The sequence below is a fragment of the Phaethon aethereus genome, assembly GCF_964289735.1.
Source record: "Phaethon aethereus genome assembly, chromosome: 16".
Lineage (NCBI taxonomy): Eukaryota > Metazoa > Chordata > Aves > Phaethontiformes > Phaethontidae > Phaethon > Phaethon aethereus.
This window is the reverse complement of record NC_138592.1, coordinates 6,910,935-6,983,023: the sequence shown is the minus strand read 5'-3', so window position 1 is coordinate 6,983,023 and position 72,089 is coordinate 6,910,935. Positions and strand designations below refer to the sequence as shown.

Below are 72,089 nucleotides of genomic sequence, written 5' to 3'. Positions count from 1 at the left end.
TAAATTTAGAGCACATCCCAAATCCTTTGAAGTTAGAATTTTGTTTGGCTCTTATAAAATGTACATTCAGAGCCGCAGCATATTTCTCCGTCTTATTCCCTGATCTTTCAAGAGGCCAGGCAATAATTATTTTCAAACAAGTTTCCTTACTACGTGATCATAGCAGGCTCTGAGTTTCTGTGCCAGCATCAGGAAGGATGAAATCTACAGGCTCTTTTTTTCTTAGCTTTGTATGAGTCAGATTCTTTCATTAATACCTACAAGTGGATCCACTTGTTGGTATCTAAGCTGCAGCCTGCTGGGCTCTGTGCGGCAGTCCTGCCGTGTGGCCTGCCCCATGCAAGGATGAGAAGAGGGAACCCAGGTTTGTACATCCCTTCCAGCCCTTGGGACAGAATCAAAGTGCAGGGAGGGAGCTTCAATGTCCACCAGTACTTGGACAACTTGGTAGAGCGGGAGCATGGTGCACCTGGCAGGTAGTGTAGGCATCTTCTCGGGACCAGAGCTGGGTCCTCAGCAGTAACCATAGGAGCTATATGAAACAAAGGTGAAGCAACACTTGACTGTTCATAAAGCTGATAAAAAGAATGGCTATTAGGAGCTTTTTTTCAAGTTTGTTAGGAGAAAAATTAATTGCAAATTGTTTTTTGCTATGTCTTTTCCCTAACAAAACAGAGTAAAAAGTCAATTCCTAAAACGTCAGGTAGAGGAAGGGAAAGCTTTTTTTATTTCCTTTTTATCCCTTCTGCTTTCATAGGTCTGACTTCACCTGCTATTCTGATATCTTTTCCTGGTTTCTTTCATTGTCTTCATCCCAGGGCGCCAATCCATGATTATTGGCAGATTGCAAGATAAAAACTCAATAATCTCTCTTGATAGTTTCCCCCTCCTCTACCATCTGCTTCAGTATTAGTGCTTTCTATCAAGAAAATACCAAATCCTCATCCTGTGCCTGTGAGGAGTTTCACTTACGAGAGAGGCAATTGGAACTGTCTGTATGGCAGCAGGTAAAGGGATTTAGAAGGTGGTAGGCATTGATCGATGCTACGGAGAGCTTCATCTAACCCTGCTGAAGCAGTGCTCACATTGGCCTCCTCACACTGACTGAACAGCTTTACTGTCTTCCTTCGTAGGAGTCTTCGGGCAAGCTCTGGTAAGGTAGTAAATATGTACAAAAGAATATCTGAGCCACTATATATGAGACTGGTGGATTACCACATTAGCAGTCCCGTCAAGGGCCCACTTCTGTCCAAGTAACTGGGGGGAATCTCTGTCTGGAGACCGAGGGGAGGGCAAATAACCTGACACTAACACTAGCATACTGGGAGAAAACTCTGCAGCTTTCTCGGATTATCCATGTATGTCCATGGAAACAGCAGTAAGAAAGGAAGTTAATACTAACCATCATCGATTAAGTGAATGCAATTAGAATTACCCTTGTTTTCTGCTAAATCTGTGTCAGTGTTTGACTAAACAGATATTTATATATTAATCTATATATCTTTTTATTCTGGAGTCCAAGGCACAAAAGATATAAAAGCAGACCCTATTCCCTGTTATCTGTGGAAGTTGGATTACAGGCTTCTCAGGAGTGAGGAAGTAGCAATATTTTAATTATTTTTTTATAAAAACTGCACAATAACAAAAGCTATTGTAGGCTGACGAATACCTTCAAACTAATTATCAATCTGAATATAATATGAAGAAAGGCTTTTCAGAGCTTAATCAGAATAAAAATGAATAAGACTGAAAATTAAAGGAAAAATATAAGAAAAGAGACAAAAACAATCTTTGGAAAAAGCCAGAAGAAAGAACTTAGGGAGGATTAAGGAGTCCTGAATTGCATTATAAGATTCTGGGTTATATCCAAGCATTCCTTTAATTGAAAGGGTATTCTGAAATCAAATACCACTCTTTACATACTGGAAAAAAAATGCCATAGTTTTGCTATCCAGTCCAGGCCTATATTACACTTCTGAATCTCTAAACTAGAAACCAGTACAGGTTGCATACACTTTCCTGTGAATAAAAAAGGCGAGTGGTAAAACCCAAATAGTATTTTTGGGCAGAGAACGTCAAGGACAGACACAATGTGCGTGGTGGCTGCACGCTGGTGCATGTTGCCTGTCTGTCCACCGACAGTTCTGCTCGTGATTTGTTGCCTGTTTATGGACCTTCGCACCTGAGCTGGATGGGCTGCTTTCCCCAGCACACTCCAAAGAGCCTCTGCCTTCTGTGAGATATAACCCATTAAACTTAATCCCGTAAACTTTTAGTGCAGGACTTCAGCTCCTGGTCCCATTTCTGGTTCTCATTCCCAGCCTAATCACATCGTTTTAATCATCTCTAAGAAATACTATCCTATTCCAACACCAGTAACCTACCAGCCCAATTGGTAGGATGAACCAAGCATCCACTTTAGCATATGTGATCCATAGCTGGGAAATGTAGCAGTAGCTGATGTGTGTGCACGTTGCATGCAAAAGCATTGCTGAATTTGGTGCTCGTTGAATTTGGAGTGACATTGGCAGTGAGATTGCGGGAAATCCTCTAATTTAGCAAAGCTGTGTATCACAGCTCATAGGTGGTGGTAAAGTCCATCTTCATCCAGCAAGCTATGAATACGCACTTAGCACCCACCGAATGCAATGGGAGTTGAGCATATTCTTAAAATCAATCACATTGGAAATTAGTTTTTTAAAATCAGGGAATTTATTCACAGGGAGAAGAGCAGTGCAGCTTTTGTTCCCACTGTTTTGGACCCACAGAGACTGTTTTGTGGGCAAAGCAGGAGGAAGCCTGGTTCTCCTCCCAGTGTGTCAGAGCCCAGCGACCGGAGGGTTCCTCTTGCTGCTCACTGCGTACAGCGTGACCTGTGCTCGTACCCCCAGCGCTGCAAACCAGCCAGGCACCCGCTTCTGGTACCTACTGAATCACAGCCCAGGAAGTTTAGTTGCTAGGCCAGTGTGAAAACTTTCAGACTGACTTTAGAAAAGTGAAAAAAAATTAGGTTTTGCTGACTGAAATACTTTCTGAATTAGCAAAGGCAAAAGCTGAGAGAGCTCTAGATACTGTTCTGGGTGTTATGATCCTGGGCCTCTTCTCAGTTCTGCCTAATAGCCAGCTGAAACCAAGGGGAGAAAATAGTTTCAGGGTGATTTTTGGAGTTTCTTAAAACTTGGTACTGCAAATACCACTCCTGAAGTCAATAGCATTGCTCTTGGAGAAAATACCTGTTCAGCAAGGATAAGGGTATAAGAGTCCATGCCAAGGTACTGGGAAAAGGCTGCTCAATACAGTATTTGTATCTAGTGTGTAATTTGAAAAATATCAGCATTTCAACAGCACCACAAGAGTGCAAATGTTTCAATAGACTTGTTATAATTGCCTGGAGTTGCAAAAGGCAGTTTTCACGCAGTCAAAATTACATTTCCTGTTGATTAGCAACATTTTTTCTCTGTAGCTAAAAAAGTGAAAAAGGAAATCGGGGCTATAGTTGATTTTCTTTAACGTAACTTTTGCCTCTCTCTGTTAAATTGAATGCTATGAGTTAGAAATGCAAAGTGAAGAATCTATTACAGCTCAGTTTGATTCCAGGGGAAAAAAAAAAGTTAGAATATAGCACCTTGATTTCAGATGGACTGAATTAGTCAAATTAATCGCTAAGTAATCATTCAAGTAATTAAAGATCTAGTGTAGTGTAATTGTCAGAGCTGCAGTCAGATTCCTCTCTGGATACTAACCAGGTGATTCTGTGTGGGTACATGGTCTGGTCCCTGGTTCACTTAAACTCCTGCTGATCCAACAGGCTTTGCCTCTCCCGTCTCTCTGGCTTGTGTCCTGGAGAAAGACTGTGCCTGGTGCTCCCGGACCACCACCTCCACCCAGCTGTGCTCCCATCTCTCACCGATGGAGCCCAGTGGGAACTCTGGTTGGGTGTTTATCGCTCTGGGATACCTGGCAATGAGAGCACATATCCGAGACATCCAAAATGGGCTCCCAGCGTACCTACACGTCTAACTCATGAGTAGGCAGTGTAGGAATACACAGGTGCAGGCAAAGTGGTAAGATGCGAATATTAGTTCCTTGCTTCAGCAACTATCTGCGGCTTTATTTAGGCTTAGATCAAGGGCTACAGACTCCTCCTGTCCCTTCCTCCTACCTTAAATGTTCATGAAGCAGTCGGACCCACCAGGGATGAGGGCAATGTTCCTCCCCCTCCTGCACTGCTGGCCGGGAGGAGCCGAATGGTGGTTCTGAGCGATCCCTGAACGCTTGCACAAGTGTGTCAGACTCATTGAACATCGTCCGCTCAGGGACATTGTTGCTGCTACTGAAACAACACCAGGCAGATATGGCAACGTCAAAGTAAAAAAAAAAAAAAAAATTTCAAACATTTTTTAATTAAAAAATTTGAGAACTTTTTTGGAGGTACTTCTACAGTACTAGCACAGGAGGCAGAACTCTCGTAATTATCGTTAGGTTATCAGGGGACAGCTCCGTGATAGTCATATCTAATCTTACGGGGTTTAAAAACAGCTTTTTTGATGAGATTTGTCCAATGAAATATATGCATTTATGTCCTGGTCAGTACCTTTTATGCATATTGAAAGAACTCCCATTTACATCACTGAGAGTAGTATTTTGCCTCAGGCTTGTGAACACAGTGAAAGTAATTTTATTATAATACAAAATTCAAAGTTACTGAGGTTTTGCTTTATTTATATTAACCTCTCTTTGCATGAGGTCCAAAAAAGCTTTAAAGTCTAGTAGTTTAATTTTTTTTAAATCTTTTTTCTCTTCAATCTGTCCCATGGAGTTGACAAAATGCACAGAGACTTAACGAAGGAAGTTTCATATAAGTATCTTCTTTGTGACAAGCTGCTTTGTACTATGTAGATACAATTTGGATCAGCTCTTGACTTCACTGAGGCCAGAATTTCATCCTAAAGATTTAGGGCTCAATCCAGAAAGCTTTTACTCATATGAGTGATCTTCGCTCCTGTGTCCCAATGACTTATGCCAGCTTGTCACTGATTCTAATAGAAGTACTATTTTCTCTGCTTCTGTATATATAATCACAGTTGAGCTGCAAGGAATTCTTAGGCTAGGTGATGGTTCATATCTGAACCAGAAAAGCAGTTACAACCTCACATCATCTGGAATTGCCGTGATCGCTCAAGCCATTAATAATAAAATTAGAAGAATCTCATTAAAATTATATTCTGTATTTGACATCACTGGTTAGTCTTAGTATATAATGGTAGACTTAGTAATGAGAAAGGCACATTGCATTGCTGTCGAATGGAAAAATAAGATGCTGTTAATTTCCGTACCTTGGGAAATATATGAAGCAGCCTAAATTTCTCATAATTACAGTAGGTAATAAAGATGCATTTTAATAGAAGAAACTAATAGTGGGTGACATTTTTACAGATTATAAATAGCTGTGCTCTGCATATTTTTTGGAGAGTAGTAGGGTAAAGCATTTGATTTGAGGCACTAAATAAGTTATGAGAATGCAATAAAATACTGACTGTGGCTTTAAAAATATTTGTCCTTTTAAAATACCTCCTACAAATGATACAGAAATAAATGGATTGTATTAGACAAGAAACGCTGGCGCTCCACTCCAGCAAGCATTTCGTTCTCTTTCTTTCCTTAGTAGCCCAATGGAACAGAACCATATTGGAATTTTGGTTGCTCATAAAACAGTCAATCTGGTGCTCCCAGTTGTGTTATAACTTCTCTGGCAAGCAAATACACAGTGCAGACTAGCAATAAAGCACACTCCAAAGAGTGACTGTGTCACAGGTATGTTCATCTCATATCGCTGGAGACACAGAATCACAACAGCAGCTCTGGCAGGGCTCTGCTCATGAGGATTGCCAAAGGCATCGGAGAAAAAGGAACATAAAAATTATTTACTATCTCTGCATAGAAAATCTTGTAGCTAAGCTTATCTTTTGAGTGGAAAAAAAAAAACCCAAGAGCTCGTTAAGGCTGTATTTTTTCCTCAAAACCCATCAATGATTATTAAAGCCCTATAAGGTGCCCAGCTATACTATGAGTATGGGCTGACCTCGAAGAGAAGCAGCATCTGAGAGCAGAGATGAGACAATTTAACTTGCAGGAGGAAGTGGCAGCATTCAGCACTGGCAGTGACAAGTCCAGGGCTGCATTAGAAAGGCTGAGTTTGAAACTCCATCTATTTCGCCACGTTTGACAAAGTCTCAGTCTGATTCGAACTTCATTCAAAGAGCTGGAGGTTGATAACATGTCACAGAATATAGAAATATTTCAGCTGGAAGGAGCTAGCTCTCAACCTGGCAGGCTGTGCTAAGGCTGAATCAAATGTTTTCTCTGGGAATGTATTTCCTTCAGTGGCAATTGATGCTTCCAGATGACATCAATGTTTCAGAAGACTGAAATTTTTATTCCTTTTCGGCACCATCTTAATCAATTAACATTGACCACATTAATGATTTTAAGTTTGGAGGACTTCAAACAGGGAAAAATATGTCTGAAAGGTCTGTGTAATTTGGACTTTCACAGTTTGGTATGAATAAATTAATCACAGCATCACCTTTTCACCCAGAAGAGTATAATTAATATATCAAAATAGAACAACTTCTTTGGTTTGAAAACATAGACTGGGCACCAAAGTTATTTTGCTGTCACATATTTCAATAAGCCACCCAGAAATAGTTCAAGAGCAAACAAGATGCAGGCTGAGCTGGATGAATAGTTCTGTGGATTGTGCCTTTCTAGCACTTTTCCTAAGGACTCTAGCCAGCCACTGTTGAGAGACCAGGAGTACATGTCCAGTAGGTAAGTAAGGTACTAAAAAAGCCTTTTTAAAAGTAGTTCTAGGGGTTTTTCAAGAACGTCCTTTTCTGCTAGGCTGTGTGAACCAGATTGCAGCATGGACGTAGGCAAGATGCTGAAGTTAACTCTGTCTCCATACTTTGGGCCTTGATGGGAAATAATATTTGATGTATGAATCTGTGCAGAACCTGTGACTGGACCTACCAACTCTGAATTTTTGCTGTCACCTTAGTTATACTGGAAAGTCCAGCTTTTTGAAGTACATTAATATGGGGTTGGATGTTGACAACCTATTTGAACCAGCGCGTACTCTGGTGTCTGGTGCTGGTCGCTGGATCTGAAGCATAGTATCACTCCTGTCGCTTGTTCACATAAGGGTTCTCTATGCTGCAAAAGGATTGGGAAGAAGCATAAATTCATATATTGGGATACGGCTTTGGGGAGAATTCAAGGCTGCTAACAGTTAAAAAGTCCCTGCTCCTCTTACACTGACTTGAGAGGTTTTCTCCTTATACGCAGCTCCCATACTATAACTACTATATCTGTGATGCTTCTTGTTTGTGGTTCATGAGGTTAATTTTGGGTTAAGTAGGCTATTTTCAATGAAGTGGACCTTTGGAAAGCTGTAAATGTTGTTCACAGGAACTTTTGTGTCCAAAGAACACTCAAGATGGCACCTACTTTCAAAGATATAACAGCTTTTTTTGAGCAGTCTTAATTCTATGTGATTATGACATCATAAAACAAATTTTTTTTAAAAATGTCTAAGTTTTTTTACCACAAAAGGCTACTTTCTCATGAAAATGGTGAGAAAATATGTGAATTTTTAACAAATCTTGAAAAAAGTTATACTCTCATATTAACTATATTTAATCTTACCTCTTGTTCTTATATAGAGACAGATTGCCTAAAGCGATGAATTGGCACTACTGCATAGAAGTTAATGCAGTTTTTGTCAGTTCATACCTTCTAAGAATTTAGTCCATAAAAATATAACATAATTTCAGAAATCATTAAAAAGTGAAAGACATTTCTGGCTCTGCATCCCAACCGTTGTAGTCAGAGGAGCTGCCAGCACTTATCTTATTCAAAGAGATTTCTATGTTTAAGTGATGATTAACAGCGCTTGATGTGTTTATTCTGCTATGCATGCACGCACGCTACTTCCATTAACATTAATGTGGCGTATGAATTTCCTATCTCAGAGATATAGACCCCTTTAAAGATTATGCTGTTTGTTTTTTCTATCCATAAAGTCTGACTTGGTAAAATTAGAAATGTATAAAAATCTCCTGCAACTTTGACTGATGGTTCAGAGTCTTGTGCTGATGATGGAAAGGGAGGGAACCTGCCTCCTGCCTGTGTGTATGATGGGTGATGCTAAAGCTCAATAACACCTACAACCCCTTAACAACGCTTTTGGATCAGGATCTCAAATTTGGATCTTTTCCTAGAGGCCAGAAAACACAGTGTAATTTTTATCTGCATCTTGAACTACCTAAGTGATTTCAGAGAAGAGCAGTTCTCCTTACTGCTTTTGAAAAGGCAAAGAATAGCTACATCCACACTGGGCATTGTCACCACAAAGCATGGCAGCATCTGGGCTGTCGGTGGCTGTCCCCTGTGGGGACATGCCTTCCTCTGCGGCCCAGGGAAGCTACCAAACGGCTCAGCGTAAGTCTCACAAGGTGCAGTGCGTTAGTAAGGGGGTTGCCAGTGCTGGCTGAGACGGGAATGACCGGCACTTGCACATCTTGTTACTCGGTCAGCACCTGAGGAATTTGCTTATAAAACTCCTTCCTTCTTTTTTCCTTAAAAGGAAGCGAGGGTCAGGTTTTCTCTGTAATAAACAAGGGGAAGCAGGACCACGGTTCATTTTGGATGGAGCATGCCCACCCAGCTCAGCTCCCCCCTCTGCCTGGGGAGCCGAGAGGGAGCCCCAGGAACATGCCTCTGTTCCCAGGCCAGTGCTCCTCTCCCTCTCCCTAGTCACGTTTCAAAAAGAGATAAAGATGTGATGCTTACGTGGCATGGAATAAAACCTTACCTTAGCGGTTGTGCTTCCACATCATGTTCCAAAGCCACTACCTCTTTCTTGTCTGCGGGCACTTTGGGGCGGGCGTGGTTGAGGCCTTAGGTGATAAAGCAAACAGATTAATAATTAATTCAGGAAAAAAAGCAGAATCTGGAAAAGCCAATAAAAGAGTGCAGTAGAGGAAGAGAAGGTGATAGACATGGAAAGAATGAGAAGGAAGGAAAGCTGTATTCTATTATTTTTCTATTAATTTCCTACGTAAATATTCCATTTTCCTCACAAACTTTATATTTTACTGTTATCAGTGGTGGACAAGAAGTAACTGGACCAGTGTGTGTTCTTTTAGCTTTATTAATTACATGAGATACTTATCTAAAACCCCTCCAGAAACTAACTGGTTCATTATCTCAGTTTACAGTGAAAAACTTACATTATTTGTTCTGAATGAGGAATGGCCGATAGCCACTTTAAATATAACAATGTGAAATGTATTACAAAAGGTAGATAAGAAAAAGACCTAGAGGTTTGATTCTCAGGCTGGTAGGATGCAAAATAATGTTCCTAGTTTCTATGCATGGTAATTGTATATGCCAGTTGGGTGACAGAAAATATGCAAATGGATATTTAGGTCTGCAATTACCTGATTGGGATGCACAGACATGGGAATTGCTTAATCAGTTTAGGAAAGCAATTACGCATGCATTTTATGAACCACATAGTTAAACTTCACAGAAATCAGTCTCTCGAATTATCTAATCTGGGACCAGTGACTGTTCTGTGGTATATGCAATATTAGTTCCTACCTTTAAGATTCCTGCATTTTGTTCTATATATCTTATATCTTTCAACCCTGGAAAGTTTCCTGCTGTGCTTTTAAATATGAAAGAACAAAGCTATGGGAAAATGATCATATCAACCGTATTATTCTGTCTTATAAATCTGTAATGCGTGATTATAAAATGGCTGGAGCTATTCCTAAAGCAAAAGCCCCATAGTGGTCATTTTTTCAGACAATCAGAGTCAAGTCCATGTCTTGCATTGCTCAAGCTGGGTCCAGGAGGACCTGGAGGAGTGGACGTTCTTCATCCAGAGATCAGCTGCTCTCTCTAATTTGGATGCTTTTGCTACCTTCTGATTTCTTCAAGCCCTGCTTTCTCTCCGAGGTCAGAGGGATTTCGTGAACAGCACTGTTTAAATGAACTCAGCTGACGTGGCTTCACAAGACAGCGAGGTAACTATCAGTAAGTTATCAGTCCAGGAGAAGACCATTTCTGTTCACAATGGGAGATACAAAAGGCACGGCTTTTTTTCTCTGGGGCTTTTTAGAGTGGAATGCAGAGTGTCTAAAGATGCAAGAGTTGCAGAAATCTCTGCTTATATTCCATTTTCAATTGTGAACCAAGTATGTAAGAAATTAGGGACCCACTCATATCTACTCATATGTACTTGATGACTCGTATCTACTTGCATCTTACCTGTTCAAATTTAATCCTGGAATATTTTATAATGTTGTTAGAATAACATTTCTATGTTTACTAATATGGCAGTGAAGTTTATTTGGGTGTTACTATGGCTTTCTGAATATAGATTCTATGTAACAATGACATATTTTTTCCTAATGTAAAAGGAATGTATGCCTGTTTACCAGCTGTTAATTCTTTGGCTAGCTAGATTTGTACAGTGGTTTATGTTCAAGTGAAATTATTAATAGAAAATAATTCAGGCTACTGGAAATTTTAATCTCTTTTTATTCAGTATTTTTTCTTCTTTCAGAATACTTAAAAGTATTGTTATCAAATCACTGCAATTATAAATAACTTAGCATTAATAAATGCGTCAGTGTAAATAGATATAAAAACTGAGTGGGACGGTCACTTCAAAGATTTACATATTATTCCCTGAGGTTGATCTACCCTAGCTTAGTATGTTCATGAGTTTATTTAACTTCTGTTAAATGCAAACATATTCAACATAGAGCACTTGCATTCAAAACTTAAAGATTTGTTCTCTGATTTATCCCAGTGGAATTTAGGAGCATTCCAGTTCCGCTCTAGGAAGTCAAAGGATGCGGCTCAGTCTGGGGCCAGGATGACCATGCCTTTCACAGGTTGGATTAAAGGAAGTTATAGAACTGCATCATCAGTATTAACCATCTTGCCAAAGCGTAACTATGGTTGTATAAAAATCTCTCTGAATTCTTTGCTGGTACTTCAGGAGATGAGCACTCTGCCACTCTCCAAAAATACTAAACTAGATCAACCACTGAGGTTTTGTAAGTTCATCTTCTCTGTGGACTCCAACAATTTAATAAATTTTCTAGTGCCAGCCTAAACTGTCCTTCCAGCTACAGCTGATACAGCACTGAGAGCTCTTCTTATTTTTTTAATGGCTAAATCAATTTCTTTTAGTCTTTGCAATACTGTTAGATCACTCTGTGTGACAGTTTAGAGAAGGAAGCCTGAAGAGCATATGCCACTTGGAAACCCAGTCCTTCCCGTCTCCCTGCCGTTCTCTGCTTGCAAATATAATTGATTTGGCAACGCTTGTTGTCACAGGTTACCTGGGTCTTCCCACAGAACTGAAGACACGTCTGGGAGCCTCGCCAAACGCCTCTCCCAGCAGAGCTGAATGTCTGGAAAGGCGTGAGGAACTTCTCCGTAGTCCCGTGTAGCTCAGGTACCTCCCGACGGCCCCGCGCTGGCTGGCACAGCTCGGTGTCTGAACGGGTTGGTCCTACCAGGGCCACTGCCACTTCCAGAACTGTAGAGCACGGTGTGGCACTTTTAGACAAACGTCACCTAATTTCAAAATGTGCCCACAACTATCCCCAAACATTTATACCCTGGTATGTTCAGATTTTCTTTGTGAAAGCATGTCTTCCTCCTTTTTCCCAGAAGATGCACCTCATGCCATTTTCTAAAATTGTCCAAAGCTATTACCATATACACAATAAAAAATCAGAGACTTCTCGGGAAAGCCTGATGAGAAAAATCTGCGTTCCACTTACTGCCCTTTCTCTCAGTGAGCTCGAATGAAAGAGTTTCCTCTATCATATTGTGAAAGAGTCAATATGTAATCATAGGAAAGTCCTTATGCAGTATCATTCTTACAGAGCCCACATGAAATGTAAAGTCCTTTTCCACATATTGATTCCACTACGTTACCTACCAGGACACCATCTGCGCCGCAAGAAGGCAATGTTTCTCACAAAAAGGGATATCCACTGCTGACTTTGGAGCCTCTGTTGTTCAGTCTGGGAGACAGGCTATTTTTGTCCACTGTGAGGGGCAGAAATTTATTTCCTTTCTAGAAGTTAGGTGGCAGGTACTCAAATGACATAAATTGCCCTGCTTCTGCTGAAGTCACTTCAACAGTTTGCACCAGTTGGGAAGCTCATGAAATCGAGATCATTTATTCCAATCTCCCTCTGTCCTTAATCCAGGATTCCCCTCTGTTCAGCCACGATAGAAATTTAACTCAAGAGTAGGGGATCTCAGATGGGGTGAAGCTCTGATTTATTAAATAGATTTTTTTTTTTTAAGATGGCTCATTATGGGGGTGGGCAAGGCCATTACAATATCCAAAACTTTGCTATTTGTCAATTTGTCTGCAAGAGGAGAGAATAAGAAGAGCTTCTCCGTCAATATGTATTATATCAAATATTTAACAACAGTTTCTCGGAAACTGGCATGTAAAACAGGATTGCTGATCTTAGATCAAATGGTTTGTATTATTACAAGTGAAATCTGCAAATGGCAAAAAATACACTTAAACGATAGGAAAATTTATGTAGCACTTGCTGTATAATGAGGAAGCTCAATAGCAGATAATTGCATATAAAGTACTTTAATGCTAGCTGCCTACTTTAAAAAATTGCTGCAAAATAGAGTTCATAACGAAGTTATAATTATAAGCAAACATGAAACGGTGATTATTCTCAGAAATGTGTATGTTTTATTTTCAAAGTTCTGTAGCTTCCTTTTCTGTGTGACATCTTGGTGAGGGTTACTGCGCTCCTTGTTTTGTACCTCAGATTGATTTGTAATCTAGTGTTTGTACAAAATAGTATACATTTCTGCTGAACTATCATTCGTGAATATGGACTTTTTTAGCCACACCTTATTTGCAAGCACAAGAAAGGTTGGAAAAAAATCTATTCCCTTTACATGTGCTAAAAGTCAATGACTTGATTAGGGAAAATCAGGTTCAGGTATGCCATGGATGTAAAATGACATGACTGTTGGAGCTGCGTAGCCTGGCAATTGTAAACCTCTGCCTGTTTGCCTCTAAATGAAATATTAGCTGTTGGTCTCCGTGCAGCAGTTCCAGAAACACAACTGTTTTGTGTGGGGTAGATAGGTGGACAAAGTTGCTCCCCTCAGAGGTGGGAGGATGTTTGATACTGAGGATGATGCTGAGCCTCTGAGGAAGATCCAGGAGAGGGGAAGGACAGCCTGTCTGGTACCTTCTTTTATGCAGAACAAAAATCCAGCTGACCCTGTATCAAGATCGCAAGGAAAAAGCCTCTCCTTCTTCCTTGCCTTTTGATGAAAAGCCCTGGTCAACGTCTGGGTCTGACCTGTGCTGCTCAGCTTTTAAAGAACTAGCTGATCTGTAACAAGCCATTTTTAAAGTTGTGATTCACAAGGTGCTTCTGCTTGTTGGGTTTGGCTTTTTAGCGACAACTGGAAAGACAGAGGTAAATGACCACTTTGTACCGAGCCGTAAGAAACTGCCTGCAAGGCTGTAGTAGCTTTTGTTTGTTTGTCTGAACTGGCAAAACTCCTCCACCCCGCTTTCCCCGCTCCTCTCCAACAGTGCTTGTTTTGGGTCAAAACACTCCTGGAACTTCAAAGAAAATTCCCACTGAAAATGGGAGCCTTCGTTCCTTCTGTTATTTGGTACTGGGGCACCAGCCTGCATTCCTCTTCTTGCCATGTAGAGCACCAACGTCTGCGACATCGTCCGTATGTAGAGCAGATCCACATCCAACAGCCCTGAGTTTTATCCCTAATCCTTTCTGTTTCTCAGCGCTGACAATTTTATAAATGTTATTTAGTGTATTTTTCAAGCATGGACTGTGCAATATTTGCAGTCATGTTATATGCCAGCACACGACAGAAAGCTGCAATGCAGGAGATGAACAATCTGCTGTACGAAGGCTTGCTTCCTTCTATTTTCTCGTAGTGCTGTAGTCTTGTGTTGACACTTGCATACGTACGTGCTCTCACAGTGGGGGAACTGCAGCTACAACTCCCTTGTTTTAAGAAGTCTGCAGTCCTCGCTCGGCTTTGGAGAGCTAATACAGCACGTCACTGCGAGCAGCGCACAGGAGTTGAAGGTTTCTGCTAAACCTAAAAGCTACTCTCAGATTATTCATATTCCTCCAATAAGCTTCACCACTTTTACTCAGCATAAACGAACCTCATCCCTTGAGCTGTGCTCAACATAAATCAAACCTATTACATTAATGTCAGTAGCAGTTATTCACACCCATGAAGAGACAAATAGCCCTTTCGGTTCTTTTCATGCACACAGAAATCTTGAAGTATTATTTTAATGCTGCAATTTAATGACAGATCTGATTTGTGTCATCAGACCTGTTCCTCCTTCCTCTCCTTTCAGATGATACAAAAACAACCCATATTTGCTGTTTTGAAACAGTCACAAAACCAGTAATGTTACTAGATGTGTCGTTTTCCTTTTTCCTTCTCTTTTTTTTCACACAAATACAATGTCACAGCAATTCCACTCACTTTGAAAAGAATGCATTTCTCATAATAATATTACTGGGGAGTAAGCTGTAATTTAGCCGCTTTCTGCTAACAGCTGCAAGGCTGAAGGCAAAAGGTAACACACTTGGTTTTGACAAAACTGGACGAGGTTTTTCAGAGGCAGGGTGGAGCACGTGTCTAAGATAAGGTATGTTGGTTGCAGTGAGAGAACGTGGGTCTGCTCTCCTGGACTCTGCCTCTGACAGTGATTTGCTGCCTAATCTAGAGCTCATCTAACCTCATTGGTAACACTTGCGTCCTATGGATGTTATGCATCCCTTCTGGGTTATTCTGCATCACCAGTCTTTCTAGGGCTCCAGGCAGCACAGATGGGAAATGCAAAGGGAAACCGTCTAGAGGACAAACCCCGTCTTGTCCCAGGAAGAGGGAGATTTGCTGCCTTACACTGTCCTGCCTGAGGACCCTGATGCGGAGGGTAAAGTGTTGGTTCTGCAACTTCAGGGCCCCAAACCTAAATCAAGTTTCTACAGCCAGCAGCAATGTAACAGCTCTCTCCCTGACATGTCCTCAAACATAAAGGGTAGGATGTTATTTAATGCATGTATCTACATGTTCCAGTAGCTAGAATTAATATTGTCTTCCTACTGTTGAACACAACTGGTATATTTAGGTGGAAAATATTTAGAGCACTGTTACTGTGGGAAGTCTAAGTGGTCCCCGTTGCTTTGTGCAAACTCCATTTGTTGGGAGGCAGGATCCTCTATCGAGCCTTGCAAGCTAATCACGTTAGCTGTCACTCTGTGAAGATACAAGTGAAAGCACCGGTTTCAGTCTTACAGTCCCTGACATTGCTAGGGTCCACTTCTGCCGTAAAAACAAAAATGGGTAGCCCTGATATGGATTCCAACAGTCTCAGTTTTATTTATGGTTTTTTTCTTCTGTTTTATTCATTTATTATCCCTGGTTTTATAAACATAAAGCATTTTTGGTTGTGAAAGAGAATGAGCACAATCCCTTGTGGAAGACAATGAACGTAATAAAATGAATCTGTGTGCAAGTAAAGCATCCTTTGCTTGGATGCTCTTTTATTTGCATCTTTGTGATAAGAATCTTTGTCTTTCTGCTCTTATGAAAGACAATTTCATTCCCTCTATCTCTCTTTTTTCCCCTCTTCCTCCCGCACCCTCTCCATTAGCACCATCCAAATCCCTCACATTGCATTAGAGGCTCATTTTATTTATAATTAAGCAGCGATGCAGTCATATGTATTGTTGCATTTGAAAGATGCTCTCAGCTATGTTGGAAAGCTGGAGATTCTGAGCAGGGTGCGTTAAGGTTAATTACCTAATAATTTACAGTATAAAATGCAGCTGCAGACACTTTGATTTTCACTAATTGTGGCACTGAACAAAGTAAATAAGAATTTGCTCATGTTCCGGCACTGTGATTGTGGAAAAAATGCCCACCTTTATCGCATTTATGATGTCCTTTCTTTCTCCTTGGCTTCGGTGGCACATAAGCAGCCTTCAGTAGGGTATCATCTGGAGTACTGGAATCTCACCATATTAGTTTTATAATGATTTTCCTTTCTTAATACAATTCAGATGTCAAATGTAGACCAGATGACATTTATTGCATTATAGGATATCAAACGTATTATGCTATAACGGCAATACTAATAGGGTTTGATGATGTTGGAAAGACAATTTTGAGGGTCCCAAGATGAAGTGGAAAGACATGAAGCCACGAGCATGAATTGAGAGCTAGAGAAACTCCTGAACTACAGGATCTTACTCTCTTTCCTGACACTGTACAACAGCATATGGTCCCAGGTCTCCAGCTTCACTGAATTCATGAAAATGTGCAGAATACTAAATGTGAAAGGAGACATGCTTAATTCTTCTAATATGTACATGCCACTCATTCTATAGGTCTGCTGCCACCACAGCGCGTGTTCTATGATAACTGGGACCAAAAGCGCAGCCCTTGCTCACAGTCATCCTCTTGAAGATATTCTCAAATCAAGGAGTATGGAGAGTTAACATTTCCAACTCCCACTTCATGTCTTCCCGGCAGCTTTTTTTAGTGATTCTCAGATGAATGTAATCAGCTCAGCTCTATAAAGGACAACATGGAGCAAAGGCACTGAGGGAAAGCACATTGAGCAAAGGCAAATATCTGCGAGAGGAAGGATGACAACCTACAGAGCAGTCTCCATACCTGTCCTGTCTTATTTCCAGCAAAAATATGCAGTAATTCATGTTGCCATGATAATTTGTTAATGTCTTACTCTGTCAGAAACAGATGTTTTGGTTCATTTGGGGGGGTTTTATGTTAGAAGTATCATTTGGAGTTTAAATGTTCTATTGCATTTAGCAGTGTAATTTCCTACATATTAGTTCCAGTCTTGCTATAGTTTTCCTCTTAATTCTCCTATCATAAATTTTACCGCTTTGCATAGCACCAGTGCAAGGATTTTGTGTCTTGTGTCTCTGAATCCCCAGTTAACCCACCCCTCTGTACAGGAATGAGCTTCATTCAAGGGGAGGGGGCTTTTTGGTTTCTTACAGTTTCTTTTTTCTGGTGCTGACTACATAGAGTAGCTGAGAAAGAAACTAGGGTATTTTGGGGTGCTGTAAATAAATGCATTTCACCACTGTGGCAAACTTACAGATCTTTTCTATTAGGTGTAAACGGTGTGCAAAAGCATTAATTGCATTTAATAAATATTAATGTTTTTAAGAATGAGCCTCACCAGATTTCTGCACTCAGGTAAAAGCAGCACACAGCAGCAGCGAACAGCAGAACCTGAGAAACGCCTCAGGAGACCTCAGCCTTTCTTTACAGAAGGGATAAAAAGATCAGACTTCAGTATGTTGTGCTGTAGATGTTCAAATGCTTCGCTTTCTTTTCCCTATAATTCTTTTTGGTGTTCAAAATCCATTCAGAAATTTTCCGTTAAATGTTTCTCAGAAGTTTCAATCCAGAATGAAATAGGCATTCTTCCTTCAGCTGGATTCCAGTCTAATAATTTGAATTAAAAACTTGAGTCCTTTCAATATCTTAAATAGGAAAATGGGAGTTATTCGGGGAACAGATTCCCCTCATCACTACCACTACCTAGCATTTGTTAAATTGTTTTAATGAAAGTTGTAACAAAGTGAAACAAGGAGAGTGTAAAGCTTTTTCTTTTTTTTTTTTTTTTGGTCTTTCACTGCAGAAAAAACTTGGTGAAAAGTGATGATGAACTGGGGCTGGCTAAGAATGCATTCTTAGTTATTAATATTTTTAAATACTTTGAATGAAAACACTTAACAGATAATAAGAGGATGGATTTGGATTTTTTTGGAGCTCACTTGCTTTAGACCCTTTCCTCCAACATTTTCTATGGGAAAGACTTAGAAAAGTGAGACAAGGAGGAGATTTTAATTGTTCTTAATTGTTCATACACCCTTAATTGTTCAGAATTCCATCAAGAATAGAAAGAAGGAGAGAGGGGGTATTTTAAAAGAATAGGAGAAGCAATTCCAAACCAGCCCAGGAATTCCAGATCATAGCTTTTATTTAAAAAAACAAACAAATAAACAAGCCAGCGCACCAAAAACCCCACAACCAAGTGCAATAGATATTTCTTTTGAATAGCCAGGAAAAGAGGGGATGAGAACAAAAGCCTCAAAAGCAGAATTTCTTGTCTCGAAGTAGTTGTTTTAAGAATGTTATTTTGTGTTCCACCCGTGGTCACGACCCCCTGCTCCCAGCACCCCCAGTTTGGCAGCCTGGGGCTCAGAGCTGCCCCCCCAGGAGGAGGGTGCCGGTGCCCCGGCAGTTGGTCCAGCCTGGCCCAGCGGTAGCCACACTCCCTCAACCCCGTGTCTGTTATTTATACAGGTAGTAACGAGCCAGATTCCATAACCCTTAATCACTCTGAGAAGCGCTTGCACACCCCGTGAGCCCAGCATGGCAATGAGTGCAACTTGGGGTAAAGAGGTGAAGATTAGGGCTTGCCGATAGGCACACGAAATTAAACCTATACAATGGTATTTTACTTAAATAAAAGTTAATTAGAAAAAACAATCCAGAATGTTATAAAGGGGGCCTTGCAAAGCGATAAAACCTTTGTTTTAATGTATAATAAAGCTTTCACTATTAAGGATCAAAAGCCAGTAACTCTTGAAGATTCATTCTAAACAAAACTGTTAAACAAAGGGTGATACATTGAGAAGAGACCTTAACACACCAGGCAGTCACTCCATCTTTAAAATACTGTTGTTGCAACCAGTGTTGAACTGTGCAATCTTTATATTTAAAGGGAAATCAATATCATTGATTAAACAAAATAAAAGCTGCTCCATAAGAAACTATTACTAAATCTGGCTGTTGGAAAAATACATTGTTTTTAAATCAAAAAAACTATGTTTCTCATAGCTACACATGGTGACTAAAATGCACAATGAGAAGCGGAGAATTACACATTTTGTCAAGAAAACGTATGCCACTAGTTTGAAAAAGCTTCTTATGTCCTTGCTTCTTTCTCATGCAAACAGCTCTCTGTGGCAAGCAATTCGCTGGGGGCTTTTATTTAAGTGTAGCATTTTAATGGATTTTTTTCTCCTCTTCCAGAAGATGCATACAGCAGTCAATCAAATTCATGTCAAAATCCTAGCCACAATAAAATAGCCAGCTTAGTACAATTCTTGAAGGCACAACCCTCAGATTTAGCTCTGTATGTCTTCATAATATGGTCGTGGGCTTCCATTCAGCAATACTTACACCAAATGCCTTTTATACTGGAAGGAAATTTAGCGGTGCCAGTATTGCTGACAGAACTAAAGGGCTATTTTTCAATTTTAGTGGCATCGTTCCACCCTAGCGCCAAATTTCTGTTTTATTAGTTTTATCCGTCTTACAGAAGCTGACATTAGATAATTAAACTGGCATCCAGATCACCAATGTAAATGTACAATGGTATATTTAAACGCATAGAATAAAGAAAATTATGACCTAGGCTGACATAAACCAAAATTTTATATGGAGAGTAGTTTCTCATAAATTTAAGGAGGTTATTCATTAAAGCAACACGGTTCCTTAAAAAAAAATCCTGTCTGTCAAAGATACTTCAATTATCTTTATTTTACATTTTTTTTCTTCTAGAAATAATAGTGAAGACGGTGCTCTGAATGCTTTATCTGAAGCAATAAACCTCCAGGATGTTCAAGTATAATTAATTGCATTGCTTAAAAGTAAGGGCTTCTAGCAGAATATACGGGCCCTGACATTTTTGTTATGCATAAACTCTACTAGGCTTATGCCATAATTAAGCGTCAGGATTATATTTTCATTACATTCTTAAAATTTTCATTAAAACTAGAATAAGTAAAACTTACAACAAAAGCCAACACTTGAATAAAAGTGGTGACACATTCCAAGATTGAGGTATGTAAGAACTGAAATGATAATGTCATAAATACATTTCTTTCACATTTGTCAGAAGAGCTATTAACTTGAAATTTAAAAAAGACAGTAAATGCTCCAAAAAGCAAGCCAGGGTTTTGCCCTTTGCAAGAAATAATAGCAAAGCCTTCTTTTATAACACAGTTAAATCAACACAATTTGCTTCTGACTTACAAAGCAATTAAATGTTATTAGGCAGCGGCGTGGGTGGACTCGGTTACGGCCCAGTTTACAACACTGCGGGGCAAAAAGAGATCTCATCGGGTTTTCACGGGAGAGTTTACGTGTTAACGAACTTCTCTCTGCGTCTTACGGAAGGGTGAGATAGCACCACGTGAAAAGCTGCAGCATAACACATGCCGGTGTCTGTTTTGCCAGATGTTGCTGCTGCTCTGCTTCATGAAAGACAGAGACGTGGTTTACTTCACCCGAACCGAGGCCGGCTGCGGCTTCGAACATCCTTCGCATCCTAAAGACCTTACGCAGCTAAATTCATAGGCGTTGCTGAGGGCAGGGAGAAGACGGGTGAGAACTTAAGCATTTAACTGAACAAATGACTTCCAAAGGACTCAGATTTCCAGATTCTTACTGGCTGGTATTTTTCAGACACTGGGCTGCAGATTTCTAGCAATCTGAATTTCACCAGAGGTTTTTATAGAAACTACCTACAACCTTGAGCTGTTCTTAATAAAGGGTTTTAGCTGCTTACCCTGAAATGTTATTTTTCTACTTTTAGTCTTCTATTTTGACCTGTAATCGGTCTGTTTACATCCAGACTACACACAGGTTATGATGCAACATTATGATTTCCATTAGCAGTAAGATTCTTTTCCTAATACTATATCAGTACCAACTTCTCTCGTCACATGAGATCTCTCTCTGTTCATGGTCCTTATAGCACTTCCAATCCCTTTCAAATAAGAAAATATCTATTCCCATAAGTAAGTGGAGTCATTTATAAGCTGCCTTAGCCTCGGTTACTTACTGTCACGCATGTGGTAGTAGCTATGGCTCTTGACTGAGCTCAAACAGGTACCGACGTGTTTACCTGTGATTTTACTTTGGCCATTGAAGACACTGAGCAATGAGCTGATGGCAATAGGGCAGCAAGGTGGATTCCTAGTTGAAGTGGATTTTCTATAACCCCTTTCCTGTCCTGTACAGCACGCTTCTACATAGCCTTCTCCTATTCTTTAGCCCCACTCTTTTCTTCAGTGTGCAGCTCGGAAGGAGTGTGGACTTAGCAAATAGGCTGAAAATTATCACAGTAATCTGCTATTTATTTAAGACTGTTATTATCTGTGCATACACAACACATTCAGAAAACCTTGGCAGACAACAGTGAGTAGAACTTTATGAAAGCACTCAGAAATATGCAAGGGGGATGCTGAGCTCATCAGTGACTTGATGTATCTTTGTTAACCATCAGTACTAATTTTATTCCTGTGCTTTCTTTGTGTTGGAGAATGAAGAATTATCAACCGAGTTCCTTGAAGTGCGGCATTCCTAAGGTGTGGCCACATACTGAGTGCCTGAAGTATCCAAAAAGGACAAGGCAAACAACTTTGTTTATCACCACGCCATCACACTAAACAGAAGCACCTTAGTAGAAGACAATTCTCTGTGTCCTTGTGTTTAAGTCTGTTAATTTGACTTCTGTTGTGTAGACTCTGCAGTCCTTCTCATTAAGAAAAGATCCTACCTGTGATGCTGAAATGTCATCAAATCTAGACTTGGAGAAAGTAAATACAGTTCAGTTCCAGGTTAGAAATAGGCTGAATCTATATAGGTTTCAGATCCAAATTCAACAGAAAGTATCTCACACTCTTCCTGAGAAATTGCAGACCCAGGAAATGAAAGGCTTTAGCCAATCTCATGAAAGCAGTTAAGACGATTTTAGCCATGTCAAATGGAAAGTGGAAATAAGCAGAGCTGGCCCAGTTCACAGATCAGCAACTTAGACTCTTGTGAATCAGCCTCTGCAGTTACAAATACATCTTGCATTTAAAAGTGTTCAACAGCTATCATGAACAAGCTGGCTGTTGATCTGGAAAGGAGCCAAACACCCGATTCAGTCACAGCATTCACTGGCCACACTAGCTACCGGGTTGTTTGCGCTCTGCCCCCGGCTGCTGCTCCCTAGAGTAGGACTTGCTCAGCCTGCAGCTTTGCACACTTGACCACCCCACACCATTCAGCACAACTGGTTGATGCAAAGTACGCTAAGCTGTCCAGTTGCATTGCTGCTGCTTGCTCATGGCTTTTTTTTTTCCCCCAAAGAAACAGTCTAAGAGACTCAACCGAAGATAGAAAGTATATAAATTAGGAGTGCACTAAAAATGTTTAATGCATTTGCTCAGGTGAAAAGTGCCTTAAGTATGGGACAGCATAAACCTCGCAGACACTCCTCTGAAATTCCTCTACATTCATCTAAGGTTATTTTACTCCTAAACAAAGCGTTCACACTCAGACTTTAAGATGCTGCTTCACAACAAACACAAGGGATACATAAGGCAGTGTAAATGGGCATCCATACTAGTGTCTCAAATAAATACACATAGTTGCTGACAAATCCCACATATTTCAAGGTAAATCATCCAGTCCACTCTGAGAGCTTTGCGATATGCAGAAACTGGAAAAAGAATGAATCAAGCTGAAGTCCCAGTATGAAACATATATGATTTTTTCCTACAATTTCTGTAGAACTCCATTTTGGGTTTGAATATGACTTTTACTAAAATTGAAGGGGTAAATTTGGACTCTGTGTGTTGAATTCAGTTCCCTAATCCATCGAAAACTGAAATTCAAGACTGCAACTTAGAACTCTCTTCACACATCACTCTATACTACGTACCACTTTCTGGAGGGAGTTTCCTATATCAGGTGAGAACATTGTATTAGAAGACCACTGCAATAAAGCGTAGGTTTTCCTATTTTTGTGTGCTTGAGGCCATATTAAAAAAAAAAAAACCCACACCACAACCCCAAAAGACAGTAGCAGAAGTTCTTGTCACCTCATGCATGTACTTTAGTGAAATTGTCTAACACAATTGTCTAACTTCAGTTTGTTTTATTTCCAGTCCCAGATTCAGCAGTCCGTTGTACTCCTTTTATAGCCAAAAATCCCCCAAGGCTTGCGAATTGAGTAACCAAGGTGAGTCTGAGTATATCCCTCTGGTCTCAGCTTGAACTGTCCCTTCTCCAGCTCCCCTCACACCGATGGCTTTTGTAGCCATCACCTGTGAGCTGATTTGGACTGAAGTAGAACCAGGTTTTAAGCAATTGAGCTCTGACCCTCACTTAGTGCATCAATTTATTTATGTGGCTTACAGGCATTTCTGTAGCCTACAGAAACATAGTAATGAGCACAGAGCTAAGAAAAACTTTGCTAAACTGCTCTGTTGAATTCTGTCATAATTCTGTAAAATAGTGGCTGGGAAGAAAGCTGGGAGCAAAGAAATGTCCCTGTGCTGTCTGGTTCTCACTTTCTCTGTGACCAATTCCAAAATTCTCCAACTTCAAAGAGAAAAAAAATATATTGTTAGTGTATGACATTTTGCATTGCCTTTGAACACATTACTCAATGTTTAATGGACAGGCATTGTTTTATTACAACTCCTACAGATATGGAGAATTGAATTTGGAGTCTGGCCATAAATTAATTAAGATGATTTAATCCTGTTTCATTTCAGGTCCTTAGTTCTGGTTTTTACTTATGTAACTAACAAGGATATCCAGCCTCCTATCATCAAAAACTCATGTTGCAGGCAAATTAAATGCAGTCATATGACCAATACTGAAAGCCATTCACGATTGTCTCTAAAGTACCATTTTAACTACATTTTTAACCACAGTGCTGTGCTCAAGGCCAGTGACCTGGCAGGTCATTGCCACATAAATTAATCTTGCTTACAAAACAGTTCCTAGCAGTATAGTCGTATTGTGCAGTATTACAACTTCACCCAGACTAACATTTATAAGTCTAAACTGGGACTCTGTTGCTAAAGAATAAGCATCTAGAAACCATCATGCATAAATACATAAATAAGCCACTTCCTAACCATTTCAAAGACAAATTCCAACCACTCACCTCAATCTGTGTAGACAACATCAGATGGAATGCCAAAGGGAATCTGTGTATTCCCAATGCCTGTATGAATTTTGAGAAAGCATCTTTAATACATTAAAGGATAATATATTTTGTAATCCACTCCATGCTGGTACTTTTGCACTGGCAATAACCTCGGTTATTTGGGGGAATAAAAATGTGTGAAATGCTTAGAGACGATAAACAAGTATAGATTTCCAAAACCTATATAATGACTCAGATGTATCAAATCTAGTGTGTCTCTATATAAAATACAGGACTAGACTATACAGGAGGGATTGAACTGTAGACTCCCACTCTTGCATAGTCCAGTCAATGCCAGTATGTAGATGACAATACTCTGCTTCATCACCTGGATCATGCTCCATCCACAAAATATATTAAAAAGCCATCTTGGTGAATTTGCAGGAGGTCAGATTCAACTGACCAGACAGACTTTGTGCTCCTGTTTCTCCGGATGTTTTCTAGCATACCTCAACGTGATATAAATACCTTTTTTTTTCCCAAGCCATGACCCTACTCAGCTCTTAACTGCATTTTTGCACCAGTAGAACTGTGTGACTCTTGATGTAAGAGTTGAGATTTCCCTTCTTTACACCAAGCAATGTGAAATCACAGTTGAAGATCACTGCTTAAAATGGTTCTAATTACTAGAGACAAAGGGATTGGTTAGAGCTGGGAGGGAAGATTTTGGGAACCTGAGTTGTGTCCCTTTCTGACAATTGTTCCCTGGTGACTGGGGACAAACCAAGCAAATAAATTTTCTATGACTCAGTTTCTCTTTCTCTACATCTGCGACAAGGACGGCTCTGCAGCGTTAGACTATTTTGATATAAAAGAGGTTCCGCAGAAGGAGAAAACTGTATAAAACGTCATATTATTACCATGACTCATTCAAAGAATAGGAAAACTCTTTTGTAAAACTTCTCCATTCTTTTGCAATAATATGAAGGAAGAAATAATAGTAAATTCTGCTTGTAGGAAATTTTTCTGAATCTTTGCTTTCACCCTTCCTTTCTTTCTTTGAAGAAAATAGTTTGGCTTTTATACATTTGTAGGGGCCCGTTTCACAATGCTTTGCCAGAGCAAACTTTCTTGTCACGGACTGCACAGAGAAAAGCAGGGTGGCAGCCGTTAGCCCATCAGCTCTCTGCCTACCCAGGCCAATGGGAGGACCCTGTTGCTGCAGGAACATGCACCGGTACCAAACCCAGTTCTTAGACCACGTAGAAACAGGTCTTTTCAAGAGCACCCAAAGTGATTTTGGAGAATCCCGGGAAAAGTCTCTAAGTGCGGTACATCTAGGAGACCGAGTGATCTGGAAAAAATTCTCATTGTAATCTCCTTGAAAACTGAAAGAGAGTTAAATGGCCTAAAGATAAAGCAAAGAGAAATTGTGTGGGGCCCATCTTCCCACTGGGTGGGCAATGAGGAGTTCTCCTAAATGAGGGAGGGCTCACCAACGCTGACTGGAGGATAGTGGCTTCTGGCGATCAGGTCCTTTGGTGCTCAAGAGGAAGAAATGCTACCCTGTGAGAACAACTTTGGGAGAGCTGACGTTATCTTTAGCCCAGCAAAAGGGCAGGGAACTGCCATGAGTCCCATCCTGGGCATTTCTTCTCTTCCCAGCTGACAGCCCAGGTGGGACTGGGAGGTGGGTGGCTGTAGCGTAGCAGCTAAAGCAACATCTGTTCCCATAACCCCACCTGGGCTAAAGGGGGGGTGGTTTTAATATTTATTATCTTGTCATAGCCCTTCCTTTGTTAGAAGACAGTGGATTTTTTATGAATACTAATGTAAGTCATCTTGACTTTGTCCTTCTCTGAAGGCGGGGTCTGATACCTAAATCCACCCACACTATTACAGCTCGGTCAGAGTCTCTTGAAAGAGGGGAGGAGACTTCATCTTTGTGCAACATCCTTAGTTTAGCGCAGCAAGAGAAATTTGGTTGGTTGATTGCATGTCAAATTACTTTTTTTAAAGCATTACCTACCCTTGTAAAGTCTCTTCTGTTGGTGCAACAAAGAATTCAGCAGACGCATAACTTTAGACATGCAAGCAGGTATAATCAAAATCTGTGAAATCGCTTCAGCTTTTAGCAGTATACGTGTGCTTAACGTTCTGCTGGATCTTGTCCTGCTTATGTGTGTAACAATTATGTAAAGACTATTCGAGAACTGACTTGCAATTATAAATAGCTATGGGGTCTTTCTAGAGTCTTAATTTTTCCAGTACAAGAATGATTATGATACTCAAGAATTTCTCCAGTAGACCAGTTTGCCTTTCACAATTCAGAAGACATAAATAATGCCTGTACTTTTCAAGTTAATTTAAGTTGGATTTGGTATGCCATCAGTTTAAATCTTACTCCAAAATTGAATCAATCTTTATTCAGCGTCAAAATGTGCTAAATTGTTCAGATATTCTAAAACTCTTCTTCCTTAAGGTTTCTGAGTGAAATTCTACATGTATTTAATAAAGCAGCCAGGATTTACTACACCAGTAGTGGTAAGCACTTTTTACTTTCCTCAAGATAGATTAGAGTTGACTGTATACTTTTTTTGCTACAACTGCACAAGTTTACAAGTCACAATTGAATTACCAAACTGAGGAAAAGACAGATTATTCCTGTGGGTGCAATGCAGGTTGCAGACTTGTTTTCTTTTAAAGAAGGGTTTAAAGAATTAGCAATAAATGTTATCAACTGCAGCTAGAAAATGATGCTGACTTATTACTTTGTGGGAACCCTAAGGGGCATCATGAAAACCAAATTCCTTAGCTGAGCTTTTCCAGAAGAAAACAGAAAAAATCTAACAATGCCTTTTGAACACCTTAAACTCAGATTTACTATAGAGAAAATGACTAAGCTTATAGGCATCCTAGCTTGTCCCTGAAGTTGCACGACTCTACAGTGCTTAAACAGTTACTGATTTATTTACAATATGTTCCCATTGTCACTAACAGTGTATGTGATGAGGACGTTTCTGTTGACAATCATCCATAACAGAGGAAGGCAGCCAGCTTTCTTGCCTTCAGCAGAAACCTCCAGCTTAGGCGTATGCTCTAGTAGGCGAGACGAGCACCAGGAAAGGCCGTTAACTTTATTTCATATCACGCTGGGGTGAATGCCCTGCTGATCTCGATGGACGTTACTTCTCTGAATATTTTCCCCTTGTTACCTACCACCACAAAACCTAGTGGCTTTAGGGATACATTTGAGGTCTGGAAGACACAAACTCAGGGAAAAGCAGAAACTTTGTCCTGACTCTTCCATATATCAGTTGGGTGGCCCTAACTTTAGGCAATATCATGATGTTCCGAGAGGCAGAGGTGTTTTTTAAAAGGCTTTTTGAATGTTATTTTTGCAAATTTTGCAGGTGCTGTTGCACATTGGGGCTTCTTTCCTACATGTAAAGGAAAACAACATTGCAAGCCATCAATTTTTTTCCATAAAATGTACTTGCTACATTTTGTCCAGCTCTACTGAGCACTCTTTCATCTTGCAGCCCTTAGACTATGTGCTCAGTAAAACCTCTCATCCCAGGGTGAGTTTCTGACAAATCATCAGAGTTTAGAAATGCTCACAATTGTTATCTTGTCTTGCGTGCCATCGTTGCTGGAAACCCCATTTAAGCCAACTCTATGTCTTAGCCAGAACTGACAATGACAAGCACAAAAAGCCTCGCAGCCTTTTCCACCAGATGTATGTGCATAATATTCAATACAACTTACATAAATTGGGAACTTGGATTGCAGCCTGCAAGTCAGAATTTTAAACTCGACATATTTTCTGTTTCTAACATTGTTATTTGATCAAAGTTATATGCCCTCAGCTGTCTCTTGGAGACCTGAAGAAAAGTATCTTCCATACTCCTTCAGTTAAGTAATTCCTGTACAAAAAGTACATGACAGCTGAATCATGCCCAGTGAATCACTGTTTGCAACAGACTAAACCTAGACTATCTTACTTAACCTGTATTGACTTCAAGACAACTAAGATAGATGGTCTTGGAGTTATCTTCTTCAGAAGCCTTTATTATTTTTGTAGGAATCCATTTAAACAGTCCACAAAAACTAAAACACATGATGCCACTGCAGAATTCATTTCTCTTATACAGCAGTGACTGCCTTGATATTCCTGTGGTTTAGGTATTCATTCTTCAAGTCTTTTCATTATTTGTATCACAGTTTTGCTTTCTAGAAATGAACCAGAGCTTATTCCTCCCCAAAAAATGAGAAATGAGGTGTCCATGAGGTTACATGTACGTCAGGTTATCTTACGCCTTTCTAGCTGTAAATCTGCATCGCATTGGGTAGTTCCACCTGTACACTGATGACTACAGCTGCTCTGTATGACTTTTTGCAGTTGCCAAGCCTTTGCTATTGAATGCCTTCTCAGGCAGTTGGTTACTGTGCCCATAGAGGCTTCCGGTTGTCTTTCTTACCTTACTAAAAAAAGAAAAAAGAAAAAAAAAAATTGCCCAACAGGACCAAATTGTGTAGTGGTTGGTTAACTGAGCTAACACCTGTACCAATGACTGTTGAACTAAGACAACATGTTTATCAATAATTCAATGTTTATATTGACTTCAATATCAATATATTTCTGGTTGGCCACAAGTCCACAGAGAGGAGAGGAATGCGGGGAGTATGGTGCCTGGCATGCAAAGGGTGAAAGGACAAATGTCCCTCTCCCTAAGCTTTGCAGGGACTGATTACGCTTCTTGGCCAGTTCTGAGCATCTGACAAGATGACCTTTTTTTTTTTTATGAAAAAGCTTAAATAAACCAATAAAATAGACTGGCCACCAACATCATATTAGGAAGTGGTAGCTGAGGGTGAAGGTGGAGTCAGGTTGTAGGCACAAAGAAAAGCATCTTTTGTGTGAAAGCTGGACCCCTTCTACCTACCCTAAAGTGTCGATGGTCTTCATGAAAATTTCACTGAACTCGAGTACTAATATAAGCCTCTAGTGAAATCCTGAAGCCAGGTGTGCTTAGCATGATTCAGGTTTTCTCAACGGAGGAAATCTGCAGTGTTTGATCATCCCTGAAGATGAAAACAGTGTTCCCCATGACATTAAAGATACATTCTGCAATAAAAAAAACCCATAGTTTATGAAATCTTCATGCAGGCCTTTCAACAGACAGTTTTGTATGCTTTAGAAAATCAATTAATAGCATGAAAGTAAAGGGAAAACCTCTGCTTTCTGTTAAAAAATAAAGGAGAGAGATTTGGAAATACAGTGATCCAAAAAATATGAATGAACTTCCAAAATTGTATAATTTTTACCCAAATGGAATTCTGGTAACAAAAGTCATTTTAGTGCAGACTGAATGTTTTATTTTCAAATATTTATTTCAAAAGTTCAAATGCTTTATTTCAGTTTTAATTCTTTCCCTTTTCTATTTGAACCAATGTAATCTTTCAAGTAAAGAGTGAGTTTAAAATTAAATACAGAAGCTTTTTGATCCAAAACAATTCTCTCATTTTATTTGGGGAAAAAAAAAAAAATAATTTATGCTAACACGTCTGCTTTTTCCAAACAGTAATTGAATTAAAATGGTGCTTCCTGGCAGGGAATTGTTTCAAGTAAAATTTTGCAACCTGCGGTAGGTCGGAGCATTGCAAAGGCTGGTCAGGTGTGCCAGGGTGCTCGAGAGGCTCTGGAGGAGCCACATCGAGCCCTGTTGTTCCAGGAAAATGCTCCGACGCCAGCGCTAACCTTCCTCTCGTGGAAACACATCTCATTAGCAGAAGCCACATCTCCACCGCCAGGTGAGGCTGCCCAGTGGCTGTTTCTACTACAGCACAGCGGGAACAGCCAGCATAATGAGCTTTCTGCTGTTGTGCTGAGCTTCTGAGCTGTTTTGTGGCTACATGGGATGGACGCCAGAAGCAATTTCGCTCCTTTATGTTTAGTTGTGTAGTAGAGCACAGATGTATCTTTATTTTAATTTCCTTTCCTACTTAATTGCATGCCTTCAACTTAAGAGAAATTTAGGCTTGCTATATACTTAGAAGAACTTTTTCTTAAATTTCTTTTCAGACATCGTTAATTTTAAAGACTACCTTTGTTTGAGAATCCCATATGTTCCCTGTAAATAGACCTTCATTTGCAAAGAAAGAGATAAAATAAAACCCCAAACATTGATTTTTCAATTGAGTAGAACTCCAGGACACCTAACAGCATGCCTGACTCTCATAACACTGCTCTCAGACTTCTACAGCGGCTCTGAACACTTGGGTCAATACAGACCCTCCATCTGCGGGCAGGTCTTGTCCTCTCCACAGAGCTTTGGTCACTCTGCCCAGGTGCCACGGAGATCTGCTTCCTTTCAGCGTTAGGACCATCCAGTGCATTTAAATGTCCTCACAACGAGATGAGAGTACAATCTTCCCCTGTGTCAGCAGTAATTCAGAAATCTCCATACTCTCAGCTTGTTTTCGAGTGTGTCAGTGTTCATACTCACATTTACTCTTTGCACCAAAATGCACCAGGGATGACAGACGTGCTTTGTAAGAGTAAATCCAGGCACACGCGTTAAGGACAGATAAAGCTGTTTTATTTGCCGATCTCCAGTGCTCTGCACTACACTTTCACATCTAGTTTCCTCCAGCAGGATTAAAAGCCATCAGATTACAATACGGTGGCCTTAACAGGATGGGTCAGTATCATGCACTGTAGAAAAGTATTACGCGTATAAGCAGAACATATTTAGGCAATTCACTGAACTGGATGATAGGTCAAGAATGCATTTAGGTTAAGTCAAGTTGCGTGGAAATCAGCTCCGCTCTTTTCCCCCCCCACATCAGACTAGCAAAAAAAAACTAAAAAACCTCTCCCCTCCCTCTTAAGAAATTAGCTTTAGATCATTTCTGATCACATTTTTTTCTGCAGCTAAGCTGAACCACAAGGCAGAAGGAAAAAAGAAAAAAAAAAAAAAAGAAAAAAAAAAAGAAAAAAAGAACCTGTTAAAAATGATGCAACTGGCTTTTTCCCTTCCCCCAAACTGTGAAGATTAAAATAGTGATTGCTTCCATCAAACGCCTTAGATCACAGCTTTCACTAAACAGACTATTCAAGCCACATTTCCATTATTCTCATCATCTCTTATATAACGGTGACTGATTTTATCATTATTCTTTGCATGCATTCCCCCTAGTGCTCTAGGGTAGGGCAGGTTTTACCCCCCGCTCCATTCCTAACCAGCAACAGATAAATAACTTTAGCTCAGTGGCTAAGGCAATGTCTTTTCTCAAAGGAGCCTTTTCTGTCTGGACAGCAATAGTACAAAAAATATGTTGTTGTGGCATGTGCCAGCCAATAAATTCTGTCTCTGAGGATCTTCATTTATTTACATTGAGTCATCTGGTTAACATTGTCTTTAGAAGACAAAGAGTTTGAATATTATAAAGAGCTCTTACAATATGAAAGGCAACCGTAATGAATTGCTAAGGTAAAACGTGTTACCAACTCAGAAACCCTTATAAAAGGAGGAAAACATATATCTGCTGCTCCGCTTCAGCCCATATTTCATGTTAATGGTTCAGCTTCCTTGTTGTGATTATGACATACTGCTTCTTGCATTTATCTTCTCTATCGTAAAACCTCCTTGTAAAAATACTATACCTACTGCAGATGTGTTCCTTTGGGGGCTTGGGGAAAAAAAAAAAAACAAAACCACCAAAACCAGCGTCGATAGCTAGTTGTGAGTTTCTTAGGGCATTTAACACTGTCCTGTTTCACTGCGTTCATCTTTCTAGAAATAGCTATCTAAGTAATATGGAAGAGGAAATATTGCAATATCCCATTCACGCCAAAAACATCCTTTGTTTTTAAAAAATGCCTTGTATCAGAAAAAGGAGCAATTCAGCAAACGGAACAAGACCAAGCAGCCGTCGTGGATGCATTGGCACTCCGGCTATGGCACAGGTCAGTTCCCAAACCCTGCCTCCATTTTCGCAGTAGTAACACTGAGGTTGCAATATTTACTCTGCCATGACCTGGCAAAAGTAATTTAATTAACACTTAGAAAATGTTTGGATACTATTTGAAAATGACATAAAATAAAACAAATACAAAATGTTGCTTGAAAAAAAAGAAAGGTTATGTTTTCCTTCTCTGTGCTTCAAAGTTAGTGTTTCCTTTTTATGTAAAGACAAAACCGTTTGTGAAATTTTCAAAGCTACCTCAGTGCCTTTTCCAAAAACACCTCCGTTGTTACCCAGGCTTTTTTGAACGGTATCTTTTTTGGCTCCGCAGTCATTTGGCACATATAGCCTAAGCTCTTCGTTGCAAATAGGAATTAACAGAACAAAGCAGCTTTCTACACAGGATGAGTCTAGGAGACCAGGGGATTCCTGGCTCTACCGAAAACATTTACCTCATCTGAGGAGGACGATATGGTTCTTTTTTTTTTTCTTAGTTTTATAATAAAATATGAATAAAATATAAATGTGAATAAAATATAAATGTAAATAAAATACAGATTAAACGGTGAAAATACTGATCTCCTTTGCGACGGATAACTGATAATAACAATATATACATTATTCTCAAAAAGGAACTTTTTGTCTTATCTTTACCACACATGGCCAGAAAGCTTTCTTGCACAATCAACCTTTGTAAGCTACAGAGTGGACTGCGAAGTGGGTTTATGTTGAAGGATGTGGGTATAGATCCTCAGCATGTTCTGTAGCAGGGATACACACAGAGTGGGAAATTCTGCCCTCGCCAAAATCAGTAAGACGAGTGTCATCCAATTCAACAGGATCAGAAATTCGGCTCTAACCTTTACAGTGCAGCTCAATGGAGTTTTAAGTTCTTTAAAATAAATCAAACCTCTAATCTTAAATACCCTTTGAAATTTGAAGTGTCTCCTGAGCTGCAGCTTCTGAACAAGAAAACTACTGTAGCAGTAACACAGGAAGACAGAAGGAAGAGGAATGAGGAAAGCGAGAGAAGAAAAATGGGAGTTTCCAGTCCCAGCTCCATCTAGGCTAGCTTACCTACTCGGAACACCTCTTCTGGGAAAAACTCCTACTGACATAACTGAAGCATGGAACAATACAATGAAAATGATCTGGGAAGCAGCTCAAATTGTAGTCTATAAAAACCATAGTTTGTTATTATTAAAATGTTCAAACGTGAGCTAAGAGCGCGGGTGTGCAGTTGCCCATCTCCAGAGGCCACCTCTGCGTGGAGTCGGTGCTCAGCGTTGTGTGGCGATAACACAAACTGCTCTACAGTGACACCTCTGAAACTTCTTTTTCCTTTAACTAGCAAAATAATTAGTTAGTAATTCTGATTTTTAGAGGCTGAGGAGAAAAATTTAGGACATTTCCATTAGAACGTATCTCCTTAATTGAGTAACTTCCTAGACCCTCTAGTTAAAGTTTAAATAACTGTTAATGACTCTGAAGCAATCAGAAATGTTTTGCCAAAGGGAAATCAACAGTATATTAAGATAGTTCAGTATTATTGCTGAATGCTAAAGGCAGCTTTTAAAGATCCTATGTTTACAAACTAAAGAAATTAGATACATTTGATCATTCTGAAAAGTTTACTGACACCTTTAATGCCATTTTTCATCTGTCTGTAGGAACAACATTTCCATTACATTATATAGATATCAATGGGTAAGGTGAGCTTTCAGATTTTACCAATTTTATACAAAATACTTCTGTTCCTCTCCGAAATAAACTCTTATGACAAATAACCTTTTTATAATATCATGCATATTATGTGCTGCAATCCCAGGGTACTTTAGATATACATACATATATATACACACTTTTTTGGGGTACAGTGGTGACACATTTTCATTAGTCATAATGGAAAACTTTTTTATATTTTTCAGCAATATAAACCATTCGCCTTATTGCCGTGTCTCTCCACTTCCTCCCAAACTGCAGTGTTCTGTACAGAAAGAATACTGTGTCTAACAATTTACCTCCTCATCTGACTTATCCCATAGGGGTGCAAATGTACCCACCTATCTTCCTGAAATTCCCCCAAAAATCCTGGGTCCAGAAAAATAAGGAATTTGGGCACAATTCTGTGCCACTGATTCCCGGACATTTTTATCAGGAGCATCAACCAGCCATGCATTAGACTTTAAATCAGTGAAATACCCATGTACAGCAGTTAGTGCGATACGACACATTGCACTTGGCTAACAAGTGAAGAAATTAGAAACAGGTTACCTAAAACAGCAAATCCAAGCCTAAGATGGCTTTTAGAGAAGGTCCCAGACTGGTGGCTATTCTTCCATCCAGAATTTTTCTCAATTTTTTTAATTTAGAATTGTATCCTTCATGATGTCGCAAGGCACAAATATCCATCAAACTCAGTGTATATTTCAGGCATGAGGGATGGAGGTTTCATTAGCAGTTCATGTGAAAATCATTTTTAATTGATATTCAATTTGATTGCACTGGAGTTTAATACTGATGGCAAAACCTAAAGCGCAGGTCTCATTCAAAATCCTTTGGAATCAATGTGATTCTTAACACTAACTTCAGTGAAGCCAAGATTTCTGCCTAAATGTTTTTTAAATAAAATGCATAGGTTATTTCTAGATTATTCTGGTTACCTCTAGGATTCTGCCAGACTAAACTATGACAGTTTGCCTGCCTCCCAGGACAGCCTCTGTGAATCCCAAAAGCTTACATTTTGCATATAATAATATCCAATAAAAAATACCATGAAGTGACTTCCAAAATCCAAAGGTCAAAAATTCAGCTAACATATATTAATCTTTATTATGTAACAATGATATAATAAATAAGTTTATGAATTCATATGACCTGTACAAAAAGCCAAAAAGATATTGCACCAAGTTAGGTACCGGCTATTTGGATTTAGTATTTGTTAAACATATGATCTAAAATTATATACAGTTGTGGAGTTAAGGCAAAACCAGATGATACCTTTAACACAACAGAAGGTTTGAAAAATAGACATAATTACAAACAAGGGGATCTCATCTCCAGCTAATAAAGTGGTTGTGTCTAAGGAAGGAATCCCTTAGGTTTTTAATAAAGCAGTTATTATCAATTGTGTTAATTAAAATTGAAGAACAAGTGTGTGATTTCCTGCAGGGCAAAGCAGTTTTGCAAAGTTGTGCCTGAATGATCACCTTTAACCCTGGTAAGAATATTTTTCTTGATGGTTATGGTCTGCTCTTCCTTTTAGAAAACAGCACGTGGAAAAGAGGAATACCTTACATATCCAACTAAAATACAACCATTAACTCTTAGCTTTATGCAAGCTAGACTTGATTGTGACCAGTGACAGAGCATAAATACATGGGTGAACCACCCAACACACTACAAGTAGAGGAGAATTAAAGTCAACCACTTATCAATAATAATTACCTTTCTCAAGACAATGGAACAGATCATGTCAGTTAAATCCTAATGACAAAAACATGTATGACCAATATATCAATATACAGTTCTTTGGCAGCAACACACTAACTCTTGATTGAAGTCTGAACTCAAACTTTCCTAAATTATAGACCTGGTTGCCAGTCTTTTCATAATTAAAGAAAATCCACTTCTCCCATGAATCCAATAAGTCCAGTAAATGAAATCTGAACAAATCTTGCAGGCAGCTTTAGACTGTAACATTAAGCATAGATATTTATTGTCTGCTTTAGTCTCAATCCAAATATATTGTACTTAAACACAGAAAATTCTGTGAAACTTCTGAGTAGTTCAGATGGGGCCAAAATCCATAAAAAGAATCCATATTCACCCATGAAAAACCAATAAAGAAACACCAATCCCATGATGATAAAATGATCTTCATGTAACAGAGGCAATGATGAGTCCACACCTGGATGAATGTCACAGGAAAACTGACTTTACAGAGGAAATACCAGAAAGCCAGAAAACGTAGAATACTGCCATCCACCGACCAGATTACCTTTCTCCAATTTCAGGTAAACCTTATCCTCCTTGTCTAGATAGAGCAGGACTCCATTAGTGGCAGCTTCACGTGTGACATCTTTGTCCCCAGCAAAAGCAGAAATGACTGGCTTTCCATTTAGCATCAAATTAACCTACAAGAGAAAAAACACTGAAAAGCTCTAATTAACAGAAAAACATCCAGAACTATCACTGAATATTAATTACAGCGTAAGAGGTCTGCTAAGGTCCCAATCTTCACCGCTTTTTGTTTGTTTGTTTTAAACTAGTAATTACATTTATTTGGAGCGTACAAGCACATTCGTGTTTCATGGGCTCGACTTGCAGCCGAGTGAAGTCGGTGGGACGCTGCCCACTGAGCGCCACGGGCCGGGCTCGGTCGGTGTGAAAGGCTGCTTTCATCTGTTCCTTGGGCATATTAATTGTTGTAACTCTCTGGTAATATAGAACTGTGAACTATTACCTCAGCTGGTTTCGTTTTGCCTACCTCACGGGTTATTTAGACACGCAGTAGCAAAGACGACATTTTCAAGAAACTTAGGCACCCAGAGATGCAATATAGGCACCTAATGAGGTGCCAAAGGTACTGCAGCAGGCCAGGAGCTTATACTTCATTGGGGGCAAGGTATATGTCCCTTCCGTTACCGACAGCTGCTTAGTTTTAAAGTCCGGAACGAACCTTTAGCTTTAGGAACCTCTGCACCGTGTTTTGGTACTGAACCCATTTTTCTGTAAAACGCTTCTGAAAGTCAGCACGGCTCTGCTCTGAAAGCAACATCACACAAGACACTCTGTAAATAAAGATGGGCAGGGGCTGGGAGAATGGACAGATCCAGGCATTTTTCATTTCCCCAATGGCAAACTATTAGCTTTCTTCTTCTTTTTCTTTTTAAACAGCTGTAACGCAGTCACAGAGTGCCAAGCTATGAAATGCTTATTCATAGCGAGTATGCTGGCCTTGCATATGCTTCCATTAATTTTAATGGCAGTCGCCATGGAATAAATTAGTGCTCAGCATAAGTCAGGGCAGCAGAATCTGGCCCTGATTTGGGATTCACCTATCTGGGAAATCCACTTAATCAGATGTCCTCAGGGAACCAATTTCAGTTTAATGATATTTAATGGCACTAACAGATGTTCCAGGGGCATACTAATATCACTGATGTAGGAAGCCTTCAGGTGATTTAGTGGTGTTTAAGTCTGCCTGTGGCTGAGACTCAAGCTGGTTTGCTCCACTGCAATGGCTCCCTGCTAGTAATCACACATGGAAAAAAAGGGCATCAAGAGTTTACTCATTGCTTTGTTTTGGTTTATCTCATTCCTTTCATATCATCTCTCTAGGTCAGGTTCCCCTGCAGATCATCTTACAGTTATTTTAATCACAGCAGAAGGCACATCCCAGGTTTGCCTCAGACGGTCTCACATTAAATGGCCAAAATGCAGCCAACCAAATCCTTCCATCATTTCAGAAACTCTTGATCTATGAAAGATTTCAGATCATGTGGCTGGTTGTAACATTCCCTTTTATAAGGCCCAAACTCACAGGTTTGAGTACCTGGTATGTGAGACACCAAGATCTGCACTGGGCTTCTAGAATCCAAGCCTTGACATCTTTCTTGGTAATATGTCTCTTAAATACAATGAAGCTGGCTGACATAAGTTGTTCTAGGTCATTTCCACCTTCAGCTTTTAAGAGAGTGAAAGGAACAAAGTTTGAGCATATTAAATAGCTTATAAGCTCATTATAGAGATTTTCATGAGGTCAGAACTTCATCTAAGATTTTTGTCATTGACCTGAATAGAACCATATTTTGCCATTGTAAAATGAAGGTGAATCTCACCAGGGATGTGAATGTGTCTTGCACCAGCTTTCTCTGACATCTCTACCATTTACACTTTTCTCAGGAGCTTTACCAGCAACCCAAAGCCAGCGCTGCCACAAAGAAATGGCTGATCAGTCCTGCAGAAAACCATTTCATCTCAGCCTTGTACACTGAAAACCATATTCACGAGCAAGGCAGATGAGGGGAAAAGCATCAAATACTTCTGTGAATCTAGTGGTCTCATGGATGGCAACAAGGGAAGCCACAGATGTTATTCCAGATCTAGACAAACAGTATGTATGTCACAGAAGTTGCATGACCTGGCATGAAGATTAAGAAATGTACTTTAAGGATTTTACTGTTGGCTCAGTGAGGGGATGTTCAGGAACTTAGAGGCTTTTCCTCTAAGCTAGTGCACACTTACATTTAATTGGGTAGTTCAGCTGCTATTATGCTACAGAAGAAAGTGCAGAATCACTCCTTTTTTTTTCATATATGATACATCTTTTATGCATTATATGGTGAAAAAAAAAGTTTAAACTGCTATGAAGGTTCCCTAGAAGACATCCCTGTAGAGGTATAATATTTCAGTGTAGTATAGAACGAGTAGATCACCTTAACTAACTTTGGTCCACAGCAGAATGGTGTCATAAACAGATACCTGGCATCATGAGCTGTCAGCCAGGTCACAAAATGTTACAAAAATAATCAAATCTGGTACGTATCCCCAGTACTCCTGTGTTGAAGGCAGTGAGTTTAACCTGTAGCAAAATAGGACTCTTCAACAGTATTTTTCACTAATTAAGTGAAAATTAGAGCTTTGTTTTACTCTTGGATGATTCACTCTATTTAATACTTGATATCACCCCAGACATTCAGTTCTTACGGTATGGAAGTGAAGCTCTGGCAATTTATCTGAGGTGAGGATCCTGCCTTATTTCAGCTGTTCAATTTAAATGTATTCATGCTACTGCTAGGAACTCTACACCACAGGTTGCTTTCAACTAAGCTATTTTCCCTTCAAAGTGTGTTAAATACTCTTGTGTTCAGTCAAGATTCTATTCTAAATAAACAATTTAAGTAAAAGATTTTATAATCGTACTTGATCAACGTACCTGAATTGTTTGACTCTGATAGACTTTAATTACATGAAAACTGAAACTGTAAATTCCTTTTCTTGGTGCTACAAAGACAGACTCCAACGTGAAAAAATTGCCCACATTTACTAGGATCTACAAACAAAAAATATAGCATGGGAATTAGTACAGTCATTCAGCGCTAAATAAAAAATACAGACTGTTAACTTTAGAAAACATTCACCCATTTTTAATCTGCATCTATGCTGTTTTATTCATTGTTCTCTCAACTAATTTGGCATATTACTCATAAAATGGATGTTTAGTTGTATTTCTAGTACAACTTTACCATAAATCGACTAGGGTAGAAAATATTTCTTACTTTGCTACTATATCATACCTTCAAGACCTTTCTTCTATACATGTTTAGAGGAGATTAGGAAAAGGCATTTTTGTTCCTCATTCCCCAAAAATTACATCAAAACACTAATTCCAGGAGTGGAATACTGCTTTTTGGCTGAAAAGCCATGGTCAAGTCAACACCGACTTCCTGAAAGTCTCAAGCTGCGAGGAGGGATGTACGTGAATGATACAATTCATCCACCGGTTTGTAGTCAGACTGAGTTACTGAAATACCTGGCATATCTGAGCCAGGACTGGCTGTGAGCCTTTGCTGCTTTAGTCGTTTTTGTGAGCACTAATCATAATTTGGGTTTGATTAAACAGAGACAGGTAGCAGAGGGGAACATATTAAATTTGAGTGCATCGTCCACATGCTAAATACCTTCTTTAATGACTAATTCTTTTTTTCTTTCCACTTAGCTATGCTTTATTTTTAACGGGTGTTTTCAGGCGCCCTTATGCCAGACACAGCCTTAGGAAGCCACTAGGAACGACCGCGAAGCTGACTTCGTACCCTACTAGCGTTAAGCTACGTGCCATATCTGGCTTCAGTTGTCACGCCAATTTACTGTTCACTACGATACGGTAGAGGAAGCAAAATAACCATCAGTCTCAATTACGTGGGGCTTGCCCCAGGACGGGAGCCGGTGTATGAGACGTGTGCTGGCATCTGTACGGCGGTCGTAGCGGCTGAGAGGAGGGGGGCCGCACTATGGACCTGGGATTGTTACAGAAAAGTTAAACGGCATTTCCTTAGAATTCCTTCTTCTTTCCCCTCTCAAAGGCTGCACAAGCCGTCTAAAACCTACGCAGGCTTCTCGTACGCGAGAACCCCTAAAGCCCAGCCCGCCGGGCCGCGGCCTCGCCCGGCGCTCGGCGAGCGCTGCCTCGGGGTGCTCGCCCGGCCCCGGCTGCCGCCCGCGCCCGCGGGCCCCGCTCACCCGCACGACTTGCCTGGACCCGCGGCCGCCGAGACTGCCGGGGCCGGAGCCTGCGGCCCGGGAGGACTGCGCGGAGCGGCCGGCCCCGCACGGTCCCCGGGGTCCCCCGACGGCGGCTGCCCCGCTCCGCCCTCCCCCGCCGTCCGCCCCATCCCCGGGGGCGAAAGCGGGAAACTACTGCGGGGCGTGACATCCCCTCCGCGGGGGCGGCTGGCCCCGGCCCCCGCCCCGAGCCTCCAGCGCTGGGGTGCGGGGACTCCCCGCAGGCAGCCCCCCCCCCCGCACCCCAACTTTTTGCCGGAACGCAGGAAAGGGGCGCGGGGGCCCGGCGGGGCGAGCGGGCGGCGGCACCTGTTGATCCCCGGCCCCGCGGGGCCCCCCCCCCGGCCCCGCTACCCGCCGCCCACCTGGTCGAAGTAGATGATGCGCGTCTTGTTGCTCATCTCGGAGGGCTCGTGGTTGGTGCTCCTCACGGCCGAGAAGGCGACCTTGGAGTTGGCCGCCCGCACGGAGATGCCCAGCGGGGAGGAGGACGAGCCCTTGGCGTCGGTGGCCGGGTTGGAGTCGCAGACCACCAGGCACTTGCCCTCCAGGACGATCGGCTCCGTGTCGTTCTGCGCCCGCGCCGCGGGGCCGCCCAGCGCCAGGGCCAGCAGGACGGCGGGCAGCAGCCGCCAGCCCATGGTCGGCACCCGCGGCCGCCCGCGCCGCCGCTCCGCGCCCAGCTCCGCGCCCCGCTCCGGCCACCGCGCCGCGCACCAGCGGGAGGCACCGCCGGCAGCCGCGGCAGCCGCTCCCCCGCGCGCACACACACACCCGCACACACACACACCACACACCCGCACACGCACACCCGCACACACACACCTCCCGGCAACGCCGCGCTGGAAGTCTTCTTTCCTCCGGCTTCTTCCCTCCGTCTCTTTTTTCTCTCCTTCGTCTCTTCTCCTCCTCCTCCCCCCCGCCACCACTTTGTGCCTGGGTTTTTTTTCTTTCTTTCTTTCTTTCCCCGGGTCCTGTCGCGAGCGCTTCAAAACGCGCCGCAAAAAGCTGCCGAACAAAATAAACACTTTCCGGTGCCCCCTTTTTCCCCCGCTCTCCACATCAAAAAAGAGAGTGTGGGGCGGGGGAAAGCCCTCAGGTGAATTATTGATGAGAGAGAGGAGAGGAGCGATGTCATGAAGAAATAAACCCATTTGACGGTGCCATGATTGCCGCTGCTGGCTCACTCTGCCCTTCGAGCTGGAGATCCAGGGTGCTCTGAGTGGTGGAGCGGAGAGGGGGTAGCTTTACCCCGAAGCTGCCAGATCCTGTGGCTGATACCGCTGCCGGGGTGCTGCAGACTCCACTTCTCTCTCTCTCTCTCCCCCCCCTCTCTGCCACAACTCCCCCGCCAAAGACTTATGTCATAACAAACCTGCCCAGCTCTCACCTCGCTGGGCAGATACGACGCTTCATTACTAGGGACCCTCCTCTTGGCATTGCCCCCTACGCAGACACACACGCTTGTCTTCCCAGGCAACTTTTTAAGCAGCTCCAAAGCCAAAGTGAAAGCAACACCACATTGCAACGTCCCCTATTTTCAAAAGAGGGAGGGAGAAAGAACTGCAGCCTGGCTGAAAGCATCTAAACCTGGAGGAGTCTCCCAGGGCACAGGCTCCCGTGCATGACTGCGCGGCTCGCCTTCGGGCACGACACCCCGGCCCTGTGCACGCTGCCGTTGATGCCCCGTTACGCAGCCAGCAGGGAAGCAGCCCTCCTCAAAGCCAAGCACCCGGACACTTAGATCACTGACAGGACTTCACAGGTGGCTCTTTGAGGATTAATGTTGCCAGGTACCACCGCATGGTGCTGCCAAATGGCAGCTTCTGGTAATGTTTTGATTAGACACCTCTGTCCAGCATTAGTTTCTTTTTTTGATGTGTGCTCAAAGGATTGGAAGACTGAGCAGGTACCTTAGCTTAGTACTCCCAGGTATTTCAAGATTATTAAAAACGTGACTGGCTTGGTGCTGCTGATGTCTTCTAGAGAAGATCCTTCCTGCATCACTTGCTCCCATTTGAAATAGTCTCATGGTGAAACCTAGACCCTCTTCAGGGACTGGCAGAAATGACACAGTGCTCCCAGAAGCAGAATTGGCTAAACAGATTTCCATCCAAACCAACAACAAAGTGCCAATAGTTCGTAAGAAATTGAGCATATGATTTTTTGATAAATACCTTTCAATGCAACAATTTTTTTTTGGCCTGTAACAGCTTTGCAACAAATATGTCCCATGACAGGCATTAACCACCAGCAGCCTTCATTCACTTCTTGCCCAGAGGCATCTGTGTCTGGGTGCAGCTGTTCTACCGCTCAAACCCAGCCGGGAAAGGTGCTGATCTGTGCTGGCGCTGTGAACGCCAGCACATCCTGCTGCCTCCCATTCTGTAGAGGAAGAAGCTTGGGATACACGCAGCTCACACAGCACCTCAGCTCCGTGCGCTAACAAATGCTGGCCATAAATCTGGACACTAACAGACAAAAGAAATTAAAGAATCAACAGGAAACTAAGAGGAGGAATAAAAAGCACCGAAACTCACTCTCTACCGAACACCAAGGCTTTCCACAGGCAAATGTGAGCTGGGACTGTTTTTCAGTTGATGTGAAGAACTGAGGGTGAAGCATTAAGTCTGCAGAACTCAGCAAAGTCTTTGAGAAGCCATAAAGCAACCAAAAGTCCTCTTAGCTAACAAGAAATATAATAATTTCTACAACTCAGAAAGCCAGACTCAAATTTTAAGGAATCCCATTGGTCAGACAAGAGGTAAAAAGAAATTTTGCTGTTTTCTAGGAATGCATCAATATCCTCTTATTCAGTGACACCAACAATAATGGACAGAAGAGTCAAGCTGAGAAGTACCACTTGCTGTAAACAAGGAACGGAAACAAGAAATAAAGCAAAACTTGCAGCACAACTTTATCCCTTTTGTCGAAACTGGATCTGCAGATTAAAAGATTTATGCCAATGCACAGGAACACCTGTCTGGAGCACTCTTGCAAAACAAAGCTGTATGAAAACAGGAAAAGATTTTGTGCCACGATATTTTGTAAATAAATACAAATGTATAAATAATTTCACACTATTTCAACATCTCATGCTTGCGAACTCTTCTGTACCTCGTGCTGCTGAGTAGCCTTTTAACACTGCACAAATAACAGGAAATATATTTATAACATGTACATAAATTTAGATGGAAATTTGAAACTGCTGACAATTTTGAAAGATCAATCATTTATCAGAGATTAAAAACTTTACAAAAATTTCAGACAAGTTGTTTTAATTTCATTTTGTTGTGCACAATGACATCAACTGCCTCTACAGTGGGGGAAAAATTGGAAAAACAAAATAGCCAAAACTCGGGTGAAGAAACTGAGAAAAAGGAAAGTGATGTCAAAAACCCAATTGATCAGCAAGACAAGGTATAAGCTGAATCAGACTTTTCAAAAGCTGACTTTCCTATCTCCGTGTCCGCAGGTGCAGGCACCTGCGAAGTCCGGCCTGGCAACACCATCTTCCTGTTCCACTCCTCTCACTTGAGTATCGAAGGGGCTGTTCTGCGCAGAGCGGATGCAGAAGTGCCGACAAAGTCAAGATGAGAAACACCTCCCACTCCTGTGCTTTTCTCCCAGAGTTGTGCATCCATTTCTGTGCAAGCAGGTTACTTTAGCTGCATTATCAAATTAATAAGTGAGTATGTAGCTAACTAATTACAGCTATTTGTGAACACAGCTACTTAATTTCAGAGCTCAGTTGCGATAAAGTTAAATGCAAGTTAGGAACAAATTTGCACACACATTTTGCATGCATTTATAAACCTTCTTTTGAGGTCAGAGTCTGCAAAAGCTAAGTGCTCCTCATCTCGTACAATCTATTCTAGAAAAAACAGAAAATATAACAAAAAGTCTCGTAGAAGTACCTGTCATAACGTAAGACATACATTAATGATCAACATCATACTTCTCATCACCTACGAAAGGAGACTGAAGTGGACTCTGTCCTGCAGCGTGGAGTACGTTTTCAGAAATGTCAACAATTTCCAAAAATGTTTTGGCAGGTGGCATTAAGTTTTGACATCAGTGATATCCTGATCTGAAGGAAGTCCAATTAAAATGAGGCTGCTAATAAAGATAGGATGAAGAAGGGAGCAGATTCTGCCCCTGTATTTTGCCCACGTTTATGCACGTAGGAGGTTCTGGTCTGAAACTCCGATTTTATTCGAAAGACCTTTTGAATTGCGGTGTTGGAGAGGGTAGAATCTCAGACACTAGAGCTCCTATTATTGTCTTGGTGCCTTTGACTTAGGACATTTTTTCTTATTTACAAAAGGGTACGGACAAACCATTTTCATCATTTCATCATTTTCTTCTCCACGTCTAAAACATACTCTAGAGTACTACTGACTGATGCGTTTCTGGCTTGATTATGGCTCCGTAGAATTAGCAGGTTCTGGGGGAAGGGGACTGAGCAGAGGCTGTGCAGCAGCACTGGCCCTTGCCTGCCGCAGCTGCACACCCCGGAGGACCGCGCAGCTCCCTCACGGAATCCGGCAGCAGCTCCATCAGAAATTTTACCCCGTGCTTGGAACTGGAAGGCACTATGGTTCAGTAAAGTGTTCTTTTCCCCAAAGGGTAACTGGTATTGAGATTTCAGATGACATTTATTAACAATGTGAATTCAAGAGATGAATAAGACTATTAAAACTTTTCCTTGGCAATAAGCCTTTTGCAGGATGGAGAGTTTGCAGCAGAATAATGGGACGAGCAAAATTTGACACAGCAATCACGATTTAACAGCCAAGTCCTATAAGCACAGAGGAAACCCTACGTCTAATAAATTTCCTGTGTTCTGGGAAAAGAGAAATAGCGACCATCAGGGAAAGTGTATTTTGGAGGGGAAAGAGCTGAGCTGAAGATAAAAATCAAATTCATCCTGGAAATAAAATTAATGTAACCTAAATAAATTTAGCGTTCTCGGAGATTCAAAAGCAAAAGCATCACACTCACCAGACAGTGTGATAAAGTCTTTTTTGTCCGCTCAGACATGGCACCACATCACAATTCAGACAGTAATGGCGGCAGCTGAAACAAATTCTTGGACGCGATGGGTCAAGCCCTCAGCTGGAGACCAGCGCCTGCTACCCGTCCCTGCCTGAGCCTGGCCGCGGAGCCCAGCGTCGACAGCGCGGAGCTGCTGGCACAGCCATGAACTTTGCTGGCGTGACGGTCCCAGAGAGATTGGATCTAAGATACACGTAATCCGGCCTCAAATCCACACCCAAGTAAACAGACTGAAGAAGCCCTGTCACTAAAATACCTGCACCATATCGCGAAATACCTCTTCCTTTTTTCCCCACACACACGGTGGGAAGAGAGCTTAAAGGGTGTTAGCAACGGTGTTCGGGTGGTTGGGCTGGGTTTTAATTGCTGAACAAAATGAGGGAAGTTTGCTGGGGATGCGGTGGGAAAAGCGAGCTAAAAAGTGAAGTTTGCATTTAATTCATAGGCAGCAAGGTTAATGATCGTTCTCATTTTATCTGACAAAGAATTTCTTAGTATTGATCCAGCTCCCTCTAACAGGGATGTATTTTTCCTCTTCCTTTGAAAGAAAATGAGTAAAATAAATAGCAGCAATGCTCAAGAATGGAAATGCAGTTAGATTAGGCTCACGGTTTCTTTCCCTTTCTGGACATATACCGTGGAAGCCTAAAACTGTCTCCATTTGGACGTATTTTGCCCCCTCACAGGGAACTTTCTGCACCGAGGCAGGCGAGCTAGGCATCTTTCTGACAAAGGGAAAAGCTGCAGGGAGAATGAGGAGAAAACACCATGTTTACATTTACATTTTCTTTTACCTCTTGGCTTGTAAACTTGCATTAAATACAATTTCTGTATCAATATTGCATGATACCTTTCAAATCTCTTTGGAAAAAAACATCTTGCGTTGTATAATTAGTCCTTTGCCTTACAAAAGGGAGAAATAATCTGCCTCAGACTTCCTCTCCTGCTTTTGAGCTTCGTGCCTGTGTCTAGAGGCCTTACGAGTTCTCCCAACCCCTCGGTATCAGGAGCGCTCCTTCCTCTCCCTTTCCTTTTTCTTTACCCTAATTATATTTCCCGTCTTTCAAGCTGAGCTTTGTGCTTGCTGAATGTGTAACATGGTTGTGTAGCGGGCTGGCGGAGCACCCGTCCGCCTCCTCCTGGGATTAACCCCCCGGCCCCGGTGCTGCTCTACGCGGCTTTTTGCCGAGCTCGTCCCGGCCAGGACGCGCGAGGGCAGCGGCCGCGGCCGCGGCGGGCGCGCGGGGCGCGGAGGGGCTGCGGTCGAGGGCAGAATGCCGGTGGCGATGCGGACCTGGGTTTGTGGAGCCCGGTGGTCAGACTTTTTACCATCTTTTGACATTCTTTCAGGCCAAGTACTGTATTTCCTGAGTCGGCTGTCGTCTCCAGCTGGCTCTTGGCTCCCGCGCAGGCTGACTCGCCGTTTAGACAGCTGGCCCTGCGGCGCGCAGCGAGGTGAACGGTTTGTTGGCCGAACCCAAAACGAAGTCACCTGGCTAACAAGCTTAATGGTTCTTAAGAAGATTCTGTAAATGTTTTATATAAAGTAAATTTCACTTCATTTATTTAGCCTAAAATGTAAAAAGATCCTATAGGAATATAAAAAAACCTTCAGCCCTGCGTATGCATGCGGCTGGAATGACTAAAATGAACAAGAGGTTTTACTATTTAATTCAGACAGATGCAGAATCAAGCCTAGATTTTCCTAGCTTTATTTTCATCTAAAAGCCAGCATTGGCTGGCTTTTTAAGTAAGATTTTTCTGTATGTTTGCCTATTTTTAATGTACCTCTTTTCATTCCATTCCATCTTCAAGTACTTTTTTAAACTTTCTGCAGGAGCAGAACAGAGAAACCAATGAAAAACAATGGTCTGCTTATATTTGTTGAGCTGCTTTAATTTCCCTGACAATCATCTGCTATAATAAATTTGTATTTTGATGGCCATCTTGGGAAAGAGAATTTTTAAATTCTGTGCGAATTTTAGCGGTGATTAAGAAAATGAAGTCAGCAGGATGTCTGAATGTGTGTATAAGTAAGACTGTTCCGATATGCTGACAGCATTGGCATTTGAGGTCTTTATTCAGCATTTCTTATGCAGCCAAACCTTCTATTTGGCCAACGCTGCAAACCTGAGCACACTTCAGGCCCAAGCACAAAGCGCAAATCAGGCTTTGAAATGCTTATGGCCAGATTCTGCGACTCCTTACTGCAGTTACTCTTTGATGGATGTCTGGAAATATTCCACAGTTATACTGTTACACTGAGTCCAACAGACTTAGTCTGGATTTACATCGGTCTAAAACCGAGAGCAAAATTTGTCCCTGTACGTTCTTTTTACTTCTTCATGGGTCCTAGGTAGGAGTCAACTGTTTGCAACATCAACAGGGCAGTAAATTTCATCATTAATCTCGGCTGGACTATCCACAAATACTTCAATATTTCTTGTGTTTATTTTTATTCAAAATATTTCCAGGAAATCTCTCTCTAGCTGACATGTGTAACCCTCTTGTAAAAACAGGGCTTTGGTGGATTAAGACCGCAAAATCAACTTACATACATTAACTGCCTTTATAGCAGGTACTTGCAGCTATATAACTTGTTATAAAGTAAAATTTAATTCTTATTTTACTTTGCATTTCAGTACATGTCTAGAAAAAAAGTCCTGTTTTCTTCTTTGTGATTTCAACTAATTTACCTGATACATTTGTGCAATTTTATGAAATAAATAATTTTGCGAGGCGCTGCACTGACCTGTGCGATGGTCTTAGATTTTTCAATTACATTTTAATGAGGCAAAAAGTGCTATTTTTGCTCAAATGGAATAAAATCAGATGATACGGTCAGAAAACCAGACAAATAGCCTAGCAGGAAAAGCTTTCCCTTTTAGCAGGAGGGAAAGGGAAGGAACATGGTTTGTTACCTGCTCCAGGCTTCAGAGCCTGTTTCACTGAGCAAGGTGGTTACAGTGAACTCAGGATGGAGTCTGCAAAGGCTTCAGCAACCTGCTGGTAGTCAATTTAGCTTAAACTGTTGAATACATTTTGTGGATATAGTTTGCTAATTTGGTGTCAAGGAAACCACAGAAAAATTAGATCATGAAGTGGTGTAATTTAGTGCACCTTCTTCGACATCAATCAAGGTGCACAGATCACCTCCCCTCAGGAGAATTTGTCCCAGATAAATTTCCCACTGAGTGGTTTTCATAACAAGGGCCAATGAAAAACTAAAAATAGCATTGCTGAGGGAATAATTTGCATTAAAAGAAGTGTCTAAGACAGTGAATTAAGAGCCTGTCCATTGGTTGTATTTCTTGTTTGATATTTAAAGGGAGTGGGTTGACGGGAAGCCTTGTGATGATATTCAGAGAGGAAGCCACAGGGAATGGCTTTGCGTTAGGAGTTTTTAGGGCCATCTATTAAGATGTGCCAACTTTAACAGAAGATTTTGTTAGATAGCGTAGGTTTTGGTTTTTGACTTTTGACAATTTTCATTGCATCCATTTGCTGCTCGGACTAGTTTCCAGCCTCCTTGCAGTGTGGGTCATATCAGCTGGTCTTGCTACATTCACACACTCTTGGTAAACACATGAAAATCACAGGACGGTACCTTCAAGTAGGTACCTGGTTACCCTCTTCTCATTTTAGAGTAAGTACCATAAAAGCAAATCTCCGAAGCTGGGCACAGCCCTCCAAATCTCTAGAAACACCTTGGCAACCGGGACAGAAACGTGCCATGGCATATTTTTTTTTACTTCTCCCCAGTGTGTGGCTTCCAACGACTATTCTCCGCTCCTCCAAGAGGTTGTTTAACCTTTCTGCAGCAGTCCAGCTGCTCGCGGAGGCCGGTGTGGAGGCAAGTCGGGACGGCATAGTAATGCAACAACCACAGGAAAGCTCCACGGGGAGAGGCCTAAATGAGCAAAGCTGAATGAATAAGTTATTTCTTTAAAATGAATTAAACAAAGAAAAGGTTTAAAGGAAAAAAAACTATTTGGGGATCAACCCCCAAAAGCGTACTTTCCACTTCAACGAAAGAAATGGTCTTAGGTCAAACGTGATTCTGTGATTCTGTGAATCCTTTCTTTGAGAAAAGTAGATACGTTTGTTTTGTCTACAAGCTTTATGACTAAATGCTGGCTAATTTCTGAAGAACAAACTTCCAAAGAAAAATCTTGACATTTGTTTTGTTGTGGTAGTTTCAACATTTCCATTTTCCTTCCATTTCCTTTTATTTTTTCCTTTATTTTTCATTTGTTTTACTAGGGATCAGCAGGGCTAGAGGGAGAGGAGAAAATTTGACCCTAGTTCTTCTAGAAATTTCATCTCAAAATTTGACCTTTCCGGAAAGTATTTGTGAGTGCGAATGTACACAAGTACCTCAAAGCGTCTAAATTTTACTTCAGACTTTCAAAGGCAGAACACAGTATCAAATCTTTCTGCTGTTTTCCCCAAAGTGCACATCTTTTAAAACCAGTGTGTAATTTTCTCAACCTAATATTTTAGTTAATAGATCATTTGGATAGCAAATATTATAAACTCAATTGTGGGGCTAACTTAGAGAGTGCACGTAACTTATGTAACTTAAATCTGTGCAATATTTAACTTCAACTGTCTATTCAGTTCTAATATTTGCAGTTCACAATTGGTAGTGGGTTAGAAAAGAAGTAAATGAGTTTTTCAGTCAGAGGAAGGAAATAATACTGTGTAACTTCCCCAACTCTTCAGGCAGCTTGAATAGTGTGTCTTTTACTGTACCTGTGCCTCTTGGTTGCCTGCTTGAGGATTCAGGACCAAATCTAACTTTCTCTTGTATTTATACCATTACCTAAAGTGGTCTGGAAGTAAAGCTTAACAGACAATTTTACAAGAAAGGATGCTTGGTTTTGGTTTTTTAATCTATTTCCGACATCATTAGTCATAATAATTTTCAGCTATAAGTTAGCAACATATTTAGAGATAAAGTATGAGTAACCTAACCTTTGTAGCAGATGGGAATTGATTAATCTGGTTAAATATTGTGATGATTTTTAACAAAAGCAAAGCAATGCGTGCCTTTCTTCCAAGGTTTACTTGCCTCCAGCAAGCTTAACTAGTGCTTTTCCTGCCTCTCTCTCAAATGGAATCCTAACAGAAAAGTATTTTTCTCTTTGGCCAGGTATTTGAAGCATAGTTTAAATAATTTCACATTTGAGCTTTCTGTTTGTGTGTCCCTATAAATGTTTAAAACTGCTCTCGTCACAGAAATTACGTGGCAAGAAAAACAGTGGGGATTACAACACTTTGCTTTGCTATTTTTTGTTTGGTTTGGATTTTTTGCAAGAGACAGCCATACATAAGCAGTCATTCCCCAGATGTTGATACTCGACTCCTGCAAATATGCCTGTAGAAGTTTGAATGAAATATTAAGGTCATGTTAGATACATCCTTATTTTTCAGCACCCTCAACCCTCTATAAAGCTTGACACCATATTTGCAGTGTTCCTCTGTGCTGTGCATGCATATGTCACTACTGCAGTACAGAAGCATTACATTATTTTTTTCATCCTCCATCCTTCCATGTTTTCTTAATCTGAAACTTGTGCCAGCAACATGAAAGGTAAAACACATTCACTATGTCTGTGTCCTGCAAGCCGTGTCCATTAATCCACAAGGTAAATTCTCATAATTGCTTATGAATAGCATTTTTCACTATTATTTGTAAGCCTATGTGATACTTCACTTTCTGCCCATAGAAAGTATCCTGGAAACAACACATTTACCACTGAGGGCCAAGCAAGACAATACCATTGAAGATGGGACACAGAGCACTGCGAGAGCTGAGTTAGAGGTCCTCCTTCAAACCCCCTCCAACCTTTCCAAGGAAAGCAAATTCATCCCAGAGGACCCCAACATTAACTACATGTAATCTGGAACTCCTTATAGATGAATAACCTCTGGCATCGAAAAAGATCAAGTCTTTTAAAAGTATTTTTCCATTAAATTTGAATAATTTCTTGGATGTGTCACTGCATAAGTTTTAACCAGACCTTTCTGATTCTGTCCAAAGCAAGCTGTCAAGAACAATAAATATATATTATTTATCTTTGTTGTAGTGAATGCTTTAAGAAGATGCAGGGAAGAAAACCATACATATATTTCACAGCTAAGGAATCAAGTCCATCGAACTCACCAATTTTTCTCCCTTTGCTCGTAGGTGTCTTTCCCAAGCGATGATCTGTTGTCATCTTTTTAACTCACTTTCTTAAGGAAATGAGGCTCCTGAGCTCACATTCTGTCTTTCTTTTGGTCCTCAGCTAACAGCTTCTAGAAATGTCAAACTCACCAACAAATTGTGAATTCTCCATCTTCTCCATCACCAGAGATATTCAAAACCACACTGGACATGGTCTTGGGCACCCTGCTGTGGACTAAATGACCTCCAGAGGTGCCCTCCAGCCTCCACCATTCTGTGATTCTGCTAAAACGCCCTTTTTTTTTTCCTCTCCAATGAAGCTATCAAAATACGTAAAATAAATACTAGGCAAAACAGAAAAAAATAAGAAAATATCCAAACAGTAAGTACTTCTGAAGAGCTGATAGTATTCAGTAATCACTCTGAGGTCAAAGTACTTGACAAGGGTGTCCTTCTCTGAGACTTCCATTCCAAAAATAATCTCTTAACATGCAGTGTCCTGCATCCCAGCATTATGCTAATCCCAATCTATGGGTTTTTCAGCTTGAGACATTGGCTCGCTTTCAGCGGGTAACAAAATTGCACTGACTGCATTGCGTGGAGCTTTCTCTATGGCTGCTCAAAGTTCTTCCACAGGATGAGTTCATCAAGATGAATGCTAATAAGCAGTTATCTGAGTCTCAAAGGATTCAGATAAAAAAGCTTTAACGCAGAAGCGATTTTTCGCATGTATTCCAGCCCTTTGAGGAGGGTGTCGGAACAGTCTTCCTGCTTGCAGAAAGGGAGAGACAAATTGATAGAAAGGATTTACAGACCTAAAACACAGGCTCTGCATAACTTTTGTGCATTTGGTCCCCAGAACTGAATCCAAAATCCAAGTGTAGTCACCACGGCCATAGAAATCGGGCTCTAGATGTTCTAGCTCCTCAGTCCATAGCCCACAGCCTTGTCTTGAAGAGAGGTAGATGTGAGCTCTGGGCTCTGTACCAATGGTGGTTCTTTATTTTAACTAATGGATTTTCGACATAAAAATGCACAAACGCTTCTTGAAATAGTGACTGGCACTTAGGTTTCCTCCTTCCAACTGACTGTCCCAAGCTCTGGAGAGTCGTATTCTGTGCGCAGCTCAGTAACGCTTGGCAGGTTCTGCACAGCTGCAAGGGGGAGAGGTGGGAGCGACCGAAATGAATCACAACTGTTTTCTAAATTTCGTTCCCTGAAATGTCTGTTTTGCGCAGCACACCCGCACAGCTACGGTACGTTCAGTGCGAATGAGAATGAGAAGTTGTGAGAGCCAGAGGAGCGCCCGTCAGCTCAGCACACCGCAGGCTGGCTCCGCACGGCGGCTTCAGCAAATGCAGCCAGAGCTGTACTTTAGCTGGGAGAGCAGAGTCATCACGGCCGGGCTGTCCTTTTGCAGGGCAAGTTCAGTAAATCCGTAATCAAAAGGATTTTAGTTGGTTTTAATTTTCCTAATCGGCTTAATTCCTGACAACAAAGTGAGACGTCAGATTGTTTTAAATGGTAGGATTCCAAATAACAAACCTCAATTTAAGCATTAATGACAGCAACTTGGGATATTATCTGGGAATTATTTACCGTCTGGGAAAAGTTTCTATTTTGAAATTGAGGTGAGCAAATTTCTATTTATAATTACAGCATTTCAGGACAAGTCCTATAGAGATTGCGCAGGAAAATTTCTAGGAGCTACAAGAACAACTTTGGTATAAATATACTCATCAGTACTTGATCTTTATAGACAATAACCTTTGGGGTTATCTTCTTTTTTTAGTTCAATGCTCATGAGCAAATGACATCACCATAGCATACATCACCAGTTATCTATCCTTGTGCAAGCAAAAGAGTGTCAGTTGTTTATGTTTCAGAACACATTGCAGCATTTTTAAATTGCACCAGAGACTTAAAATCTGCATCTGAAAACTTTTGTTTCAAACGTAGTCTTTGTAAAATGGGCTTAAAGCAATGTTTACCTACTTTGTAGTTTTCTGTTGTTTAATTACTGCTGACTGTCCTTGACTAAAACATTCTTGATGGGCAAAATTCATCCCTGGGTAAACAGGCAGCAAGTGTAAGGCTTAAGCACATTTAGCAATCCTGCAATCGTTTCAACGTATACCCAAGAACATGCAGTCTGCTTCTTGGATGTACCACAGCAGCTGCAGTAATATCCTGTGACATGAAATATTCAAGTTAATGCTAAATAAAATCTTACTTGCATGAAGCATTCCTACCTGCATGAGTCTGAGTTACAGTTTTCATTAAAAGGCTCTCCCTTTGTTATTCCGGGAATAAAGTAGACGGTACAACTTTTGGTACGTTCTACTTGGGTAGTGAGCAGCAGCTAGGGAAAAATTAGTATTTGCATTTAGTTTGGCGAGAACACCTAATAGTTAACCATTTTGGCAGTCTGAAAATATTTTTCAAATCAGGGAATGACATCTTGGTTCTGTGAATATCCACAGCAAAACTTCTGTGAGCAATGCAGGGAAGGATCTCACCAAGAGCTTTCTGAGTCCCTGTTTGAGTCAGAGCACCTCAGCACCTCGTCAAAGCAGCCCTCAGTTTGAATTTTTTAATATACTTTTCTTTAAGGCAAGCAGCTTGAAATTTGTTAGTGGTTCTTCTGAGTCGCCATTAGCAGCAACTTCTTAAGCATAGGAATGAGTATTTTCTAAGAATACTTTCAAGCTTTAGTTGTTGTACAGTGAGTGCCCAACAGGTTCCCTTTTAGGGACCCCATGTTTTTATTCACTTTGTCTAACAATTTCTTTCTTCTCCTACAACTGGTGTTTGTATTTGAAAAGCATTAATTGAAACTATAAGACCAGCATACATAAGTGACTTCAAAACTTTTACGTATAGAACACCTTCCAAGTGACCACAATTTTTATATTTGCTTTACTGTTCATTTATACAAATTAGCAGGCGCACCCTGCCCATTGCCTGGTCTCTGGCAGTTAAAATAGGAAAAAAAAAAGAAAAAACAACTGGAAAGCAAAGTTCAGCCACTGTCCTAGGATATAATTGTCCGTTTATAGAAGTTAGATTTTTTCCACTGAGTCTAGTGTTGGATAATCTTAGCTCTTTATATTTTTGGCTTGAGAAAACTCTGAGAAATTTCTGCCTCTGGAGAAAGATATTTGTATTTATTTCAAACTGTGAGTTCTTGGAAAACCCTTGTGAGTGCTGGTACGTACATAACACTGGCCCCTCCGGGAGCTCAAGTCAATTCCGTGACCTGTGCCTAGATGAGCTCCATTCCTTACAGCGCTTCTCAGGGCAGATTTGAATACAGAGACACACGGGGCAGGCAGATGAAGTCAGAGATTTCTCCAGGGAGCTCCAACCCCGACTGCGGGACTCCTCGCAGTCACATCTTTGCTGGAGACAGCCAATGTTTAACATGAGATCCAGAAATCATCTTTCCTGTTCTTGCTGAAGTACTGCATATTCTACCAGGGGTGTGCATTTCAAGGAAACCAACTTTCAAGAGATCCACTTCCTTCTGGAGCAAACAGTTCTTACACAGCTGAGCTGTCATGAAAGAAAAATCAGTACAGCTTTTGACCCGCGGCCTTGCTTCACACAACCGAATATTGAGACTAATTTTACTGAGCAGAACTACTTATATAACATCATCATTAAGCTTTCTTATTTCATAAGTTGCCTAAAGTCAGCTTTGTGGTTTTTGTAGGGAAACAAATAGCGCAGATGTAAAAATACTACAGTTCTTGCAGGTTGCTACTTGTTGGAGTGCTCCCAATCGTATCAGTTTCCACAAACAGAAGACTCACCCAACGCTTTGACTTTTATGACTACAGGTTTGCAGGATAAAACTGTCAGCTTCTCGGGAAGAATGCCGTAAACATGAGCCACACAGAGACTTAGAGCCTGTCTATATAATTCCAAATAAAATTTGAGGCATAGCAACTGTTATTCTTCATACTACTAAAACTTAGTAATACCGCTGACTCGAAGAGGCTTGAAAACCCCAGTATTATGCAAAATAACACTTGGGACAAAAGAATGAGGTTGGGAACAAGGTCTGTTTATTTATTTTTACATAGAAATCGGGAGGTCTCTGAAACTCACAGGCACTGAAGAAATAGCTTGTTTGAGAAAATTGAAGCATGTCTCCTCAGTAAGCTCCCACTCCATAGGAAACCTTCATGCTCTCTGAAGGGACTTGAACGTCTTGCCAAGAAGGTATTTGGACACTAATTTTTTCAATTAACGCTCCAGGATATTCACACAAAGACACAGATATCGACTACTGTGTAGAGCATATTTTTTAATTGGAAGAGGCCATGCCAGCTGAGCTATAAAACAAGTACAGGCTGTTAGATATAATAAGAGAAAAAAGACTAGGGGAAAAAAGTGAGTCATGGGGAAAAAAAAAAAAAGAGAGAAAAACTATTTCGTCAAAAGAGACTTCCCAGGACTCCTGAGCTGAGGTAACAGTAGAAAAACATGAAACTTATCATGACCATCACGAATGCTGTTCAGGGATGCAGGGATCTTGATACCATGGAAATGGCACTTGTATTCAGGATTATCTTACATGATTCACATATAAATGAAGATGGTTCAGATTTTGGAACAGTAACAACACATATCAAAAACGGCAAGTGTTGTTTACAGTGCAGGTATATGCACTGTATAGGGCATTGTGGTATAGAGATGCAAGAAATTAAAAAAGAATTTAATATTCCTCTTTCAGTCAGAAATGGGTGATGTAAGCTGTAGCTCCTGATACACAGGTAGGTGCCACTGACTTCAGTGTCAACCAGATGTCACTGCTCCGATGCTGACTTGAGGCAATATGGCAAATATGTTTTCAAAAAAAATTAAAACCCTTTATTTGGTTCTGTAAATAATTTTCTGTAAAATAAGTATCAGAGGTACTAATTTTGCTATGTGTTTTTTTATTTTATTCCTTCTGCCTCTGAGAAACGTGACTGCATGTTCTTAACTGGAAGCATAGTCCTGACAAGACTGTTGAGAAGCCCAAATGATGCGCTTCGTTAGCGCAGACACGCAAGAGCTTACGGCCGGCAGCAACGCTGGCGGTACGAAGCCGAGGGGACCTCAGCAACGCAGAGCTCTACGTCAGGCATCCTCTACCGCACACGAGACAGTTTCTACATACGATAGGTAGGTGCCTGGGAGGTGATATTAAGCATACTAAATACACAGTCCGTTAAACCTCTTCCTCAAAGACCTTTTTAGACATCCTCGAAGGTGCGGGGTGGATTTAAGGCAGAGAAGTTAAGCAGTGAAGCCCATTGGCATTCGCAGGTGGTGCCAGGTTTGCTTCTCCCAAGGCTGGAAGAGTGGCTGCTTCTTTGCTCATCATCTTTGCTTAAGTTTGCTGATGCCTCCTGTTGAAGAGGTTTCCCTGGAGTTACCGCTCACCGGCCAGGAATGAGACGCTACCTGCTCAGCACAGCTTTTGGCCAGAGCGCTCCTTTAAGAGGAGGATTTTAAGGATTTGAATCCTTCAGGGCAGGATTTCACTTTCTCAGTGACCCCTCAAAATGGAGGTGGGAACTATCATTTTAAGCAACCACTCACGATCCCCGCTCACTTTGAAACAGAAATTGTGTGCGCCTGCCCTTGGGAGCAGATTCAGCTTCTGAACAGGAGCACCCATGGAGGGCAGGGGCTCAGCTGCATCCCCTTCCCCAGATTTCACAGAATCACAGAATCACTAAGGTTGGAAAGGACCTCCAAGATCATCCAAGTCCAACCATTAATCCAGTGCCACCATGTCCCCTAAACCATGTCCTGAAGCGCCACATCCACAAGTTTTTTGAACACTTCCAGAGATGGCGACTCCACCACCTCCCTGGGCAGCCTGTTCCAATGCCTGACCACCCTCTCAGTGAAGAAATTTTTCCTAATATCCATTCTAAACCTCTCCTGGTGCAACTTGAGGCTATTTCCTCTCATCCTAATTTATCGAGGTTGATGTGAAATGAAGCCCTAGCCTTTGGTGACGGACACAGTAGCTGCAGGAACGCTTTTCTGCCTTTTCACACGGGGGTGTGCTGCCCGTCACGGCACATCAGACGCTGTAAGCTCCCCGGAACCGCAGCCTGCAATGCCCTTTGAAGTACCAAGGCCGAGACAAGAAAAAAAATCTTGGGCTTCTTTTGTCTCCGCTTTCCAGGCAGTGTCCAAGTGTCACTGTATTCCCGGTGATTGTCCTTTGCTGGACATGACCAGCACTAATAACCTAGGTATTGCAGCACCCAGCTGGTGGGTGCCCGGGCTCTTTGCTGGACCTTTCTCTAAATACCTAGATGTTCCGCAGTGGTCACATCCAGAACAGCAACCGAAATGCTGGATACAGAGAAATTTTATGTGCCAGCTGAGAGAGGGTTGGGATAATGTAATTTTTAGATGTAAGTGCATCTAAGACTTTCAGATGGTTAACCCTAACACCTTTTAGCACTGAAGTCAGGGAGAATGTTCAACATTTCTCTCAAAGCCCAAACATTGTGAGACCTGAGCAGTCAGACCTAAAAAGTCAGGTAATACTCTTTTTCTCAAACAACACTGTTTGCAAAATTTTCTCAATGACCTTTTAGAACTATTTTCTGCTTCCAATGTTAAACGCATCCATTTTGTCTTCGCATTTATAGGCCTCCTTTTCTTCTTGATAATTTGAGCTCCAGGTAATTATTCTAATTAAAAATATGTAAAAGCCAACAAATGCAACAGAAGTATTTTCTCTTTTGAAAACCATGGATAATTACCTCCAGTATCCATTACTTAGATGCCTCATGACACATTTTTATTTTGCTTCTCTGATATTTTTCTCTTCCTGCCAATGAAAATATCCCATACGGATTGAATTCTGTAGTATTTTACCTGAATACATGACATTAGCCATAAAAAGCACTATTTTATTGTACTACTTTGGGAGGGGGGGAACAAAACACCCAGCCAGACACTTTGGCTATTCCATACTAAGGCTGCAAAGGTTTAATAGCAGAAAGACAAAAAAAAATTTTTGCTAAATAGTCTCCTCTGTGGATAACAGCTTCCCATTTCATTATAAAACTTGTAAAGTATTCCTTAGAAAACTACAACAAAAATAATTAAAAATTAGTTCACCATACAGGAACTTATTCACTGAAAATAATAGTTAAAACTCAGTCAGAAGACTGGGTATCAAAGGAAAAGATTACAAAGAGAAATTATAAAATGTCAAAAGTGTTTCCTTTCTACGTATACAGGCACCTCAAGGTACAAAAGCACGTACACCAGAAAAAATTAGGCAGAGGCTCACAAGTGATCTGTGACCCTACAGGTCAAACACCACTTGCAAATTACACATTATAAATTGAATATCTCTTAACATCAAGGTACACTGCCGTACAGACTATATACTGTCTATGTGCTACTTATTAGTAGAGACACTTTCAAACCCATTGATTCAGAAACTGTTTCCTGGACTTCTCTTTCCCTCACCTCTTTATAAGATTTGTGTTGTCCTTATGGCATGACTTCAGCACAGGCCTTCTTAAACTCACTAATGAATGAAGATATCCATCCAAATAGTTCCTGAGAGTCTAGGTCTTGCGGCTCCCCAAATTTTACCTGTAAATTTGGAAGAGAAGAATGCTTAACATTAGTATATCCAAGTAATCTAAACCATGTCCAGGACCTTAATGAAATTAAAAGAGCAAGAGAAAAATTAAATACCTTTACTATTATTAACATTATCATTTACAGTAATGATGATGATAATAACAATAAAGCTTAGAGCTGGCTAAAGTCTCCAGCAAGTTGAGATCCAAAACATCCCAAGTAAAAGTGGCCCCAGGAGTTGCCATTGAATTACCTCAGTAACCTGGGTTTCAGTATAACCCCGTCCCTCTCTGGCTGGACTATAGATCTCCAGCTGAAGGGGAGAAAAATCAATAAATCATGAAGCTTTCTGGCTCTGCAGTTTCTTAGATGAACCCATTCATAAAAGAAAATGTGTACATTAGGGAAATGGTTTCTATTCCACGGCGGGCATGGTAGCAGCATGTTCAAGCCAGAAAGTTTTCCTTTTCTGTCATTTTGCTTTGCAAACAAACAAAAATATTCATAGGGAAGCAAACATTTTTGGGAGAAAGTAATTTGTCAGAGCCACCTTTCCCTGTTCTCTTCTTCCCTTTGCCTGAAAAAGGTGAACAGATGGAAAGTTTTTGAAAAAGATGTGAACAATATTGGCATCATGTCTGCTCCGCTATAAAACAAGAGGCGAAAGGTACTCACACTACAAAGTTCAGTACTAGGAGAAGGATTCCTACCTTAACTAAAAATCACTTCCACAGAGGTTCTCCAGTTCTAGGATAGGAAAGGATTTTTGGTACTAAATCTGTTGCTAAGGTTCAATTCAAGAGGTTTGTCATCATTTTCAAAGATTCCTCCTTAACGGGATCGACGAGTTAAAGAACATAACTCTACCTGCAACAGCTTTCTACCTGAGCAGAACAAAGCCAGAGAACATGCTCCAAAGGCTTCATCCCAAAGTTTGGAAAGGCATCTTGGTCACTACAAGTTCTTATCTTGGCTGTGAGTGAGAGCTACTCTGTAACGGGGGGACAGAGCTCTCCCAAGGCTGAAGAGTGGTGTAGCCGTATTTCAGTGTTTCAGATTGCAGCTGAAGGGTTGGGGCTGGTATCTGTCGTTACCTAAACACGTTCACCTGGACCTCATCTAACGTGTTCTTAGGAGCAAAACTGCTGCCTGGAAATCAGAAAGACCGAAAAGAAACCACTCACATACAATCCAGTCACAAAATCTTTAACATTAACCAGTGACACCTGATTAATTGTTTTGCCTGTTGTGTTCCTAATTGCACCTCCTGGGTGCTCCAAGCCCTTGATCTTTGGCACGCCTCGCCACTCACCCGCGGTGTACCATCAGTTAAACAGTAATGAGAGAGGCATTTCCTGGAGCTAATGACCATCTGTGAGAAGTTGGTAGCCCACAGCTATACCACAGGCAGTTATCCCCAATTTATTGTTCATTCCGTAGAAGTGTAACATGCCAAGGTCATCACTGATTTTATAAGCAGAATATAAAATCATAAAGGTAGGCCTGTGGATTTCTGTTTTATGTGCAACATGATTTCCATGGCTACCTACAACACATTTCCAGATCAGATATTCCCCCCAGGAAAGATGGACTATTCCTTCCTAGTGCTGTTGAGATGATAGCCTGGTCTTTGATCACACGTCCTATTTTATATTTGCTTTACATTTTTGCTGCTTTATAAATATGCAAAAAGATCTGCCTAGCAATAACATTATTCAGAAGAAAAAAAATCCATTCTAAGTGAGAGAAATATATCAAATGCCTAACTTCAGAGAATAAGGGAGGAGCGGGGGAGAGGGGTGCAAAAAGCAGCTGGGTTAAAACTTGAGGAAACTTCCAGCTACATGGAAAATTAAATCCTCTTCAGATGCAAATAAGAGTCTCTTTCCCATACAAGACAGGAAAGCCAAGAGCCTCACACATATCCCTGTAGCACAGCATCCCGTGCGTAATGCCGCCTGGCTGCGTGCACACGGCTGGAGAGAAACGGCGGCTGTGCGGAAGCGTGATGCTCGCGGGGCACGACACAGCTCTGCAGGCAGGGCTGGCCACGCGAGACTAACTCCCTCCTAAACACGGGCCAAATTCTTCCTTACCCCATGCAAGAAGTGTCCCCCCAAAGGTTTTACAGCACAAAATCTCCCCACTTTGAAATTTGGTGAATACTTTTCTACCATTTCCGCTCATGTAACTCAGTTGTTAATTCTCTCATTTACACTATTTTTTTCCACCTTTTTTACTTCTTGCTTTATCGCAGTCCTTCAACCTTCTTCAAAGGCTTGGAACTTCTTAGTTCTTCGTCTATATGCTACCATACAAATTTAGCTTGTTACCCTATGCTGAAGCATTTTTCCCATTTGTGAAAGGCTGCAAGAGACACAAAGAAACCCTTGCACATTGTTGCAGAATAACTTCTAGTAAAACTTTACTAATTAAATTGCCATGGTCAAACATCTCGCTAACCTTCGATGTCTGTTCAGATAGGTCCGCCAAGGGTCTTCGTGTCTGCATCTTCTGTGTAAAATTTGCCTATCATAAAACTTCTCTGCTTCTAATACCTTCCCCTCATAAAAAAAGAAAACAAAACAAAAAAAAAACAAAACACCACCACCACTTAAAGCTGTGTCCTAACCCCAGGGCCAGGAAGTTATTTCAGTTTCAGAGAGTAGCATTGCATTTCAGCAAATCTGTCCCTTCCCTTAAAACCTCTTAGTGTGACTATTCTGACAGAGAATACTGTTACCATAGCAGAGACCTCCTGAATTTCTCTCACACTCCAAGAACATTGTACTAAACAAGGAATCGACATGCTATGGCAAAAACATTGCAGCATGGAGCTTTTATCATTCCTTCTAGTGTCACCCTCTGACCCAAAAAACATTTTCTGGTGTGTTGGACCTAGATGGGTTGGTTCTGTTCAGAGGAAAAAATGATTGAGAAAATTAGGTACTTCTCTGGTGCAAGTGTGGGTGAATATAATAGGAACAAACAAGAGCAGACAGTTTCTTTATGAGAAATCTTCTGCCCGGGGAGCTTCCTTTCTGCTCTGCTCATTTTTAGATCTGTGCTACCACTAACATCTCCATCCCTGTGTCTCTCACATTCAAACAACGGTAGCTAAATCAATGCCCTGGTCTATAAGTTTGTCCCAAGAAAAAAACCTCAGCCCGAGTAGTAGAACATTTGCAGCTGCCTACCAGCCAAAGACACAATTGCTGGTAGACACCAGAAAAGCACGTTGTTTTCCATAACATGTTTTCTGTGACACGTAGAAAACATTCAACAGTTAAACTCATTGAATTTATAAAGTTGGTGAATATCTACTTTTCTTTCTGATACTTGGGCCATAGACTCTCTAAAAAGTGGGTTGTAAGTCCTCAAGAAAAATAAAAGCCAGATTTTCATTCAAAATATTCCACCCCTGTTAGATGTGATTTTTTTTATATTTTTTTTTCCAATTTCTGTGGACACTACAGCTATAAAGCATGCGGAGGTATGGGAACTTCTTGCACTTTTTTTTTTTTTTAAGGAAATGTAGATTCCTCTTCATTGCATTTTAATATGATATGTACCAGTATGTTGCTATAAAGCTTCTTCATTTCATCACATCTTTTTGACAGCTGGGAGAGCTCCCCTTCATATTTCTGAATTAAATCCTGTAATAAAATAAAACTTCTTAATTTGGTATAGGAGCACAATACTAAAGCATAAATTAAACAGCAGTGAAAACAAGATAATTCATGTCAAAATTTTCATGTCACAAAAAGTTCCCATTTCACAAAAGATATGCGTACATCAACCGCACACGTTTCCTTGCAAGTATTAAGACATCAAAGGCAAAAAAAAAAAGAAACATCAACGTTAGAGAATTTTTTACTGTTTCATCCAATGACGCTACCTAAATCTATTAAAATTGACAGAATAAGCATCACAAGGTCCTAATTTCCACCCACATTTGGCACAGTCTGGTCCTTCTGCACGTGAAATAAACACTCCCAGGTGCTACTTCTTGCAGAAACGAGGCCTTAGAAACGTAACTTTTGACACAAAATTAATCACGGTTCCCTTGTAGCCTATACAGGTACCTGCAAGTATATAGATAGACCGGACAACTTGGTATGCGCGGGAGCAGCGCAGCGTTGAGCTGCCCCGCCGCAAAGGCGGGGCTCGGCGGGTGCCGGCGCGCGGCACGAGGACGCCCGGCACAGCGGGGGTGACCGTGACCGTGACCGTGCCCGCGACCGTGCCCGCGCCGCGGCAGCGCGGGACGCCCTCGCTGGCAGCGGCCCCTCCGTAACCGGCACGACAGCGCTCCCGAGAGTTGATTTAAGTCCTTTGCCCCTGAGCTAGTAAGCCCTGTGTTTGGCTCTGCTGGCTCCTGGCCGGGGCCGGGCTCCCTCCAGCCTGCCCAGCCACCTCTCCGTCGGGCCCGCAGCCCGCTCGTTCTGCCCCTCGCACGGGCGGCATCGCCTTACCCGGTGAGACATGCACAGCGGAGACATGCCGTGGACGATGTTTCTCTGTGCTATTTTCACTTCTGCCCGAAGGCAGAGGAAGTTATTGTGAATTCGTATATGCTATTATTCCGAAGTGCTTATTGTGGGCAACAGTGGGGCTACCTGCTCCTCATCCACGCCAGCCCATTTCCCCATGAAGCAAAAGCAGGAGGTGCAGCAACTCCAAAAAGCCCTTCCCATGCCGCAGCTTATGCTATGAGACACTATCAGAAGGGAATAAAAGGCCGCTTTCCCTCAAATGCTCCTGACCCCCTTAACAAGGCAGGACTCGGCAAAAACGAAGCAGATTACTATCCTTTGCCTCCAGCCCACAACGCAGTTGTGATGTTACCTTTAGCTCCTTGCAGAACTGTGACTCCTGGGGTGTCGCCTTGATTGTCTTGGGTTTAATAAGCCGCCTGCACTGAATAACGTTTTCCAATTCTTTTTTTAAAACTAACAAAAGAGAAAGAAAATGAGAAATTTCACTAGCATGCAGGTATGCCCAAAGGGCTGCAAATGTCTAATTTAGGACGCATGGCAAATTTAGGAGAATACGGGTCTATATTATGGTCATCTAGGAATATTAACTTTGTTTTGAAATAGAAATCCTAAAAGAGGCATGGGTGTTATGGAAAAGGTAGTATGCGATCACTTCACAAGCAACTGCGGAATAATGAAGAGGTTGATAGTATGGTTATGCAGCTGTAAATTTGACATTTCCTAGCTGTGAGCATTGGGATTTGCGAAGAAAATAACGTTCTTCAAACCTACGTTTTTGTGTAGAAAGTTCAGGGTTCCTCTAAAGATAAAAGAACAAAATTTCTACTCTATGTAACTGACAAATCTTGTCGGTTGGCACGAAGCACTACATCAGGCTGCTACCGAGGGACCTCTCACGGTGCGAAACGGGGGGAGAAGAGGGTACAGCCTTGGCTCCAGAGGCTCAGTTCTGAACTGACCCAGGCTGCAGTCCAGCATCTTCCTCCCCTTGTGCTCGTGCAATACATGCCGCAGGTGACCCCCAGGATGTGCCTTGACCTACATGGTGAGAAAGGCTGGTTCAGTGGAATTTGGTCCGTCTCTTTCCCTCTCTGCCCTGGAGAACGGGACCCAGAAGATAAGAGCGATTTACGCTGGGCCCATCGGGAATCCATGGAGGGAAGAGGCCAGTCAATCTCCTCCAGTTTCCATAATTCACCTCCTTCGATATCTCCCAACAGTTTCTGGTACTGTCTCTACTGTACCACTTTATCCATGGCTTTCCAAAACTTGTCTTTAAAATATTTACTGATTTTGAATTGCTAGCAACATTGTCCCAAAGAGCACAAGTGACTGAAGGTAAATAGTGTTATCTTTAGTTACGTATGTCTCCTAGGAAGTTCATTGGAATTTAGCCTCAAGCTACATGCCTGGCTGACTCCCAAAGCCCAGCAGAATAGGTGCAAGGGTTTTTCAAACTGAAAACTGAGAGTAACTATCATTCAGGTATGTTATCAAAGTCTGAAATAGGATATATTGGTCTTTAGTTACAGCCAACACTCATGCCACATTTTCAAAAGATAGATTTTTTTTTAATAAACTTTCAACACAATACAAGTCATTTTCATCCACTCACACACTTTCTCTATCAGCTCTCAAAGGGTTCAATCTAAAATCCATTGACTTCACTGGTCACCTTGTGATACTGTTCAAGTTGTAAATGTCTCCCAAAGTCTATCTTACATTTGAACAACCTTATTCTGTTCCCTCCTGTCGACTTCACTAGCGTTGGACTCCTTTCTAGAGGAACAGCGATTTGGTTCAAAGAAGTTCTTGAACTTCAGGACTGAACTGTAGGAAGTTTTCTCCTGCTGCATTGCCTGTTCCCAGAGACTGCTACAGCCATAACTTTGACGGAGCACTTGTATCACTTAACGTTTGTAGTTTGTGATAAACTCTATTTACCACGAGCAGTATATCTTTTATATTTCTAAACCACCTGGACACAACTTTCATATTTCTTTTTTAAAAATTCTTCACAGTAACATGTCAGGTTAAGTATCACCATAGCAACATTTTACCTCAATATTTTGAACCTTTACCTCTCTTTGCAAAGTACAGAAGTGCAATGAAAACCTGTTCCAAATGACTGCACAACATATGAAAATCTTTCTCTGAATTTAGAAACCACATTTACATACCATCAACTTCAGCACTGAGGCCCTTCATGGAAGCTGGAAAGGAAGAGAGAGGGGAAAAAAATGTTAATAAGTATCATTCATATGATGAGGATGGAAGTTTCCACAAAAGTTGAAGGACTTCATTTTTTTATTTGTTGATTATTTTTTCTTTCCCTCCCTCTTCTTACCATCAGGAACAGCTTCAAATTCTGTCAACTCCTGAGAAAATTCAGCCAAATCAGGCTCATGTAAGAAGATCTGTTCCACAAGGGCGTGAAGCAAGGTGAACGTCCTCTCCTTACCCCGCAACAGCGGTAACTGCAAATGGAATAGAGCAATAATTGACAGACTAAGCTATTATATTTAAAAAAAAAAAAAAAAAGAAAGAAACAGCAGGGATGTTGATAGCTCCCAGGTAAATTTGACAAGAATAGAAAACACAATGAAATTAAACTTCTCCTTTTCTGCCATTTCACAGACATTCTTGATTAAGATCAGCTTTACACTTTCATATCCGTTGACCTTCCTTGTTCTTTTGTGTTTTCTTATTCACAGGGGTCTTTTTTAACTTAAGGGATTCTAATTGATTGCAACGGATTTTGGACCTCCAAACACAGTCATATTCCTTTCCACTTAAAAGCAGTGTGCTGTGTTCACGAAGATAGTAAAGTTCCTTAATTGAATCTGGGAAGATGCTCTGTGGCAGAAAATGATTTTGTAGGCATTTTTCATTATGATAGATGTGGTATTACGGCCATTATATATTAAAAAAAAAAAGCAAGTTGTGTCTCAGAATTGTCATTAGACTTATAAATCACTCACTCATATATTAAAGTCTCCAGATGGGAAAGATACCTTACAAAAACAAAATAAAAATTCTTCTCTCTCCTGTTCACAGATCAGGCATAATCTTACAATGGTGTTAGAAGGTACAAGGCAGCTTAGGAAATTTGTATCTATTTCTTACTTTTTAGGGTAAAAGTATTATGCTCTGCCACTGTTGGGTGGAGGAGGGGGAAAAAAGATCTGTGCTCACTAGCAGCATTTTCTGATGGCAAATTCTGATGAAGAGGGGAAAGAAGTTTCCTTAAATCTAATGGAAAAAGCCTAATGTCACACAAGTGTTAGGTCAAAGAAGAGACAATTAAAGAACTAACACTTAGATGATGCTTCTTGTAGAGCAGATCTCTACCAGGAAAGTGTAAAGATCGCAGCTGCCATGTTCCTCCCCTGTTCAATCATCCAGCAGAGCAATGATGGGGGCTTAAAACCATTGCAGGCAAATATCACTCCCTTTGAATTTATTAATTTATTCACATCCTACTTTTGAAATGGCATTGTACCCCTTGTTGCAAAAGACCTTTGCACTGGAGTAAGATGAAGCGCTAAGAAATTACTCCAGTGCCATAAAAGTGCAACTACCATGAAAGAAATGCTGCAGTTACAGCCTCTGGCCACAGGGAAGTAAAGAGGAGCCATACAACAGTGCTCTGCACAAAAGTGCAAAATACAGTTTCTCTAAATTGCATCTAACCAGCGGCCTGCAGCTCAGATGCCTTTTCTAGCCAGGGGTCTTAATATCAGGGCAGTCAGCATTTTGATGTTCTACCTCATTAGAAACACAGTGTGTTCAACACCCCAATGCCCCCATCTAGCCAGTGCTGCTGCCTAAAATGGGGAAATGCACCTTGTTATAACAGACATTAAAGACTACGTTGTTAAACAGGATTTTGTTTCTAGTGTAACCAAGAGCAGATGTTAAAATGTTAGCTACTCATTAAAAATGATTGCCATTCTCCACATTCAGGGCAAAACTGAGTTAATACTAATGGCTAGCATACCTTAGAATATGATTATTTTAATGACAAGAAAAATATTTACTCACTTTGGTTAAAGACGACAATCGAAATCCTTTAGCCTTCTCTTTTCCAGCCTTTTCATTTAAATGGTTCCCAATGGCTAAAATGTACTCTAAGACAGCAACAAATTTCTGGCTGGCTTGCAGCTGCTTACTCGCTTGGATTTTCTGGTTTATTAGCTAAAACACACAAATCTTCCTTCAGTTCAAGTTGAAAATGTGAGTAAATCAGTGGTGTCTATACCTTCCCCTTTTTTTTCTCCATTGTCCCCACCTGAAGCAAGTCACTCCAGCTGATGGATACCTTCCTGTCCAGCTTCCCTGCGGGAACAGGCCAGGGGTTTCCAGGAAGGACCAGTTAAGTCTCCCACCAAGATAAAGCTGGTGTTGGCACAGTAACCCTGCCCCGATGGAGGCCACATCCTTTCTGGCTGCCCAGCCAGCCCTGCCAAAACGACTTCAACCTCATCTCTTAAAAATGCTTCTGAAGAAAAAGTATTTTGCTGTTTGAATGCACCAGATTGCACCAAATGTCAGGCATCGGGGGAAGCAGGGAGCCTGAAGCGCAGTGTAAGGTTCTCCATCCTTCACCTCCCTCCCTCCTGTTTATACCAGCTGAAGACTGTTACCTTATCAAAATTCTTAGCACAGTTTCCCCACAAGGAAGAACAATAATCTCCTGTAATCAAACTCAGTCTCAATTTCTGTTTTCCCAGGGAAGCCACCTCCCTTCTAGGGCTGTAGACACAAGAGGTGGTTTTGTTTTGAATGAGGAAATGTGTATTTTTTTAGCACCACACCTCTCTTCATCAGTCACCAACACACAGATATAAAAACAGAGAAAGGTTGAACACGCGGGAGAGCGGGAAGCCGTTGTTAAACCATTTACAGCACATCGCAGGGACAGAGGGTGCTGAACGCCAATATTCAGATTGTCCCATACAATTTTAAGTGTATAATCTAGGGTTTACAAACGTGTTATCCTGCGTAAGGAAGGAAATATTTAGACAACTAATCAGCTCTTCAAGGAACATTAAATATCTGTCAAAGCAAGCAGTATATACAATAGCTTCCAAGTATTCAGATGTTTGGTTTCAGCGGAGGACGGTGGAGGTGCAGCACTGTACCAGGCAGGGTCAGAAATCCGTGCATCTCCCCATGTTTTCCATCTGTTCCTCTTCTTCACAGAGTTTTCTTCACTGTTACTATGGTTTTAATCACAGCCAGACAAAGGAGAACAACTTGGACTTGCAGAACTTTCAAATTTTGTTTTCATCCCCGTGCAGAATGAGAGCAAAACCTTTGAAACATTTTCACAGAAACAGAATCGTGTCGAAATACTTTGTTTTGAATCGAGGCATGTACAAACCCTGGCAGGTAAGGCAGCGGTTTGGAACAGGAGCATCCAGTCCAGGAGACTGGAACACTGTTTATTTACATCCCCCCACCCCTAGGTCGTCCTGAAAAGGCAGAGAGGGACTTGAACCCTGTTTGCAACATTTCGATTCAGTGCTGTAATCCTTGGGGTGAACAGCCTCCTCCAACCTTCTGAAAATAGTAAATGTCTGTGAGACGCTGGTTGAATAAATTTGATCTAAGTATCTATGATTTTAGATTGATTCTTTCAAGCTTGTGGGGCAAGAACGTCCCCACAAAAGGAACTGAATATTAATGGAATAATTCACTTCTATCTTATCGTTGGCCAAAGAAAGAGGAAAGTTTAACAATGCCAAATAAAAATTTGAAGATCCTTTCCTGTTCTTTTCTCCCTCCAGTTGTGGAAGTCTGTTCCCCTGCCAGGCTTATTAGCAACTGCTTCTTGAACCTTAGTGGAATAAGGATGATATTAAATGCACATACATGTATATCCATGCATATCATAGCCCTCGTTCGTCTCTCTTTTTTTTTTTAGTGTGTTTTGTTTTGAACCAATGCCGCGGAATAATTAGCATCATTAACAAAACACAATAAAATTAATTGGATTCCCAAAAGCATTCCAAATACACCAGCCAATAGTGCCACTGTATTTCAATTGTAGCTTGCCTCTAACAGTTTCATGCCATTTACAATTCCTTTGGCTATCAAAGCCATGACCTAGAAAGATTTTCTGAAATTTTTTTAACTGTTTTACTTGCTTGAATAGTGCCATGAAATTTTTTTCTATACACTAGGCTGCCTGGATTATTGCATTATTAATTGCTCACATTATGGACTGTGAGATATTTTGCTATTAAAAAAAAAAAAAGAAAAAAGAAAAAAACTAAAGCAAAACCTCCCCGACTAAACAGCTTTGAAACCTGCATTGAGGCCACTTGGCCCTCTACACACTAACTGGTAGATTTTGATTACAAACACACTAAGAAGGACTCATGTTACTTACAGGCTCCAAATCTCTCATGCTCACAGGGAGCTCACGTATGGTAAGCAGGAGATCCAGCCTCTGGCCTAAGTGGGGGATTTTACACATCTGCATAGAATTGGACAGAAAAGGGTTCAAAACCCATCTTTATACCAAAACATGCACATATCTTTCATAATTTACTGAGTCATTCAGCTGCACTATACTTTTCCTAATTTCTGTGCTCATTTATTAATTTTATTCCAGGCCTTAAGGCTGTAGATACACTATGGCACGTACCTGAATATGCATCATTTGCATATGCAAATTCAAGAAGACACTGCATGCTCATAGGACCAGAGATTATCAAAATTGACACTAATTTCTTGTGAAGAATGGTTAAATGCATACAATTTTATGCTTATAGATTTTGGAAATCTAGCTCAGAATAAATCGGCTCCTACCTTTGGAGGAAGGGGAGGGGGTGGTGACCTGGAGATGCAAAGGGAGCCATAGAGTTCTCTTCGTAATATCTACCTGTCTCAACTCTTATACTGATTCTGGCTGAGACTGTAAATTTAAGTTCCAAACAATAGCTTCTTGTAGTGTTTTAATCTAGAAGAGAGTGTCCTAGAAATAGCGTGTGGTATCTTCTAACGCTGTACCTTCTTACCTCTAACATGAACTTATCAACCACATGCAGTTCTGAGGGAGACCCCTTGAACGACTGGTACCTTTCTGCGTCTTTTGGTGTTGGCATATATCTGTAAAACATGCAAATGAAAAGTAGATGTCCTCTTCCTCTTCATTCTATATTGTTGTAACGCAAAACAATCATTCCATTCCATGCATCGGAATTTCTTGCTGTTTAGTGTGTTTTATGTATTGCATATTTATTCTTTAACCATTGGAACTTTATAGACATGTGAGCCAGCTATGCGATGGAAAGCAAAAATGATCTGTAGATAACATCTGCATATCTGGAAATGCTTATGTATATAAAGGCTTGAAAATAACTGTCGTCAGTGTTCACCTGCAGATCTACAGACAATTTACAATGGCATGGGCAATTTTGGAAGACGTAAAAGCACACGATGAAGGAGTTAAGGCCATAATTTCCAAAGCACCTAGAAACAATATACACTTTTTGAGCAGTTATGGGCGTGCTGGCTCAGCTTGTCTCCAGCAATAACATTTTTGAAAAATTAGCACAAAAGCGGAGCAGACTCGTGCTACGGTGTGATTAACCAGTGGGTCCCACGGTCTGACCGACTCCTACGTCTAAAACTTTTTTAATAGCCCGTGAAACAAGAGTGGGCAATGGCATTTCTGTCTTGCTAAGCGCTGCGTCACATCCAAGATCCATTTCTCGGTTTTGTCATGATAGCAGGTAACACAGACCCACAACTTCTTTCCTTCGGCATAAGGTAACGGAATATTCTCCCACAGTGCTTCAGAGCTGCAGATTTTTAGAAAACTGACATCTTTAAACATTCCTCCGCTTGGAAAAATAAACACACCACCAAAGTTCCCCTCCTCTGGAGATCTGCCTGCCTGTCCGACTGTTAGCTATGGGAATTCATAGCGTATCTTAAGAAAAATGAAATCGATGTTATAGCTAACATATAAGGAGTGTTAAGAATCTTAAATAAGTATTCAGGTCTACTATCTTCTTTCTCTGCAAACAACCTACTGAATTTGTAGAAAGTGTGATTAAACATTCATGGGGATAGATATACATTTTCATTAAAAGTAGGGAAATTTATTCAAAGATGGAAAAAATAAAGCAAAGATTTTAGCATGTTAAATACAGGACAAACAGTAAGGTGGTTTTTTTTTTTTTTACTTTTGTCAACAATTTAATATGACCTTTCAATGGAATAATCGCTGAGTTTTGAATTATTAAATCTATATTAAAGCAGATTACAAAATATTCCATTCATCGCCCTTCATCATTAAAAACAGTATTCTCACTGAAAAATAACAGTTATCTGTTGGCAAATGAAA

General features: G+C 41.0%; 1 protein-coding gene across 1 annotated transcript; it reads right to left on the bottom strand.

Annotated features, from left to right (window-relative positions):
• Positions 1-36,030: 36,030 nt before the first annotated feature.
• CBLN4 (cerebellin 4 precursor) lies at positions 36,031-41,342 on the bottom strand (the record flags this gene model as incomplete). The annotated part of the gene is made up of 3 exons (XM_082007030.1): positions 40,744-41,342; positions 39,033-39,149; positions 36,031-36,228 (listed from the first exon to the last, which is right to left on the bottom strand). The coding sequence occupies exons 1-3, from the start codon at positions 41,017-41,019 to the stop codon at positions 36,031-36,033; spliced, it is 591 nt and encodes a 196-aa protein (XP_081863156.1). The 5' UTR covers positions 41,020-41,342.
• Between the last annotated feature and the right edge of the window lie 30,747 nt (positions 41,343-72,089).